The sequence below is a fragment of the Lepisosteus oculatus genome, chromosome 27, assembly GCF_040954835.1.
Source record: "Lepisosteus oculatus isolate fLepOcu1 chromosome 27, fLepOcu1.hap2, whole genome shotgun sequence".
In the NCBI taxonomy this organism is placed as follows: domain Eukaryota; kingdom Metazoa; phylum Chordata; class Actinopteri; order Semionotiformes; family Lepisosteidae; genus Lepisosteus; species Lepisosteus oculatus.
Genome location: NC_090722.1, coordinates 1,186,460 through 1,246,694, shown reverse-complemented (window position 1 = coordinate 1,246,694; position 60,235 = coordinate 1,186,460). Strand labels below are relative to the sequence as shown.

At 46.3% G+C, this 60,235-nt stretch overlaps 3 protein-coding genes and 1 long non-coding RNA gene across 16 annotated transcripts; 1 reads left to right on the top strand and 3 right to left on the bottom strand.

The window, feature by feature from the left end:
- Positions 1-3,951: 3,951 nt before the first annotated feature.
- LOC138225232 (uncharacterized) lies at positions 3,952-14,229 on the top strand. Of its 10 annotated transcripts, none has more exons than XM_069184724.1 (20): positions 3,952-4,146; positions 4,548-4,645; positions 5,590-5,732; positions 6,085-6,219; positions 6,432-6,594; positions 6,819-6,917; positions 7,081-7,208; positions 7,512-7,658; positions 8,068-8,160; positions 8,476-8,598; positions 8,710-8,835; positions 9,192-9,314; positions 9,670-9,818; positions 9,973-10,093; positions 10,765-10,953; positions 11,195-11,344; positions 11,650-11,721; positions 12,045-12,209; positions 12,647-12,712; positions 13,589-13,775. In XM_069184724.1, the coding sequence occupies exons 2-19, from the start codon at positions 4,555-4,557 to the stop codon at positions 12,695-12,697; spliced, it is 2,268 nt and encodes a 755-aa protein (XP_069040825.1). In that variant the 5' UTR covers positions 3,952-4,146; positions 4,548-4,554; the 3' UTR covers positions 12,698-12,712; positions 13,589-13,775. The 10 variants fall into 10 exon arrangements, with proteins under 10 accessions (XP_069040825.1, XP_069040827.1, XP_069040824.1 ...); XM_069184726.1 differs by lacking the exon at positions 13,589-13,775 and adding an exon at positions 13,095-13,110; XM_069184723.1 differs by lacking the exon at positions 13,589-13,775 and adding an exon at positions 13,792-13,881 and having other exon boundaries at positions 3,953-4,146.
- Positions 14,230-22,060: 7,831 nt separating this feature from the next.
- LOC138225243 (fish-egg lectin-like) lies at positions 22,061-23,655 on the bottom strand. The gene is made up of 4 exons (XM_069184771.1): positions 23,559-23,655; positions 22,945-23,190; positions 22,426-22,768; positions 22,061-22,338 (listed from the first exon to the last, which is right to left on the bottom strand). Exons 1-4 carry the CDS (start codon positions 23,605-23,607, stop codon positions 22,197-22,199), a joined length of 780 nt encoding a protein of 259 aa, XP_069040872.1. The 5' UTR covers positions 23,608-23,655; the 3' UTR covers positions 22,061-22,196.
- Positions 23,656-23,725: 70 nt separating this feature from the next.
- Positions 23,726-57,368, bottom strand: LOC138225249 (maestro heat-like repeat-containing protein family member 1). Of its 4 annotated transcripts, none has more exons than XM_069184781.1 (5): positions 57,338-57,368; positions 57,003-57,122; positions 56,095-56,265; positions 55,784-55,863; positions 23,726-23,933 (listed from the first exon to the last, which is right to left on the bottom strand). In XM_069184781.1, the coding sequence occupies exons 1-5, from the start codon at positions 57,356-57,358 to the stop codon at positions 23,888-23,890; spliced, it is 438 nt and encodes a 145-aa protein (XP_069040882.1). In that variant the 5' UTR covers positions 57,359-57,368; the 3' UTR covers positions 23,726-23,887. The 4 variants fall into 4 exon arrangements, with proteins under 4 accessions (XP_069040882.1, XP_069040883.1, XP_069040881.1 ...); XM_069184782.1 differs by lacking the exon at positions 23,726-23,933 and adding an exon at positions 54,084-54,165; XM_069184780.1 differs by lacking the exon at positions 23,726-23,933 and having other exon boundaries at positions 55,603-55,863.
- On the bottom strand, positions 30,265-36,979 carry LOC138225254 (uncharacterized). The gene is made up of 2 exons (XR_011183794.1): positions 30,814-36,979; positions 30,265-30,623 (listed from the first exon to the last, which is right to left on the bottom strand). It is a non-coding gene; the product is annotated as an uncharacterized lncRNA (long non-coding RNA).
- Positions 57,369-60,235: the final 2,867 nt, after the last annotated feature.

The following is a 60,235-nucleotide window of genomic DNA, read 5'->3' as shown; positions in this document are numbered from 1 at the left end:
GGCCCTCTATAAGAAGGGCCAGAGCCGACTTTACTTCTTGAGGAGGCTCAGGTCCTTCAATGTACCGTTTTTTGTGCAATATATGCCAGGTACCCGTGCAATACATTTATATTAATATCTATATTTACATCTATAATTATATTCATATATGTGTTATATGATTTTTCTGGGTACTGTTCTGTTCTAGTTTGTTCTTTGTGTGTCCACACTGTGAGTAACTCTTTTAGTGCACCTACACTGTACTGATTGTATTGTACGTATTGTATTATTATTATTGTATCATTCGTTACACTGTGCCTGTGTAAAGCTGCTGTTGCACTGCAATTTCCCTCATGGGATCAATAAAGTATCTATCAATCACACGCTAAAACAAACACACTCACAGACACACACAAACACAGACACGGACACACACACACTCAAACACACACTCACAGACACGCACACGCTCAAACACACAATCACAGACACACACACTCTCACACACACACTCACAGACACACAGAGACACGCACACACTCAAACATGTCACAGAGAATATTCCCAGAAGCCAGTTACCCTACCTGTACATTTTAGGACTGTGGGGGGGTGGGGGGTGGGAATGGAGCACCTTGAGGAAACCCACACAAACACTGGGAGAACATGCAAACTCCACACAGAACCCAGGGCCCCAGCACTGTGAGGCAACAAAGCTGTATTTAATTTAAAATCATTTCAGCATTTCGAACAGTAAAGGTGAATATACATCCACACCCACGCACACAGTACTCACTTGTATCTGTATCCAGGGAGCTGTGCTGCAGACAGTATTTACAGTCTTTCCTCACAGCTAACGAGACATGAGACATATTAATGTTTAGTGCACATGCAAGAAACAGATTCATGTCAAAAATGAGCTCTTGAAACATCAATCTGAGCTATCTTGGATTTAGTGACAATCCAATGCGTTTTATACAACCAAACTGACCTAATCATTGAATTAACAGCTCAAATTCCAGGGCTGTTTGACAGGGGTCCGAGAGAGGAAACACTCTGGTGGAGAAGCTGTCCTCACCTCCAGATATAATGAACATCCTCAGCTGAGACATCAAGCTGAGACACTGGCTGTGTGGGTGTGGAAACTCTCACTGGCACTGATTGCAAGGGTGGGCGCGTTCCCCTTGGTGCCCGTTTGGCTGCTGTGTGTCTCTCGGGCTGGTCTCCAGTCCCTGGTGGCAGCACTGGGCCCCACCCTTCCTGTGAAGCGCTTGCTGAAAATGTGAGGCAGCTGAAAAGAGCTCTTCCCATTCACACGATTCTTATCATTTGTGCACCAATAACACACAGAGGGACAGGAGCTGTGCTGCACCAGATTCTTCCAGGAGGAAAACACTCAGCCAAGGTATTGTACCGGTCAGAGGGACTGAACTGCTCGCCCTACTAGTTCCGTCATTCTCACCAGGATCTACTCCTGGGGACTGCTCACCCACACGCTGCCTGACACTGTTCCACTGGGGCTGGGGGTCCTAACAATGTCAATGTAGTTTACAGGCATGTTCTTGCAGGTGAGAACCCCTCCATCACCTCATGCATCAGGTCCATCTTAAGCAAGACATCCCAGTGATTCTCTCAACGTTAGCGTGCCAGTCCAGATTTAAGAGACGAGTGCCTGAGGTTCAATCTGGAGCTCATACAGGACTGTGCCAGGATTTACTGATCTGAGTAGATCTCACAGATCTCGATTTACTTATCTGGCCTCACTTGTGAGTTTCGTCTCAGTGCTGTAGGGGTTCAGGCAAAGACCTTCAAGCTTGTGGAGGTGGAACGTCTGTTCTAGTGTGGGCTGACCATGAAAGACCTGCTTTGATATGACTGGAGACATAAGACTTCAAATCAGCTTTCTAGATGAAGTGAAAAACAACTGAGCCGCCCTGCAGTGAATGGAACCTTTCTGAGCTGCTGTACATATCAGAAAGCACTCTGGATCCTTCTGGATTCTCTCAGAGGTTGACAGCTCAGGGGCTTCATTTTGTGTTGAATGCTGTTGAAGAAAAGTTTAGAAATTGTAGAAGAAATGTCTTCACACAGGTTAGGTGTGGTCAAGCAGAGTCCTTTATTCATGCGCATGGGGAGAATATAACCATGCAGATCTGAGAGCAGCCTCTCATACAGATCTGTGAGTAACCTCTCCACCGAGATGATAAATGCAATGAGTTTTATCCAGCAGATTCACACAGGAAAGCGCATTCTAAGTTTCCATATTAGGAGTTGTTTTATCTCTACAAACATTCACATTCTTCTTAAGGAGCAATTTTACCTTGTATACAGACAAAAGGAAGTATATAAATAAAAGGTGTGAAATGAGCTAGACATTCTGCTATTGTAGCATTAATATCAAAAAGTAAAAAAATATGGCATTTTTCAAAGCCAACTAGTCACTATCTTTTAAACTTTAGAAAAGGTAAATGCTAAAATTCTTCCTCAATGCAGAGTTAGCCTTCTCCACAGCCGTCTCATAATGACCTGATTCTATACCTGATTTCAAATCACAGGTATTGATTGCACACGGGGTAATAAACTGCCTACCATTTATTTTAATTATGGTGCTCGTTTTCCAATAAAACCAAAAAAACAATCAATGAACAAAACATCTGATTCAGCATAATCATGTCCGATTTAACAAAGTTTATGAAGTGTTAAAATCAATAGAGATGAGGCAAGAAGATTTCAAATAGGATCCTGAACAGTGCTCCCAGGAGAAACAAATACAACTCAAATCTCCCTGAATGGGACGAGCCTTTCACTACAAACATGAATTGCCGGCGTGTTAAAACTGGAAAGGAAGATACAGGAGTCTCTCAAGAAACTGACCCAGTACATGGAAATGTTATTGTTGGAGTGTGGAACAAGCTGCCCAACAGCGGCGTCTTTCAGGAAACAGCTGGACATGACTCACCAGTCAGGACAGGAGTGAGTTCTTTACACAAAGTATTGTAGGAGTGTGGGACAAGCTACCCAGCCATGTTACTGAAAACTCTTTTAAGGAAAGGAAGGATACTGGACTGAGGTGTATCTGACAAGCATTTTCACTGGCGCCTGTGTTATTACTGTGTGAATAATTAATCTAAAATATTCCTACTGTACTACTGTGTATCATTCAGGCCCCGCCCCCTGTTGATCGCGGCTTCTGATTGGCTGAGTCGCAGCTCCGCGCGCTCGGCGTCTCCGCCTCCTCCGGCTCCGGCTCGCGGCTGCCCGCTCCGCTGAGGGCGCGAGAGGAGCGCAGCCGTTATTTGTGAGCGGCTGTGTGTCGGAGGAGCGATCGTCTCCCTGCGGCTGATCCCTGTGGAGGCGTGTGGGGCTCCTGAGGCGCGGATCTCTCTGCCTCCTGTCACTGCGGAGAAGAGCCGAGGGCAGACCTGCAGCCCCGCTCCGCCGCTATGAGAACCAGCGGGTCTGCAGGACCGTCAGTCTCGGACCTCCTGCGGCCCAGCGACGGGTCTCTGCTGCTCCCGGCCGCAGGGCTTCACACACCGTGGCGCTGCTGCAGGGCGCTGCAAGACGAGCTGCTTCAAGACCAGATGTGTCGCTGCGGACTGGTTAGAGCACAAGGTCTGTGCGTGAGCGAGCGGAGTGACCATGAGGAGGAGCCGGAGAGCAGATCTGCAGGGCGAGTCTGGGTCACAGGAGGACTAATGAGCAGGCTGTGTCTGGGAGAGGTCTGGCAGGAGACTGGAGTGACAGTAGAAGCCCTGATGAGCGAGTCGTGTGAGAGAGGAGGGAGAGGCGAGTCTGGATGGAGGGAGGAAGGGGTGTCTGACGTCATATCGTGAGCAAGACGCTCCGCTCCGTGTTTTCTGAAACTTTCCGGCTGACACTTTGGAAATCAGACAATTAGTGCTTCTGTTGGTAAAGCTGGGAAAAATCAGAAATCATATTAAAAAACGTAATTTTAATATAAAATATAGTGATTTTAATGACTTATTAAACGTGAGCGTGGCGTCGACACATCGGGATTGTGACGCAACAATTGCGGTCCGGGAAAGCGCTCCGGTGCTGCTGAGTCGCTCAGCGCTGATGCTCGTAGCGAAGAAAACACTTCAGCTCGACACGGCTTGTCAATATTCTCTGTCTTTTCACTGAAGATCCTGGTGGTTTACGGACGAGGTAGGGACCTGCCGAGGCTCCGTATCGCGGATCCGATTGTTCTTGTTTCTCCTGGGCAGATCGAGCGGTTATTGTGTTAACACGGTGTTCAGTCAGAGGGGGTTAAAAGCTCTTAACCTGCTGGAGTTTTATTAAAGCCCAGAGTGCAGATCTGAACAGGAATTCATTGCTGCTTCTGTTCCTGTCTCTGCTTTCACTGATGTGAAGAATTTGCTTGTGTTCTCAATATCCCTGCCCTTCAGCCTGTTGGGTTGTATTCCAGTAGGACCAGCTGGTTAGAGAGAGTTCTGTGGTGTCTAGTGGGTCTGCACTGGCCTGTCAGCAGTACCTTGACTCCCAGTGTGTGAGAAGCGCCGCCCAGCTCCCTGCTTCACTGTGCTGTTCTACTGGCTGACTGACAGGTCCAAGATGAGCCCGAAGGAGTGCAGCTGTGAGCCCAGCAGGGTGAAGTGGCTCTCCTCCTGTGTGCAGCGCACAGGCTGCCAGTGCCCCGGGCCAGGTATGACACAGCTGGATCTAGACCAGTGCCCCCTGAAGCCAGTCCCCCCACACACTGACTCCTGGCTTCCCTTTCCACTGGGACTCCATCCCTGGGCTCAGCTCTGACTGACCTGAGGGGCTCTTCGCTGTCACCCTGCAGGTCTCCTCAGCTCGAGGCAGGGAAAGCAACAGCAGTCTCCTCATCTTTTCAACTAATGATGATTTGAGCAAAAATAAACAGAAGATTTAAGCTAAAATAATAAGATATAAAATAAAATAATTTAGTATGAGAGTATTTTTATGAAGACTAACATCCATGTAAGGTATGAAACTATTGAAAGTGTTTAAAATGAGTAACTCACAGTGGTTATGAAATGAGCTGTGTCTGAGTGATGTACTGCAATTATTCTTTCATTTACATTTAATTGTAAATTTGGGAAAAGCAAATCTATTTATGAAGATCTGTCAAATCCTTTTGACTGGGTGTGAGAGAAGGTGAATTAGAGGCTCTAATCCCCTTAGAGCAGCAGAAGGAGGTTCTCCACCTGGGAGCAGAGCTACTGCCTGATTCTTCTTCAACACTGAGATCCTCTGTTTGCGGAGGAGCAGCTGCTAACAGGACTGATGTGACCCAGACAGCAGCTCTCTTTGTGGGCTCTTCAGGGTTCAGAAGTCCCAGTGGCTGCAGCTGTTATTCAGGTCCACGAAAACAAAACCCTGCACTCTGAAGCCTCCTGCCCTTAGAGCAGATCTGTATTCCTCTCTACTGGAAAACTGTCCGGGGTGAAAGAGTCCCAGCTTTTACGGGCTGTGCATCAAAAATCATTTTCATCTTTCTAATTCTCAGACACGTGTCAGTAGGGTTATAGGTCCCTCAGACAACAGGTCAGTTTAAGAGTTTTCTCCCTAGAAGTCTGTGCTGCGGCGACACCAGTGTTTCCCCTGTCTGTGTGTCTGCTGTAGATGAGGTCCTGGCTGTTCTGGAGGGAATGAGCAGCTCTGATGAGGAATCTGGGAAGCTCCCGATAGAAGAGCTGCTCTCCCTCCTGCAGAGGAACACCAAGGGGACACTGCCAGTCATCCTGGGATTCCTCGAGAGCCCCCAGGTAACATGAAGGAGCTCCCTACACACCTCCTGACATACTCGTTGCAAACGCACTCTAATCAGGAGCCCAGTGTGCTCCAAGATACTGTCTCTGCTGTTTCTTACAACTAGAAGTCAGAAGATAAGCCCTAACGTGTTGTCGTCTTGACAGATGTGCTTGAGTGGAAGCCTGGGGTTTCTCTGTGTGCGTTTCCACTCCCTTGTGTGGTGAGCTGGGGTGGTTCTGCTGTTTCACACTCAGTGCCCGTTGGCCAGGCTGACTGGCCCTGAAGGAGAAGCCTTTGAACAGACACTCTTGGTGCTGTGATGAGAGCAGCAGTCTCACCCCTGGCTTTGGTTCTTCCCTGCTCTAGGTGACAACTACCCATCGCTCTGCTGTCCTCCAGGCAGTGGAGAAGCTGCTGCGCAAAACATCTGCGCAGCATCTGGATGAGTCCTTGGCCAAGAGCACCGTCTCGATGGCCTTGAATGAGATGACGATGTCACCGGTTTGTAAACCCCTTTTATTCCTGCCTATCGAACTGTTGTCTTGCTGTAGTGCTGTGGTCTGTTTCCTTGCCTGTAGCACACATGATGCATCTAATGGAAGCAAATCATTGTATGTTAACTTGTGTGCTCATTGGCTTGATCCAAGCTGCAGCTTCAACTCCAATACTATCGACTCCCAAGACGCTCTGATCTCTTTTTACTGTTGTTTCAGAAATGGCTGCCTGACTGGCAACAGCCAGCCAGCAACATTGTCGTTTGTGTGGTGAGAGACCACTACGACAGTACCATGGATATGGTGCTGTCCTTCTTCCAGCCCGGAGTGCTCCCTCACCACACGCTGCTGAATGCTGTAGGAGATATCTCCCGCAACTGCAGTAAGTTCTGTGCTGCTAATGGGGTGTGATCTGCACAGATATATTCCAGATTTTTTACTGTGCTGTATTTCAAACTTCATGATACTGGTCGTATCTGTCCATTCAAGCCCTGATACATGAGCTTATTATGAAGGCTCAGTGTTTGTTACTCATGCCGCTTCTGAGTCTCTAGTGTTATCATGAGCCTTGGTCCCTACCTAGTGTGAAATGTGTTTTCTTTGAAGGTCGTGACATAGCAAGGGATATAGTGAGACTTCTGGACCTGCTGGTGCCTGTTCTTCCCATGGCTGTGACTGATAAAATGAAGGCAATGATGGCTTTTGGTAAGTGTGCAAGCTGTCTCATTTAGGGGGACAGTTGTTATCAATGCTTGGTTCCACTGGCAATCCACTGACAAGGCCTGTTCAGACCGCTTCCCACTGAACTACAGGACTGCTTTGATGTAGCTGAAGAGTGTAGCAGGCTGTTCCTCTCTTGTGTTGTCAGCATTGGAAGGCCTGTATGAGAGCTGGGCAAAATTCCAGGGTCCCGGGCAGTGTGTTCAGGACTGTTCAAGCCAGGTCATCATAAGTTTTGATATAGTGCACAGATGGCTGCCATCTTCTGAGCCAAAGGTATGGGATCTTTAATCCAGTGTAGGTTATTTGACATCTTATTAATCATCCTGAATTCTCAGATGTTCTGGAGGAAAGAATGGACTTGAATGCCAAGAAAAGATGTGTCCATGCAGGTATTAGGGAAGGGTATCAGGGTCCAGGGTTCAGATCACAGTAAGCAAAGTTGAATAGGGTGCACTTATGAAGCAGGTTTTATTCATTGCTCAAAGCTGTTCTAACTGTCTGTGGTTTTAGACAAGTTTGCTTTCCTGTGACTGAATCCTTTCCTTGAGGATGATGGTGTTTGTGTTTTGTCTGAAGGTGACGGAGGCCATTGTCTTGGCCCTGGCAGCTATGTGCTGCCTGCTCCCTGAGGAGAAGTTTCAGAGTGAGCTGCCAGCAGTTTTACAGGCCTTCCAGCCACTGTATGCAGCTGAGCTGGACATCAGCTACTCCAGAATCAACAAGGTAGGGCTGTGACCGACGATGGGCCTTTTGGTGTACAGGTTGTGGATTGCGAGGTCCGTTTCTTTTAGAAAATGGATTTTGATTCCTTAAATTGTAGATCCAAACAATCACTAGTAGCACTTTCCCAGTGTCCCTTTGTCCACAAGCTCCAGTGATGTGCTGGTGAGGCCCAGTGCAGAAGAGGATTATGGTCTGTGGTGCCCCATGTGATTGTGGAAGGGTGTGAACAAGATGGATCTGCCAGGGGTAGAGTCCAGGGGAGGCGTTATCCTGCTCTGTCAGATTTTTGTGTGTGATCAAACTACCAAAATCCTAATGCTAACGTGTTATTGCATACACTGAGAGAGTGAGGCCTCTTGATGAAGCAGCAGTGCCTCTCCAGATTGACTCCAACGTGCTCTTCTTTCAGAGTCTGAGTGTGCTTGTGGGGGCAGCAGTGCCGAAGGCCAGACCAGTGCTGGAATCCCAGCTGGAGCAGCTGCTGACCATGGTCCACGCCCAGGTAATGGGGACAGCAGCCCGCTCACCTGCACAGAGAGACGTTACAGTAGTCAGTAAGAGTGTCTGTCTGAGGGGTGAAGCCCTCAGGAGCCTCATCAATGACAGCAGCTCAGTGCTGTGATCTACCCCTCTCCACAGCTCATGGCAACACAGAAGTGCCGTGTATCTGACTGCTGAAGCCCTTATTCATTCAGTTGAAAGATATTGATGACTCGGCTCATTTTATCATGGCATTAGAACAGCAGTCCATGAGAGAGTGTGCATGATGCCCTTGTGGGTTTTTTAAGAGTGCTCTGATGCCTGTCTGGTGTCCCAGGATCTGGCAGTGCTGATGGGGCTGTGTGCCAGTGTGCACCTGGATGTGGTCCTGTCTGTGCTGAAGAGACTGGAGACCCAGCTGACTGACCCAGCCTTCCCCTGCAATGAGCAGGGCTCTAGGGTAGGTGTACTGCATCAGAGTCCTGACAGACAAACAGAAGCTGCTCTTAATGTCAGCTTCTACCTACAAGTTTCAGCACCTTGATCTGGATTGTCATGCTTGTTACTGCAGAGTGATTTCACCTGTGCCCTGATTCTGTGCTATGGGCACGTTGCACTTAAAGCACCTGCAGAGGATCTACTGCAGAGAATGGACACTGACTTTATGGAGAGACTGAGACACCATGTCACCAGTAAGGTAGGCAACATGTCCTCCTTTAAGAACAAGAGACCTGACAGAGTGAACCTCACAGCTCCTGTCTGAAGAGTGTATTCAACCACTGCTACATTGTGTAATGTGCATCTCTAACGCAGGGAGGTATTCGTAACAACTCTCAGGAATCAGTTCTTCCTTATTTGTTCTGCTACTTTCCTGCACTGTCTGGGTAGAAGTTAATTATACTTGAACCTGATGGGATTGTTATGGGGAGGAGGGCACAGGGATACAGTGTCCAAGGCTGTCCAGGCTGTGAGTGTCCATCAGAGTCCAGGGCTGGTGGAGGTGAGGTGGCGTCTGGGCTGTCAGTGAGTGAGCTGCTGTGTGTCCCCCTGCAGGAGCCCAGTGTCAGACTGAGCCTGTGCCGCAGTGTGGGCATGATGGCACAGGCAGTGCGCAGCACCAGTCCCTCCGGAGCTCCCAGCTTCCCTGCCAAGGCCAAGCTCCTGGCGACAATGATGGTCAGTGTGTCTGACGCAGCCGCCTGTCTGCTGTTTTCCCACACGGATGCTCTGGACAAGCTGTATCCTGTCACTGTGAATCGGAGAACAGATAGTTTTTGAGAAGTGATTGGACGGGAAACTGTTTTGCTATTGATCAATACAGTTGTGTTTTTAGCTTTTTGGAAACACTGCTCCAGAAGTATTCAGAAAAATGACTCCTTTGTTCACACCTATTGACATGATCCTGTGTCCTGTCTCTGAAGACAGCACTGAGAACTGCAACAAAGGGGCAGTAGTGGACAACTTTAACAGTCAGTGTAACAGAGCTCATGTGATCTGTCTGAGATTGACCTGCTGTTCTTGTTCCCTGTAGGCTCTTGACCTGCTGCAATTCTTCGGCAGTAGTTATACTCTGGATGACAGCTTGGAAGAGAGTTTGAGGGAGGGGATATTATATCTGGCTGCACAGGACCTCAGACAGACCATCCAGTCCCTAGTGACCCTCACATCTCCCTCTGAGAGGTAGAGCACAATTGTAACAGTGAGAGGCTCTTTGCAATGATAAAAGCATCACAACAACAGCACTGTGTTTTGGCGTCAGTGTTTGTGTATTTTAGCTCTGAGAATGAGTTTGAATGCTGAGCCCTGCACTGACAGCTGGGGATGTATTTTACAGCTCACTCCCAGAGGTGTGGCAGGTCCTCAGTACCAGCCAGGTGGTCTCGGAGACCGTGAAGGACCTGGCTGATCATCTCGGCCTGATGAGGGACATGAAGGTGGATGATCCAGAACTGGATGTAAGTGACTATAGAGCCCATCTGCTGGTGTTTCTAACTGAGCAGAGGACAGATAGTCAGACAGCTGACAGCTACAGCACGGAGGTACTGTCTCCCTGTAATATGTCGCTGCCCAAGAGCAGGCAGAGAGACACCAGCAAACAGGCAAGCGGCTGTGTGAACAAACAGCTCCCTGTTTGCAGCACAGGGACAGGCTGGTGAGCACAGAAAAGCGTGGTGCAGACCAGCAGCCCAAAGCCACGTCCAGAACAGGCCAGATCAAAGCTGGGTGAACACAGAGGCTCAGCACACAGCAAACTCCAAACTCAGAGCTGATGGTAATAAGCACAGTCTGTAAACAGACAGACACAGCACACAAGCACAAGAGGGTAATCTAGACAACAAAGGCAGGGTGAAGCTAGGGGCCAGTATCCGAGGAGCAAAGTCGGAAGACAGGGAGAAGCTTGAGACTTTTGGCCGAGTTCCTGAGCGCTGCCAGACCAAGGGCTTGTGTAGCTTGAACCACCTGAGTCAGGCGTGGTGGACAATTATCTTCAGATGTGGCTGGCTAGCACGTCAATTTTAGCTGTCCCTTCTGCTGACCAGCAGCGACCAGCATGACCCTCCCTCAGTGTAACCCTTGTCCCAGCAGTACTGGGAATGAAGGCCGACTGGTGTCCTCCTGTCTTCAGATCTACAGACACACAGAGGAGCAGCTGGCAGCTCAGAGCTCAGCCCTGACAGAGCAGGAGACCCCAGCTGAGCCAGTTGTTCTGCGGGCTCTACTGGGCTTGATCACTGTCCTGTCCATCGCGGACAAGAGTCAAGCCAAAGCACTGGTGCCCTTTGTGTACTGTAGAGCCAGGCCCTGCTTGGAAAGTGTAAGTTTTTTAGGATGTTCTTTATTCAAATATTGTGTCATTTGTTTTTGTCTATTAAATTTAAATATAACGTTTGTAATTGTAATCAATTGGATATCCATGATTACAGTGTTTGTTCTTTAAACTACTGAGCTAGAGTGACAGTGGGCTCAGACTCCAGCCCTGAGAAGAGATATAAGTGGTGACAGTTTGTGCGTGTCTGTGTGTAAAGTTTCCCTCTTGTCCTGTGTCTGTGTTACAGGAGAGCCCGGAGGTCCGCAGAGTCACAGTGGTTCTGCTGGGGCAGCTGGTCAGGCTGGGCTCTGAGAAAGCCCGGCTCAGCAAAGAGGTCCACAGCTCCCTGGTCAGCGTGCTGCTGAACCTGACTGACCCCAGCCCAGAGGTCATCCAGGTAAAGACACAGAGCTGCCGCTGGCTGGGCTGAGCCTGTGGGACTGTGGGTCTTCTCACGTCCTTCTTTGATATTGATACTTGTCACCTATCCAGTGTTTGACCAGCTTTGCAATTGGCGAAGAAAAAAAACCCTACAGTCAGTACGAACTTGTAGCCTGTAAATCTAAACATTCAGAGGGTTACTATCAAGGATGTGTCAAAGGGTTTCAGGGCTGGCTTCTATTTTGTGACATTTGTGTAGTTTCTGTTTAATTTGGGCTCTGTTTCAAGATAAACTGGTTTTGACAATGTGGATTTCCCCAGGCCTGCTGGACAGTCCTACAGCACTTCACCCTGGAATGTGTGCTGTCCATGAAGGAGATGTGCAGGATCCTGGTGAGTGAGGTTCTCCTGGGGCTAGCTTCTGGGCTGCTGGTGAGAGAGGGGAGCACACCCTGCTTTTGGGACACAAACACACGAAGACTTGTGTCAGATTTAGGAAATATATTTGTGCTAAACCAGGCTTACACTTAGCATTAATTACAGTGAGTAGCAGTTTATATACAGATTATAATCACAGTAGTGCTGATGAGTTCATACACTCTCATTAGATGGATTAGAGGTGTTTATGTGTAATGGAGGGCTGTCTCTCACATGGGGGCTCCTGTACAGTAGTAGCGTGCTGTCTCACACTGCCCTGCAATATTCCCTGTGTCCAGATAACGAGTGGGCAGTTCAGCCTGGCCCAGAGGCTTGCACTCCAGGGTGCACAGAGCAGAAGGGCCTGGGTTCGGGAAAGTGCTGCCATCTTCATTGGTAAGAGCTCAGTGACAATGAGAAGAGTGATTGAGGCTCAGTGTAGAGATGATGCTCCACTGGTAAAAGTGAGTTGTGCTGTGGTTAGTGATGAGGGTATTGCCGGGATGGGAATTCAAGCATTAAAACGCTACTCTGTAGGTTTCCCTTGAAACAGGTTTGAGTCTGAAGGTGTTTGATCACTGGGGTTTTCTCAAAGGACTCAGGCTCTGATATGTCACACTAGTAAAAGGCCTCTAGTAAGAAGGCTCTAGTATGTCTAGCTACAGTAGTCTCATTTCGGCAGCAGGACACTGGGCACCACTTTCAGCCTTTTTCTGTCTAGTGTTTGAAATGCATTTTTCTGTCAGTAATGAGGCAGGTTAATCAGACTTACCAATGTCACCAGGAAACACATTTCCATGAGCTGCTCTCCATTCAGAGTGTTGGCAGTGTGCGCTGGTGCAGTATCCTGTGTGGTGCTGTGTGTGCAGGAGCTCTGCTGTTCAACCCCTCTGTGTTTCAGGCCTCCAAGTGCAGCAGCTGCAGAGGAGACTCTGCTCTTGTTTCGCTCTGAGAAGAGCTCAGCGAGGTAACGATGCTTGTGTTTTGTGTCCAGTATGTTGACCAGTTGTTCTTGTACAGTATATTATAATTAATAATAATAATTGCTTACACTTATATAGCACTTTTCTGGACACTCCACTGAAAGCGCTTTACAGGTAATGGGGATCCCCTCCACCACCACCAATGTGCAGCCCCACCTGGATGATGCGACGGCAGCCATAGTGCGCCAGAACGCTCACCACACATCAGCTATCAGTGGGGAGGAGAGCAGGGTGATAAAGCCAATTCATAGATGGGGATTATTAGGAGGCCACGATTGGTAAGGGCCAATGGGAAATTTGGCCAGGGCGCTGGGGTTACACCCCTACTCTTTTCGAGAAACACCCTGGTTTTTTTTATGACCACAGAGAGTCAGGACCTCGGTTTGACGTCTCATCTTAAGGACGGCACCTGTTTACAGTATAGTGTCCCCGTCACTATACTGGGGCATTAGGACCTACATGGACCTCAGGGTGAGCGCCCCCTGCTGGCCCCACTAACACCTCTTCCAGCAGCAACCTTAGTTTTTCCCAGGAGGTCTCCCATCCAGTTACTGGCCAGGCTCACACCTGCTTAGCTTCAGTGGGTTAGTATTTAGTATTTTAGAGTCTGTTTAACCAGAAATTCTGGCTGTAGCCTCTCACACCATAGATACCCAGTGTACAAAGTTTTGAGAAGTTCAGAGCATGGAGATGAAAAATGTATAGTTGGCCTGTTTAGCAGGTTTTTGTGGAATTGCACATCTGTAGTAGCTCTGCTTTATTTTATTCTTTTTAGAGACTTGTGCGGTCTGTGAATTACAGTGTGGCCGTTTCTTCCAGCTTCATAGTTTGACATTTTTGACTACTGTTCCTTCTGACAGTGAAGAGAACACAGATGTCACACAGAAAGGATCTCACACTCCTTCTTTAACCCCACTGCATGAGGTCCAGACCTGCTGCTCTGCACAGTGTCTCCTAACTCACACCTGCTGGGCAAGAGCTGGATCAGCACTGCAGCTGTGTGTCAGGAGCTGAGCAGGACTGCAGAAACCCGAGTAACAGCCTCGTCTCTTTCCTCCCGCAGATCTGAGGGTCCTGCTGAAGGACCCAGAGCCGCAGGTGCGGGAGAGGGCTGCTGAAGCCATGGGGCTCTTCACCCGACCCTGAGCAGCACTCTGGAGTCGGGGCGCCCCTCCCCAGCCACTGCAGAGACACCTGGGCGCCCCAGCTCAGTCTGGACCAGACAGCACACCTCTCTCTCTCCTCCACACACAACTTTGTGTTTAAATAAATTACACAACGTGTACAGAAGCTGGTTTTCATTCCAGAATGTATGAATGGTGCTGAACCAACACTGAAGTGTATGAAGCGCTTTTCTGTCTTCAGTCTGCAAGTGTTCAGACAGGAGAAGCTGGAAACAAGCTGTTTCACACAGAAGTACAGAATACAGAGCAGTGAAGTGCAGGAGAGAGACAGAGGGGCGCAGGAGAGCTCAGGTGATTCAGCTTCAGCCCAAACTGGCGAGTCTGTCCACCCATCAGTCCGCTGACCTCCTGCGGCACAGCGGCAGGTCTCTGGCTCTCCTGGCCCACAGGGATTTCTCACACCGCCGCCCTGCTGCAGTGTGCTGGGAGTCGAGCTGCTCTGAAAGTGTGATGTGCTTTTACAGATTGTTGAGAGCACGAGGTCTGTGTGTGAGGGAATGAAGCAGGAACATTATAATGCACTGTATAGCAGACAGATCTGTCTGTTGCAAATCTAGATCATTCTTTCATACAATCGGTGCAGCAAATGAACATGAATTGTCTTGGTTTGGTTTGGTTGGAGATTTTTATGATCAGGAAAAGCCACGGTGATGGTGTAGCGTGAAAGACAAAGCAGCAGGTCTGTGGAAAGTGGGAGGAAGCCGCACTCTGAAGTGATCGTGGGGAGACGCATGTCTGAGGTCATGTCATAAAGAAGAAGCGCTGCTCTGTGTCTTCACACACTTTCCAACTGACACTGGAAATAAGAGAACCATTTGCTTGTGGGGAGAGCAGGAAGAATACTAAGTTGTATAATAACTTTCAATCAATTAATAATATTAATGATTGTAATCACTGATTATGCGCGTGTGTCACGTAGTGGCACCAGGATTGTGACGTAACATTCGGCAGTCAGGAGCGCGTTCCAATTTTACTGACTTAAAGAGCTCAAGTACGAAGCGAAGAAAAAATCTCACCTTCTGAGCTTCTTTTTCCACTGCGGATTCAAGAGTCATAGCTGTGTACTGGACTAGGCAGGGACGTGCTGAGGCTCGGTCACACAGATCGGATTGTTCTAGTGTTGTGTCTCCTGGGCAGATCGAGTTATTACTGTGTGAACATGACTCTGAGCAGGAAGGAGTTCAAGCCTCTTAACTTATGGGTGTTGTGTATTCACTAGAAGACTATGTACAGAGTGCAGATCTCAGGAGAAATGAATTGTCGCTTCTGTTCATGAAGTGCAGGACTTCCTTGCGTCTTTCATTTCCCCATTCTGCCAGTTAGCAGAGGTGGATTGTATTCCAGTACAAGAAGTTGGTAAAAGAGAGTTCTGTGGTACCTAGTGAGTGTTGCTGCTGGCCTGTGAGCAATACGTTGACTTGTCACGAGCGTGAAGCCATGTCCAGCTCACGTCTTCACTGTGTTGATAATTTTAAATGCCAGAAACGTTTAGTTATAGTAGAGTTGTAGGACAGAATTCCGTTTTGGAGGGGTGCATTAGCACACTATTAGATATTAACCAGGTTGAGGGATGGATAGATTCAGCTCAGTCAGAACACTCAGTCATTTCAGAAGTGGCTGCAGTCCCTCCTGGCCCAGCTGTCTCCAGGTCAGCGCCGGCACCAGCAGCAACCACACGTGAGCCCTGGGTCGCAGACAGGGGTCTAAGAGCTCAAGGACTAGACCCCCTGCACACCAGTCACCAGTCAGACTCAACAATAGGTTCTCTGCTTTAGGCAGTGCGTCTGTTGATGCAGAAAAGGTGCTCATAATTGGCGACTTGATAATCAGGAATGTTAGAAATCCTAACCATCACAAAGCAGTGGTCTCTGTAAAATGCCTTCCTGGGGCCTGAGTTTCTGACATTGAGGCGAAACTAGACACATTTTCCAGTAATGAATCTTCCACCTTGGTTGTTCACGCTGGAACAAATGATATAAATGTGCAAAAGAGCACAAAGAAACATTTCGGAATTTAGTTGTGTCTGGTCCCTTACCAATCTTATACAGAGGGGACATACCCTATAGTAGGCTATACTCCCTAAATCGCTGGTTGCATACAATAGAATAACCTTTATTAATAATTGGGACATTTTTTGGGAATGGCTTTTATAAATGGGACGGTCTCCACCTTAACCAGAGGGGATCATTAATTCTATCCCAAAATCTAGCAGAGAAGCTGCTTGCTTGACTACTAAGAGCACCAACCAGGCCTCAGCCATGTGATCTTAAATCGCGTGCTGTCTGTACTCCCAGCTCTAGTTCACCTCCTGTACCGACCCAGGTTCTCTACCACACGGCATCCCATCAATCACATTACTATCCAGAACCAGCTATGAGTGTGAATAGACAGAGTATTGCAACTATCACTAGACCTAGATTAGAATTCAGACGTTTCTTTAGGGGCTCCTGTGTTGACAATTTAATTTCCATTCCACTGGAAATTAAACCTAAAGGAAGGTAAACCTAAATCAGTTAAAACATGAAACTACCATAAAATGCTCACTGTTAAATGTTGGCTCACTAGGCAACAAATCAGTTCTGGTTAATGATATGGTTCTTGACACCAACTCTGACCTCTGCCTACTAACAGAAACCTGGTTTCGACCCACTGACACTATTCCTTTAGTTGAAGTCTCACCTAATGGTTTTTTACAGAAAGCTCTTTGCTCAGGGCATGGAGGTGGCCTAGCAGCCATCTTCAGTGAGTCTCTGAGAATTGAATTAAAAACTATTAATGACTTTCACACATTTGAAGCAATGCTCCTTAAAATAGCTCCCGAATCATCTACATACATTCTTTTAGTGTACAGACCCCCCGGTAGATCCCATCCCCACTCAGCTAGTCAAAGATTCCTTCGAAGTACTGGCAGGACCTATAATTAGTATGATGAACACATCCCTTGCATCAGGCGTTGTACCTGATCAATTTAAGGTAGCGGTTGTTAGATCAATATTGTTCTCTCTTTACATGCTGCCGCGAGAGAAGGAAAACATAATATTAACTTTCATTCATATTCTGGTGACACTCAAATATACATTTTGTTTACACCAAATGACAACTCTTCTCTTATCACTTTAGTTAATTGCATTAATGAAGTAAAGATTAGGATGTGTGAAAACGTGTTACTCAACTGACGTTCTATTGTTTGGAGGCAACAATACTGACAGGACTACTATAACTTCAGAACTTAACTCAGAGGATTTAAAAATTTGCCTCAAAGACTCTGCACGTAACCTAGGCGTCATATTAGACACAAGGCTCTCATTTAACTCTCATGTTAAAACAGTATCTAAAACATGCTTACTATAGTTAAGAAATATCACAAAACTAAGGCAGTTCCTCTCCACTCAAGACAGAGAGAAATTCATACATGCTCTTGTAACAGCAGGTTAGACTACTGCAATGCCCTACTATCAGGGAGCACATATCGCACTTTCAACACCTTACAGCGAATTCAGAATGCAGGAGCTAGAATCGTTACTAGGAGCTGAAAGTACAACCATATAACCCCCATACTTAGCTCTCTTCATTGGCTTCCTGTCAGGTACAGGGCGGACTTCAAAATCCTTCTACACAGTACTTACTTACAAGGCTCTCAGAGGTCAGACACCTGTCTTTCTAATGGCACTTATTAATGTATACCACCCAAGTCGCCTGCTTAGTTCACAGAATGCAGGTCATCTTCATATTCTATGAATTAATAAAATAACAGTTGGCTGTAAAGCCTTTGGTTACAGGACCCCTATCTTATGGAACAGTCTCTCACCCTATATTCAGGATGCCGAGTCAATCTCAGTATTCAAATCCTAGCCTATTTGCTTACACTTATAAATAAAAAAATATATTTCTGGACACTTCACTCAAAGTGCTTTACAAGTAATGGGGATCCCCTACACAACCACCAGTGTGCAGCCTCACCTAGATGATGCACCAGTACACTCCTCACATACCAGGTCTCAGTTGGGAGGAGAGCAGAGTGATAAAGCCAGTTCTAAGATGGGAATTATTAGAAGACCATGATTGGTAAGGGCCAGGGGGAAATTTGGTCAGGACACTGGGGTAACACCTCTACTCTTTTCAAGAAATGCCCTGGGATTTAGAATGACCACAGAGTGTCAGGATCTCACTTTACGTCTCATCCAAAGGACTGCGCCTTTTTACAGTATTTACAGTAGGAGGAAGTTTGACTGAAGAGAAAGCGACTGCTTTATTCTGCTATCGAAACCACACAAAATATATGCACACATGAGGAGACCGACGGAAAACGTACACAGTTTAGGGTGGTAACTCGTGAACTACACGCTATAGACTTATAAAGCTACACAGGACACTAAAGCTACTATAACACTATTTACATCAGCAGGGTCAGCTGCTGGTCATTGTGCTGACCCTCAGACTCCCCCCGGCTACAACTCTCAGCCTGCTTCGCGGTACCCTGAGTGCCTAGGTGTGCTTCCTCCTCACCACCGGGCGAGGGCCCTACAATATATTTTAGATTACAAAATATAAACGCGGGAGCTGAAAAAGAATCTTGCAACCGATCTTTTCCGCAATTCGAAAAAAACTACACCAGAAATCCTAAATCAAAGCCGGGATCCAGGAGCCGTCGTTCAAAGCAGAAAGCCAGGAGTCTGAAACCGAGGAGTGTACTTTCCGCAATCCAGAGACCGCAGGTCCAACAGGGACAAGCAGTTCCAAGCCAAAGAGGTGTAAACGAGAACAAGCGAAAAGCAATAATAAAGCTCACATGGACACCGAGCGAGGAGGTCAGGGAAGACTGTGCTTCAGTGTATAATGAGATGGTGGTGTGGTGGTGAATTAGTGATCCGGTAGGTTGCCTAATTCAGCGTGGTCTACGCAACAGGGAAGCGGGGATCATAACAAGTAGCAAAGGAGCATTTTTTTCAAACATCAGCTGCATAGAGCCCTGTTACTCAGGAGTTAGTCAACGAGGCTCCCAAGTAGAGCTGGGTGTTGTAACTTGGGCATTTCTATCCACCTCCTCCATCTGAGGGTTTATGGCAGAAACTAAACTACACTTTGCCCAATACACAGCTCATCTGTGCTTCAGAATGGAATGTGTTCAACAACTGTACAGAATAGTATGTCTTCCAGGGCGCCTTCTTGGTGGAAGGAAAAGAACTCCCTCTTGCAAACAGGTTTCCTTTTCCTGCAGGTGTCACTCATCTAACATGCTTTATGCTCAGCTGCTGAATGATACACATCTGCTGTAGTCTTACCTGGCTGCTGCTTGAACTCAGTGTCTTACTGATACATACACCAGAGAGGCTATTTCCATTCAGACTGATATAACCTCTGACACCACCTTTTGTTTGTGTAACCATGGAGAGTATCAATATCAATTAATTCTTTCGCACAATGTGTTTTACAAGAGTCTTGTACATACATTGTTGGATATATATACTGTAGGACAAGTTATTTTATAGGCTACAATACCATATAATAATCCAATTTAAAGTATTGCAAAAGAAAAAGTCAACATACAGAGACACTGTCTATACTTTACACATGCAAAAGCTTTTAACATTGCACTCTTTCAGTAAGAGTGTTCTCACAAAGGACACAGAGATTTGCCACTCTTCACAAAGCGCTGTCCATTGTTCTTGAAAAGCTTGAAATTCCCTTTGATCTGCATTTTTTTTCCGTTGCAGTAACATTTTCACATATTGTTGTCTGTTAACATGGAACAAGAAAGCAAAATATTTATTAAAACATAAATATTGTAGTATTATTTACTGAAGATATTTCCTTTCAGTAACTTGGTCAGTGACTTGTACAGCTGTTCAGCTCATTGTAAGCCACCATTAGTTCTATATGCAGTTCAAAGCCACAGTCAAGTCTATATTTGTGAGCTTATTTGGGGAGCTGCTGGGATGAGACAAGACCTTTTCTCCTGACATCAGTCCAGTAGAACTGTGGACCAGCTCTCACATGGGATCAACAGAGACTTCACTAACTCACTGCTGAGGTTCAGGCAGAATATCCCACAGTGTTGACCTCTCACAAACATGCGTTTTTATTTACAGGTCAGACACATTGTTAAGCAAGATGTTCTCAATTTGAAAATTTGAGCTGTTCTATGTTCAATTTACAAGAGTTGATCTGTTTTACAATCTTGTGCAATGACCTCACATCTCTAGACAACTAATATCAAAGTTTGTTTCCTGCTTTTCTAGGCACACAGAGCTGTCTGTTAATCACATGAAGGACACCTGATGTCAGGAACTTACGAGGATTAGAACAATATCCACTGGTGCTCTAATAATGTTAGACACCAGATATTGCAATAGAAGATCGTAGGTCGACTGCATTATTTTAAAACTAATTTGACTAAAATCTCAAATTAAATTGAAGATATATGTGTTTCTCCTTTATGTGACAGGTGCAGATCTTCTGAAGGCTGTGCCCCAAGTTATATAAACTTTAGGTAGAAATATTTCAGTGGTACTCAAAGGTGTTTGGGAAGAATATACCCCAGACCCTGAATTAGCACTCTCTGGTTGTTCAGCGACAATGTTCACATTAACCATCAGCACTGGCGTTTGGAATAATTGTGGCTGAACAAAATTGCTTCTATAGCACAAGCAATCTGGAGCCATGCCATGAGATCTGGGGCCCTTTTCCTCAATATATTTAAAAACATAGAGCTTTGTTGTTGTTGTGTGATTATGGCTGTTGCAAATTTTGACTTAACAAGAAAACTGTTAAAAAGGCAGCAGCAAATTTGAGGATTTTTAATCTATTGTCTGTTTTTCATGTTTCTCATTAAAAATATCAAAGCTTTTTTGAAGATCCAAGAGAAGTCTATCCAGAGGCCAGTCAGCCAAGCAGCAGTGCCACCTAGTGGTCAGAAAGCTGAGCACAGACGGGTAGGACTATAACGAGATGAGGGATAATGTGGGAAAACTTATAAAGCAAATATTGTTAGGATACATAGTTAAGTGTAACATTTAAATAAGGAGATGCTATACAAAAACTGTACCACTAGTAATGCTTCATTTCAAATTTGCTGTCTGTTGCATCAAAGTTTTTGTTCTGGAATCAGCCCAAACTGTGAAGAGTGACCAGATACATTCTCAGGTTCACGTGATTGTCCTGCACTGTTCAGGGGCCCAATTTATGTATTGAAAATCCTGAAGGGCAACAACAACTCTACTGTATGACCTTCACCTTCCTGTCTGGAAACAGGAGTCACTTCACAAAGTGTGGTCAAAAGTACTGTGTGGAACCATATTGTTGCAGTTGGTAAATCTCAATGACATTGTATCAGCAATTGTTACATACTCAGCCTACTTTAAAAGTTTAAATTAACATTTTGAAAGATAAATGGAAAAACCAATTACAAGTAAGGAAGTAAAAATGTAAACAATCGCCTGAAAAAAGTCACAGTTGAGTGGACTGTACACAATACTGCTTCACTTGATTACAAATGCACACACACAACTTGGTAAAGTACTAATAGGTGTTATTTTTGTAATGTGTTGTAGGTATTCATATGGCAACTGCATCTTCAATTGTACAGGTTCACCAAGCCCCATCCCACTCACCTAGTTACAGCAATGAAGTATCACACCTAAACCTGAGTTAAACCTCAGGTGAGTATTCAACCATGAATACGAACTATTGTAAAAAAAAAAAAAAAAAAAAAGCACCCAGTCAACATAGTCAGGGATGTAATAGAAAGTTAAGACCAAGTGCTTTGAACTGACACATTATGGGAACAAGTGTTACACTGAAGTGGTTTAGGGTTAAGAGAGTGGAAGGCATTGAGGACCCCAGTCACAGCCTCAACTTACATCCCTGTTTAGGGCCACTGGAAAAGACCGATCAGTGATGCTCCCCAAGAAACATGGGGGCACTCTAGCTAATCCAGTCATGCACAAAACTGGGACTAAGCCACTGTGGAATCAGACTAGGTGTTTCATTATCTTATTACAGGCAAAGAGCCATGTGAGTAGAGGGCTTTCAGGTCTGGATATTAATGCCTAATGGGACATGCCAGGTAGTCTTCCTCATTAAATCAGGAGGACTGGTTTTAAGATCATTAACCAATTTGAAGCTACAGAATTAGACACCACAGAAGAACAGGGTTTTTCAGGCATTTTTATTGCAGCACAGAGAAAACCCAAGACGGGCATTAATGCCTCATTCCACTCTGAATCCTTCATGCAGCCCACTCATGCCTGTCACTTTCCACTCAGGACCAGACCACACAGGCTGCTCAGACCTGGCACCTCTGGACTCGGCCATCTTTGCACACAACCCAGAGGATTCCTCGGTCATAGGACACATGCCTGGCCACACCAGCTGCCCTTAGAGCCCACCAGCTCCTGCCAAAGGGGTTACAGGCATCAACACCAAGCCTACAGGAAAAGGCACAGGGTTAGAGCAGCCCAGAATTAGGACAGTCATTCATGCAACCATGTGCATTAAACCCTCCCCCAGCTCACCTCTTGAAGACCACTCCATTCCTGTTCACCCCATACACACTGCCATCTGAGCCCACCTCCACCAGGGACAGGGAGCCCTGAATGGGGTACCACCTGTCAGAGCCTTTGCAGGAATCCCCACTCACATCCAGCTTGACGAAGATCCGGTCCAACCTGTTCACTCCCCAGCAGCCAAAAGGCCCACAGGAATAGTACTTGAGGGAGCCCACAACAGGAATCCAGGGGATGTTGCCCTGGCCAGCATACTGCACAACAGGCCCGCTGTTCAGGCAGAAGATGGAATTGGCAGCATTGACACCAACCACGAACTTGTCTCCACCAGCATCAATCTGGATGAGGGAGCCTGCAGAGGAGAGCAAGAAACAGCTATTCTCAGCAGGGGGCAGTGCAAAGCTCATTCCTCAGTATTGGTCATGAACACTTGAGGAATGAAAGATGTTCTGGCTGAAAGCAGCTACTAGCCATGGATAAACTTGAAAGCTATCATTTCTAACCCATATAGATCAGCTGCAGCCTCACCTGGCTGTACTTGGATCCACCTTCCCCGAAGCCATTTGAACACAAGGCTGGCGAGACTCACACTCCAGAGCCCTGCTGGCCCCACACTCACATGTTTCCCCTTCATGGCCAGAGAGACCCAGCTGTTGCCCTGGTAGCTGACCAGGTTGTCTGCATTGTCGACTCCACACACCCTTCCAGCACCAGCATCTATCTGCTTCAGACTGCCAGGCACAGCCCGACACTGCAGGGCTTCAGCCACAGATACTGGGAAGGAGAGGACACCACTGGGTCAATGATCACTTAAAAGCAGCCTGAGCTGAGGGCAACATAGGATCATGAGCATCCGACAGAGGGACTAAGTCAGTATACGAGGACAGAAGAAACAAGCCAATAGGGCATTAATGAATCAGCAACAACCACAAGTGAACAGAGCTCCATACACAGAGAATCAAAGGTTTGCAGAACTTCAAGAGCACACAAACATCCATGTCATGGATTTAACACTCAGGCAGCATCTATACTCAAGATCAAATACCTATACTGAAACCCTTAAATACTAGCAGCATGCAGTTAATCCTCCCATCTGCCTTTATGCTGCTCCTTTTAGTCAAAGTAAGAAACCCAAACCTTACCTAGAAAGAATCCTACAAGCAAACACAACACACAGCCTCTCCCTTCCATGTTGATGAGTGATCACACAAACCTCATGTATGGTATAAACCCCCACAGTGGCCTTTATATACTCAAGGCTGCTGGGCTTCCACTCCTACACACACCTGTCTAACCAGGTGTTAAATTGTGAACCATAACGAGCTGCTGATTGAATCACTCAAGTATCAATTACAGAAGACATCATTAATTATATTCTTTCCATAGACCTTATCCTCAGGGTTTAGGAATCACGGCGACAAGAACTGAAATTGAAGCCCAGTGCTTCAGATAGTCATGAGCTGGATTAGTACTAATACCAGCAGTGACATCCTCCAGTAGTGCAGGTCAGGGGTGGTCTAAATTAGATAACGAGACAAATAGTTTCATTGCAAAGCTGAATGTTTGGTTACTCTTGCTCTTTGTCATGAGATATTTTTTTTCATTTCAGATTTGATCTCCCAGATTAAAGATTACATTTTTCTGAGCACTTAGAGGAAAATATCTGGGCCCTAGACTGAAATATTCCAAGTCCAGTCTTGTTTTCTCAGTTAATGTCATGTGGGAGAGGATTAGTGATACTTAAAATCTATGAAAGCACAAGTTCCTGCGTTCAGAATGGGGAATTAATGATACTGTAGCTCTTAAAGCACTTAATTCACGAGTGACCATTTGGACAGCACAGTGGTGTGGATTAAGGACTGCAGCCTCACAGTTCCTGGGGTTGATGTCCAACTGAATTTCCTGCTGTGTGGAGCTTGCATGTCTTCCATGTGGATTTTCTCTATGGGATGTAATGGAAAGTTACTGAAAAAAAGTGTTTTATCCTAAATATGTCTGTTTACGGGCAGAGCTGTGTTGTAAAAGCAGCTGGATTCTTAGAACAAAGTGTGATTGTACCCAGCGAGTCAAGGCCATGGGATGTTCTAAGAATATGTTGATCTCCGTCCCAGCAAAAAGGCGATGGGTAACTGCATGTAGCCGTCTTTTCTGTCCTCAGCCTAAGACCTATAAGGACTGGAAAATTACTGTCTCGCCTGTCTTTGTTTTACCAACCTACCATAATGAAGTAAACAAGTTGAGGTGTTGCATCAGCTAAGTGTATAAAATAAGGGACCTTTTCCTATTTTACTTTGAAAATCAGCTCTCACTTGCTGCACAGACTGGTGGTTGCTGTTTTTCCCTATTGCGCAATATGATTAATTGCATTACTGAGTGAATGAGAACACCTCTTCTGGCTCGTCTTTGATAAAATTCCAAGACAGGGACCAGTTTGCTGCCAATTTAGAAAGGCATCCTGGCTTTTCAAAATAGTTTACAGGTATGTAAAAAGTTATGTCAATGATTAAAAAATTGCAGCTTAACACAGACAACACAGCAACAGTGTAACGAATGATACAATAATAATAATACTATACATACAGTACAATCAGTACAGTGAGAAGTGCACTACGAAGAGTTACTCACAGTCCAGAACACACAAAGAACAGAACAGTACACAAATTGCACAATATAAATATGAATATAAATGTATTGCACAGGTCCCTGGCATATATTGCCCAAAAACGGTTTTAAACGGGAAAAAGAAAAAGAACACACAGTGGATGCGTTGTACAGTCTTATGGCAGAAGGCAAGAATGACCTCCTGTAGCGCTCCCTGTCGCACCGTGGTTCGATCAGTCTATTGCTGAACATGCTCTTCAATCTCACAAGCATGTCATAGAGGGGATGGGAGACGTTGTCCATGATGGCCTCTACCACTGCGTAGAAAATGGCACTCGCCACCACCAACTGATAGAACATATGTAGCATCTTACTACGTACATTGAAGGACCTGAGCCTCCTCAAGAAGTAAAGTCAGCTCTGACCCTTCTTGTAGATGGCCTCGATGTTCTTAGACCATTCCATCGTCAATGTGCACTCCCAGGTACTTGTACGAGTCCACCATCTCCGCCACTCCCATGGATATAGACAGGAGTATGTTTGACGCTTTTCCTCCTGAAATCTACCACCAGTTCCTTCATCTTTGTTACATTCAATTGCAGGTGGTTCTCCCCACACCACTCCACAAAGCTGCTGAGCTCTTCCTCTGCACTCTTCCTCCTGCCCATTCTTGATACATCCCACTGTAGCGGCAAGGCTTATTAAAATACAGGAATTAAGTTTGCTGCTCCCTTGCCAGTCCCTCTCTCCTTCATCTCAGTGGTGCTGGATACAGAGAGGCCATTCCAGTTGGTTCACATTTAAGGTGTTTTTCTAGCCGATAGAGTGTCCTGATAAGGAACAACTCCCAAAGCTGAGATTCTCCAGCAACCCTAATAAATGGCCATCTCTTGCGCCTTACTGTCTGGGAGAGTCTTATTCAAAGTTGTTTACAACCCTAAGGTCAGAGTGCATTGTTACCCATCCTCAGCCAATCAGGAACTGGTAGGGCAGGTTAACCCCACGTGGGTCTCGAATGCCCACAGAACTTTCAACCAACGAACGACCGTAGTTCCTCCAGGTAAAACAGGCAGCACAGGGCTTCCTTGGGGCGCCTCCTGGACATTCTCAAACTCAGCTCCTTCTGGACATCCTCAGACTTAGGTCGGACCACCACGTAACGGCCAGTGTGTCCGAGAGTCAGAACTTCACTTCAACAAGTGAACTACAGTCAGAACTGTGGACAGCTGAATCTGTGGATTCAGGACTTGCGCTACATCAGGAACGAACCGGTCTTCTTCCTGTCTAAAGAGTGTGACCTGCTTGGACCCACAGTCACTTTTCTCCTGTGGACAAACTCTGCTAGTTTCAGCCAACACTAACTAGCCAGTCTTCAGAGAACATCAGCAGAACACCGCAGCAGAAATCTCTCCCACTTTTCTCTCGCTGAACCAGCACTGCCTGGCACCGAGCCAGAGAACGCCGATTGGACACAGCAACAAGCCTGCAGCTGTTTGTGTCCGCGGGAGATCTGAATCCACACAGATTGGATGAGTATTCAACATTCTGCATTACAGCTCGAGAATTCAATTGTTACCTCAACCTGAGATTATATCAATTTAATTCCTATGAGTGATGTACTTGCTTTTGAGTATCTAGTGTAGAAGTTGTAATCCAAGTTCATTTACGAAACGGTCTAAATGAATGATATACTGAACGTATGTCCCTCTTGGTTTGTAACTCTTCATGACTGAATATATACCTTTTGTATTCTGCTAACCCTCACAATAAGATCTGTTATGTTTATATGCACATTTTATGTATTAATAAATGTATTGTGGTGTATTAGTATCCGTGTGTGCGTTGCTGAGTATCCCTCTGGGTCGGTCTTCTAATAGCCATCAAAGAATCATTTTGTGACTTAATGCTACAATTAATAATTGTCCCAGTAAATGCACAAAACCCCTACATTTATTGGTGTCTCATGAGAGGATGCCTACCCCACAATTGCACAATTGCAGCACATCTGAGAACATCTGCAGGTGGCATGACTCTGAGTTGTATTTAAAGTCCAAAGTATAGAGGGTGAAGCGGAACAGAGAAAGAACTGTCTCTGAGGAGCCCCTGTGTTACTTACTACCTGTTCAGACACACAGTTCTGAAGTCTCACAGACTGTGGTCTGCCTGTCAGATAGTCAGTGATCCACAAGATCATGGAGGCACCGACTTGTATCTCCTCCAGCTTCCTCCTTAGAAGTAAGGGCTGGATAGTATTGAAGGCACTGGAGTCAAAAAACATAATCCTTACAGTGCTGCCAGCCTTGTCCAGGTGTGAGTAGGCCCTTAGCAGCATGTAGATGATTGCAACCTCCGCACCAAAACTGGGCTGGTAGGCGAACTGTAGGGTGTCCAGTGATAAACTATCTAGAGATCTCAGGTGGGATCCAGCCTCTCTAGTGCCTTCATGACATGAGAAGTCAGCTCTACTGGTCTGTAGTCATTGAGGACAGAGGGGCACCCTTTCTTTTGTACCGGGACCAGGCATGATGTCTTCCAGAGCACAAGGAATCTCTCCAAGCGCAGTCTCAGGCTGAACAGTTGCTGGAGCGCTCCACTCAGCTGATCCGCACAAGCCCTCAAAACTCTGGGACAGACGTCATCTTGACCTGTGGCCTTACCCTGGTGAAGCCTCTTCAGCTCCCTGTTCACCTGGTCAGCCGTGATGGTCAGCCTGGCCTGGGGGATGGTGCTCATAGCGCTGTAGGTGCTGCAGGTGTTAATGGCGGAGGTGTTGGATAGTGGCAGCTGTGGGGGATGGGGGGGTGAGTAGCTGTCGGGGGTTGTAGCTGTAGGCGGCCATGATTGTGGGGGATGGAGGAGGTGTTGGGCAGTCGCAGCTGTGAAGGCTTTGGGAGCGTGTGGCTGTGAGGGGATGGGTGTTGAGCCACAGAGGGCCCTAAATCAAACCTGTTAAAAACTGGTTCAACTTGTTGGGCATCTCCAGGTTCCCCTGGACCCCCAAACAGGCACCCCCAGCCTGTTTGAAGCCAGTGATCTCTCACATGCTCCTCCATACGTCCCTCACCCTATTCCTTTACAGCTTGTCCTCTACCTTCCTCCTGTAGGCGTCCTTGTTCTCTCTAAACTTCTGCTTTAGTTCCCTCTGTACACCTCTTCCTTATCCCCCCTCCTAAAGGCTCTCTTCTTATCATTCAGAAGAGCCTTCAGGTCGCTGGTGATCCAGGGTTTGTTATTGGAAAAGCAGTGTACGTCTTTGGTGGGGATGGTGTTGTGTACGCAGAAGTTAATGTAGTCAGTGACATAGTCCATCATGTTGTCTATGTCGTCCCCATGTGGGTCGCACAGCACATCCCAGTTGGCAGCCTCCAGACCACCACATAGATCCTCCATAGCCTCTTAAGACCATCTCCTCACAGTCCTAATGCCCGAGGTTGGCGCTGGACAATAGGCGTGTATAGTGGTGTAAGCAAGACAAGGTTGTGATCTGATCTGCCAAGGGGGGGAAGGGCTGTGGAACTATACGCATCCTTACCGTTGGCATAAAATAAGTCCAGTGTTTTCTTTTCTCTGGTCGGGCACTTAACAAACTGGGGAAAAGTAGGCAAAGTGTTGGAAATAGAGACGTGGTTTAAGTCCCCTGAAATAGCTATTAAAGCGCTAGGGTGCTTTGTTTGTAGCCTGGCTGTGACTGTGTGTTTGATGTCTCACGCTGCCTCTGCGTTCGCCGTGGGTGGAATGTAAACAACAACAAAGATGGTGCATGTAAACTCCCGCGGCAGATAGTATGGATGCAGTCCTATGGCAACCAGTTTAATGTCCGGGTTACAGAAGCGCTCCTTTACATGAATATGTCCAGGATTACACCATCTGTTGTTGACAAGCAGAGCGAGCCCCCTCCTTTCCTCTTACCGCTCACGGCGTTTCTGTCCGCCCGCACCGGCTGAAAGCCGCCGATGGTAACATTTGAGCCACGTCTCGGTGAAACACATGATACTGTATTCTCTATACTCCCTCTGGCTCCTCACCAGTTCGTCCATCTTGTTCACTAAGGACCTCGCATTTCCCATGATGATCGAAGGAAGATAGGGTTTAAATCTCTTTCTCTTTGCCTTTCGCGTCACACCACCCCTACAGCCTCGGCTTCTCCTCCTCAGCTTCTCTGGAACTGATGGCTTCTCTCCAGTGAGTAGAGCCGGACGCGTTAGCGCGATCAGCTGGTTCCGCGTGTAGACAATGCCTTTGTAGCTATCGGCACTGCAACCCAATAGAAACAGAGGTCCGAATATCAGAAAAAACAAGAAAAAGTATCTCAGCTTTCCTAGCATCCATCATGTTGTGATCGCAAATCTAGTTGCCGGCAAGGGTATGAAGAAAAAACACTAACACACTACCATTAACTAACTGAAAGAAACAAAAAGACAACAAAAAGACACAGAGCTGCTCTAGCAGGCTGCCACTAACACAGCGCCATCTTCTTAGATGCGTTGTTGTAGCTGCTTGTTGCCCTGTTTAAGGTAGAAGGTCACCCCTGTCTTAAGGAAGACATCCCACTGATTCTCTCAAAGTTGATCTGCCAGTCCAGATTGAAAAGAGATGAGCACGTGGGGTTCAATCTGGAGCTTATACAGGACTGTGCCACAGTCATGGGATTCACAGTCTGTCTTGGATCTCCATTAACTCACTTGTGAGTTTCGGTTCAGTGCTGCAGGGGTTCAGGCAAAGACCTTCAAGCTTGTGGTGGTGGAACATCTGTTCCAGTGTGGGCTGCCCACGAAAGACCTGCTTTGATATGAATGAAGACATAAGACTTCAAATCAGCTTTCTAGATGAAGTGAAAAACAACTGAGTCGCCCTGCAGTGAATGGAACCTTTCTGAGCTGCTGTACATATCAGAAAGCACTCTGGCTCATTCTGGATTCTCTCAGAGGTTGACAGCTCAGGGGATTCATTTTGTGTTGAATGTGGAGTTAGTCTTCTCCACAGCCTTCACAAAATAACCTGATTCTATACCAGATTTAAAATCACAGCTATTGATTTCACATGGGGTCATAAACTGCATATCATTTATTTTAATGATGGTGCTTGTTTTACAATAAAACTGAAAAAAAAACCAATTAACAAAACATCTGATTCAGCATAATCAAGTCCAATATAATAAAGTTTATAAAGTGTCAACATCATTAGAGATGAGGCAAGAAGATTTCAAATAGGATCCTGAACAGTGCTCCCAGGAGAAACAAATACAACTCAAATTGAACTTGTACTTTATTGTCATATGTAACTTATACTCATTTTTCTAAAACTGATATACTGGCAGGATGTAACACTGAGTTTTTGTCAGAGTTCCATCTCTGTTTACATCATGCTGAGTCTTGAGGAAGAGCTGCTAACAGTGTCCTGTTGTTCCTTGTCCCACTGTAGCTGCAGCCCAGAGCTCCCTGCAGTGCAGAGCACCTGACTCGTGTGCTTGTGGAGGATGTGCTGCTACTGCCTCTGCAGGATCCCAGGGGCCTTGAGCTCCAGGTAGGACTGCTAGACTCAGCCGCTAGTGTTTGGTACAGGCGGCAGACGGTGTCTTAAGAATACCTGCTCGTGCATTGTGGAACCTGTGAAAATTCACAATGGCTGTACATCCTTTTGCAGAGCACAATCCCTGACACATGTGCTGTACCCTTTTCTTAAAAATGACTCATTTCCAATTTTTTGAAAAGGAGACATTAATTTGGAAAACATTGGCAGAGTATTTAATATTTAAATGATTAATTAAAGATTTGCCATTTGTGTACAATCACACACCCAATTCCTAGTCTCTACTTCGTCTTCTTCATCTGCTGCATCTGGTCAAGCTGCTTGGACCAAGGCTGCACTCACAGGGTTGTGTGTTTTTTCAGTCTGTGTCAAGGAGGCCCTGAAGGAGTATGTCCTCATGAGCTTTGTGGCATCCCTTCACAACCCCAGCAATCAGGATCAGTCAGAGCTGCAGTGATCTGGCCTCACTGCAGTTTACGGTTCCTTGTCAGTAATGTTCCTGAATGAACATGAAATAAAACCTTGGACTTCCTGTTGAGCAGCGCCCTGAGAACTGTCAGTCCATCCCAAGTGTTTGGCTTTACCTCTTCTTGCACAGGATGAGCATGTCCCTGCTCCATACCGAGTGGGATAATGTGTGTGTTTCTGTGTGTTCAGGCCGAGCAGTGTGAGCAGCAGCACTGTGAGGCAGAGCTTTGAGGCTGTGCTGGCCTGCTGGTGTGCCGATGAGAGTGTGACTGAAGTAAGTGCCTCTGTCTACAGTCTCTGCCACCTGAGACTGGAAACCTCTTCCAGCTCGATGCTCAGGCAGACTGTTGTCAAGCTTGTCTATTATCTCTTCCTGTATCCTTTCATCGTCTTTCACTGTGTTTCTTTAGAAAGTGGTGCTGCTTTGGTCTTACCTGCTGAAGTTCCTCACCTGGAGGAGTTATGAGCTTGGTTAGCATTGGGGATCAGATGGAGTGTCACAGTCCAGTCCAGAGCAAATTTGCTCCTTGGTTCTGGGACTAATGATTGCCTCCCCTATGTGTCTGCAGCTCCTCTCTAACACACAGAGCACAGTGGCAGATGAGGTGTGGGCCTGTAGGCTCACTCAGGACACAGTCAGAGTGCTCTGCCCTCTCAGCTCCACCTCTGAGGAGAAGGCGAGTCTGACAAAAGGCTGAGCTACATGAGAATCTGGGACTTTTACTCACTAAAAGTCTTATTCCTCACCTAGTGTTGTGACATAGTGACATAGCAGGTTTGTCTGTAATTTGCTGTGTATTAGATGTTGTAAGGTGTGTGGCTGTTCAGGCTAGGTTCATTCATGTGAGCTGTGAGCTGTGTTTCCATGAGCAGTGTTTGATTGTCCAGTAGAGGAGAGAGCCCATTCAGTGTGAAATGTGCGTTCTGCGCTCTACTTCAGTGTGTTGTCTCCAGAGTGTGTTGTCTCCAGAGCTAACATGTCCTCTCAGTGCAGCTGTACAGAGCAGCCTCCTGAGCTCAGTGCTCACTGTCCTCTTCTCCGGTGTCACAGCCCTTCCTGTACCAGTGTTTCAGTGCAGCTGCCCAGAACATCTCTCAAAAGGAGACTGTGAGAGATGCGCTTCAGGACAGTCTACAGGAAGTTCATTTTGAGAATCCTGCAGAGAGAGAGGTGAGGTGATCTGTTCCCACTCCTCACAGACTCAGGGCTTCTACTGCTTCTACAGCCATGAAAACTGTAATTCTCTGAGCGTTTTCTTTCTACACAACTGATGGACAGACAAGGAGTATCTTTGAAAATCTTCCCATCTGACCTCATACATGGAGTATGAGGACAGATGGGCAGATTTTCAAAGTACTTTTCCCAAGAGAAGCATGTTCTACAGTCTTCAGAAAGTCACTGAAAGCTGAGATATGTTATTCTAGAAACTGACAACATATGAATGGAAAGTAAACATTATACCATCGATCTCTGGTATTCCTTTAAAGGGGAACTGTAACACATTTTTATATTTAGAGCTTAGAAACTATCAGCATTGATGAGTGTATTTTAAACCACAATAAAAGTCAGATGTAAGCTGTTACCAGTAGAATCGAATATTGTAATGCTCTGTTTAGTGGGCTTCCCAAGAAAACAATACATTCCTTACAACTTGTTCAAAATGCAGCAGCACGGATCCCAACAAAAACAAGAAAGAGAACACATATCACTCCTGTTTTGAAAGATCCTCACTGGTCACCTGTATTTTCTAGGATAGATTTTAAAGTTCTTTTACTTGCTTTTAAAGCTCTAAATGGCCTAGCACCTATGTACCTTACTGAATGTCTGTCATTATATGTTCCTATACAGTACGTGACCTGAGATCTGCAAATACTGGCCTTCTGCAGATACCACATGTGAAATACAGAAAGAGTGGAGAGGCTGCTTTTTGTTTTTATGTTTCTAAATTATTAAACTCACTACCACTTTTTATCTGGTAGTCAAGCTCGGTACATTGTTTTAGAAAACATTTGAAAACATCTTTTTAATTTAGCTTTTAGTTAAAATGGTTCTCTGTTCTTTCTATTTATCTTTCTTTTTTATTTATCTTTTATTGTTCTTATTCTATTACGACCTTCCTAATTTCTATTTCTTTTTCAAGCATAAATTGACATTGATGTTGCTTTACTGTATTACTGTTTTCCTTTACAACTAAAAGTATATCTCTTAATTTAAAATTTTATTTGTACGCTTGGTTTGTAAAGCACTTTGAGATGCTCTCTGTATGAAAGGTGCTCTATAAATAAAGTTTATTATTATTATTAGGAGCACAGTTTAAAAATGTACATAGATTACTGGAGGAATGCAGGAAACTAGATGATGAAAGAGCTAGGTAGAGAAGGAAAAAAAACAGAGGACTTCTGCTTTATAAGGCTGAAGCTGAAATTCAAGTACTCAAAATTACACAAGGCAAATGAAAAGTTAGGACATGGAAGTGTTAGGAATGTTTATAAAAGGCTTAGACGCAGGGATAGTAAGCTTCGGACACTTGAGCAAAATGTTGTGGAATGTGAGCAGGAAGTCATTCTGAATGAACTGCAGAAAAGTGAGTTAGAGAAGGAAAAGGCACAACTAGAGAAGAGTACTGATGAATTGCAGGAACAGTTGCAAAAGATTAGATATACAGTACAAAAAAAGGAATCACAGAATTACAAAAGGAAATGTGATTCTGAAGCAGATTTAGCACATGGGGAGAGGGACCTGAATGAGCAGGTGCAGTTCTGGCAGGGAGAATATGAAGGCTTGAAAACAGAGACAGACAGGAGAGTGAGTCACAATATTAGCACGTGTGAAAAAGGAAAGTATAGTGATGCTGTAAGAGAGGCTTATATGGATTTAGTAGCAAACATGAGCATTCGTGCACGAAAGGTCTAAGATAGTCAGAATAGTTTTGGATAAATTGGTAGGTATTCAGGTCGACAGATTGCCAGGGGAAAGTTTTTGTAAATATCTTGTGTTAGAAGAGAGACAAGTTTCTAAAACATCTAAAAGAAAAACTGTTGCAAGAAAGTAATTGAAGCCTTGCCACAGATGGGACCACTTAATATGGCCATAAATATGGAACTGCAGGGACTTCTTTCCAGGAGGGTAGCAGGATGCATTTCGGACTCAGGGAGCAGAGAGGTGGTGCAAGATGCTGTTAACAGTGGAAGCAGGGATTCGGATGCAACGCTTTCTGAGAAGGAAATTGTCTACAAAATTACAAATCTAATTGGCGACAGGGCAAGTACAGAAAAAAACATTAATGAAATCCTGGCACGGTACAGAACTGATATCTTGCCTGAAATTGTATATGGATTTGATGACCTCAGTGAGACAGACAAGGCTAGGATCAGACTTATCAATGAGTTGTTCTCTGAATTGCATTTAATTGATGCCTTGGCACATGAGGCAAATGTTACACTTTCTGTCTGGGATGATTGTTGGTGGCGAAAAGGTGGGCAGTGTTAGTTTAGACTGGATGCCTAGAAGGGTTGGAGAGAGTGGTACAGTTAGATTGATTAGATCAGTGTGCAAAGCCATCCATGAATGAGGGTGTGAGAAAAGTGGCAAATCTGTACAGTTTAGATCTTTTTTGTTGAGCCAGGGAAAATCTGATCATGTCCCTCTGATTCCCTTTAAAGGAAACTGAATTAATGCAATGTTCCACAATGCAGCTAGAGTTTATTTTTTGCAAGCTGAATTGCTGGAATTCATGCATGATATACTGTAGGTGATGAAAACAAATTAATACAAGCACTGTTTAAGGTTTTGAGTGTAGCTCAGTTGCAGGATGCAGAGCACTGGGAATTATTTGTAAGGTTGTGACAGAGCAGTTGTGGAGAGCTCTTGGAGCACGTTTTAGAAATGAATGCGAGATACAGGGAGCTAGTGTATAAGCTTAAGGAATGGCAGGCTGATAGCAGTACGTAAGTCAGAGGTGAAGTACGCTTGTTTACCAACATGGAGGCAAATTCCGGACCTGTTCTGCAGAAGCTCACAGAATAGAGAAGCCCTGAATTATAGGACATGACTAGGCAGGCAGAGGAATTGATCCTTCCTAGTTTTGTAAAGGTGTGTTGTAGGATGGTAACAGATCATTTGGAATATGGCAGGTACTGTATGATAAGGTTTCAGAGGAGATGTATAAAATGTTTGAATCAGCACCAAGACACATGTAAGCTATGAGAGGGACTTGGGAATCTTTGACAATTTACTTAAAATACTGGTCAGAGCAACTGCTATAGCTGTTGAGGGTTTGATCATGTTTAAGGAGAACAGGTCTTGGCAGTGGCTTGAAAAACTGGAATCTGAAAAGAAGGCAGAAGTTTTATCTCAAGCTTGAGTATCAGTTAAAGAGCAGAGGGCTGTGTTTTGGGAGAGGATGGATAGGATAAGAGATGCCAGGTTGCAGACACTTAGAGAGAAGGAGGAAAAAAAGATAGAAAAAGAAACGAGATATAAGGACAAAGGAAGTACTAGCGGTAGAGACAGGAAAGTATGGGGACTTTGGAACAGCGAGGAAGAAATAGATGAGCAGCTGAGGCATTTAGATGAGAACAAGAAGCTTCCTGCAGTTACAGCACAGTTGAGGTTTAGGATATTTGTGAGAGGAATGAAACATGAAAATGGAGTTTTCAATTTTTCAAAGGAGGGGAAAAGGCTTAGTCTAGAACAGCTGATTGATAACTAAAAAAGTGTTTTCAGCAGGCCAGAGGAAATCCCAGGTACATCTAGAGAAGACAAAGATTAATGTTTGGCACCATCAGGACATACTGTTGAAGAAAAGGTAGAGTTTTTAAAGGAGGCTTTTAAGCAGCATTTTAAGGCTGGGGGTCTAGGTAGAAAAATGGTTTGTATAGAAAGATTAAGAATTCTTATGTTAATTAAACCAGAACACTTGTTAGGTAAGAGAGTTAGACATGCTTTTGAAGAGAAAGATAGGAAGGTGAGATACAAGGGCACAGTCGTTGAAATGAGCCTAGATGGCCAGGAGTATGTTTTTAAATAAATATGATGGATTTAGAAAAATGTGGTGGTTTGCTTTGTGGAAAGATTATATGAATAGTTATTTAGAATTGCTTCCTGTTAGTGCAGAGGACTTTGTAGGCAAGAAAATGGAGCACATTTGTGAGCAGTGAAGATGGGAGTGAATGCTGGTGGCCAGGCAGGGCAGTCCGTGTAAATAGAACAGGAGAATTGTTTGTTGTGGATTGTGTAGAGGAGGGTGATCACGTTTTAGGCTTTAATTGATTATCCATTGTTAGATGATCACATGGATAATGAGGTGAGGGTTGTTGCTTAGATTTCTTAAGTTCCGGGCAGTTGCTAATGTTACACTGTGTGTCAGATGCAGATAATTTTGAGGAAGACGAAAAGGAAAACATTCTGTAGCTGATGTTGATGCGCCAGGGAGGCTGGTGAAAAGTTGATCCCTGGAGCCAGCAATACGAAATTACTGCTCTATATATAATGGCTGATGTAAATAACCTCCTTGCCTTGTGATAGCTGGTTTCCAACATTGTCTATAGTTACTTGTGAGTTATAATTTTTACACTGTTGTTCATTGTTATTTGTTGAATATGTATGTTATTCAAGTACAGTTTATATCCTGTTAAGATTTATCTTATGATGTAGCCGTGCAATGCCTGTGATAATGCCTTTTTTCCCCATCAGGTCCAAAGAAAGTGCATATCCTCAGAGACTCTATGTTGTGGGGCCTGGAAACACTGATGCCAGCAGAACAGGTCTGGCTGCACCCTGGCACAACACGTAGTGCCCACCAGCACCTGTACCACCTCCAGGCCCTGAACGAGGATATATTAATGATCATTAACACGGGGACCAATAACAGAGCCCAGGGGGACTCCTCCTATGACATCCTTAGAGCTAGAAAAGAACTGACTGTGGCAGGAAGGAGAGCATCTCCTTGTAAGGTTCATATGGCAATTTGCTAAGTTTTGCCACGGCTCTGCGATGCCTCTTTGCTGCTGGAGCTGTGAAAGAAGCTACCCGGGCTCTTTCACAGCTCCCCTCTCACATGGACCATGTGCAGCTCCTCAGGAGCAACAGAGTGCTTCTGCAGAACCAGCAGCCCGTTGCTCAGGTCTTTGCTGCTGATGGGCTTCATCTCAGGTCCGATGGGAAAAGGAACTTTTCTCAGTATATTTTACATTTTATTTCTCATTATTTTAGAACTTTATTTTGATATTTTATTTTACTAGTGCCAAATTTATTTTTTATAATTTACTTGTTTACTTTCATTTTGTGATATTTTGATTTTAGTTTGTCAGATCAAATGCACATTTGACCAGTCTTGTAAATTATCACTTTTTACAAGATGTGGAAAAAAGTGCAACAATTGACTCCAACGTTATTTTAATATTCATGACTATATTTGAATGCATACCTTTTATTATGCATAATAATTATTAAATGTGTAATTTATATGTACATTGTTTTGTATAGGTGAAACCTTTCCAAAATGTATAAATCATTAAAGATGATTAAAAACATTATTTTCCATGTTTAATAATTAGGAAGTACAATTAGATCCTGCTTTAACAATGTTATCAAATGATCAGTCTAATTTGTTAAAAAACCAAAGGACTTGAAGTAAAAAGAAATGACTAACACTGTTTGATTAATTTTAAACACTAAGTTATAAATGCAGACGCGATCGGTGCCATTAGCGCTCAGTCTGTGCTGCTAGGCTCCGCCCCCTCTGTGACGGACGCAGTGGGCGGGGCGCTGTTCTCCAGCCTGACTGGGGAACACGGACCCGTTGATCTGTTTCACACCACAGGAAGAGAAGAGAAGGAGATTGTTTCTGCACGAAACGCGTGTTGTGTTTCACTGGGAGCGACAACACCCGAGATCAAAGCGTGATGAACTATTACGGAGCAGATATTGCCTTAACCCGCTGGGCTGAGGGCCGACCTCCTGCCCACAGGACGCAGGGTGCCCAAGGGGCAGCCGTTGGGGTGGAGCTGGGGTGCGAGAGTCGCATGCGAGGGAGAGGAGGAAATCATGCTGGGATTTATAGTATCTGGTGGAGGAAGGATGACGGGAGCGATTGCTTATTACCGACAGCTGAGTACAATTGAGCGTGGTTGTTGTCACCCCTCCCAAACTTTCGTTATAAACTCCATTCATGAAATTCAAGTATTTTAAAGGGTTAATTATAAAGTAAAAAACGTACAATGTACACAAACATTATAAGCTGATCACCCGTTTCTTAATGATCTAATCCCGTTTTTTATAGCGTTTAAAGTCATGCAATGTTCCAAGCTGGGACACTTCACTGTATCGTATTGTAACGCCCTCGCCTGGTGGTGAGGAGGAAGCGCCCCTAGGTGCTCGTAGTACCGCTGGGCATGCTGGGAGTGGCAGCCGGGGAGAGTCTGAGGGTCAGCACGATGACCAGCGGCTGACCCTACCTGTGTAAATAATGTCCTAGTAGTTCTAGTGCCCTGTGTAGTCTTATAAAAGTATAGCGTGTTGTTAAGTAATTACCACCCTAAAGGTATGTACTGTACTGTACGTGTTCCGTCAGTCTCCTGATGTGCATGTAGATCCTGTGTTTGGTTTTGTGTGGTTGTTAATGAATAAAGCTAGCGCTTGGTTTGTTAATCGCGTCTCCACTGGTCCTTTGTTCTGAAAAGAACCTGTAAACGCTACATTGGTGTCAGAAGCGGGCAGGATGGACAAATCGTGGCAGACACTACCCGATCCTGTTAAGCGCCGGCTGACGCTGAAAGAAACAGAACCCATCGGCAGCGCACATAGGGAGCCTGAGCAACTCCTGGGTGCGACAGGTGGCCACAGCCCTTACCAGGGCTACCCAGTAGTGGTCCCGCCGGTAGAATTGGGGCAACTGGCCGCTACTCCTGGTCAGCGGGCACCCCAGAGAGAGGATACTCTCCCTGCCGGAGCAGATCAGTGATTCCCACACCTATCGGCGCGGGTGCGACCAGGTCGCTACGATGGTGAAGCACCTTGGGAAACCTACGAGGCGCAGTTCCGGCTCGCGGCCTGGACGAATGGCTGGAGCCGGGCGGAGATGGCCGGCCACCTGGCGGCGGCGCTGGAAGGAGCGGCCTGCCTGGTGCTCCTGGACGTCCCGGAGGAGGACAGAGGCGAACACACAGCGCTGGCAGCAGCTCTCCAGCTGCGCTTCGGTGTGGAGGAGGCGCCGGACTTGATGCGGGAGAGGCTGGCCCTGCGGCGGCGCCGACCAGGAGAGCGGCTGGGCCCGGTTGCCGCTGATGTCACGTTCCTCGCCCGCCGAGGATACTCAGCTTTTCCTCGGGAGGGGCAGCGGGAGATGGCTCTCCAGGCCTTTCTCAAGGCCCTCTCACCCGAGGAGCTGCGGCGCCACGTGCAGCTGGTCGCGCCAACATCACTGGAGCAGGCCTTGGCCCTTGCTACACGGGCTGAGGCCGTGTTCGGGGTGGCTGGAAGCGCCAGCAGACGCAGTGCGTCCTGCCGGCTGACCGAGGCGGCGACGGAGGAATCCAGCGAGGGGGAAGAGGAGCCAGCCAGTGCAGCGACCCCCGCGGAACAGCCCCGCACGCTGATTTGCAACCGCTGCGGGAAGAGGGGACACCGAGCCCGGCTCTGCCGGGCACCCGAACCTCGCACTTCTCGATCGGCGTCGGGAAACGGGAACGGGGCGGCTCTGCGCGGGGAAGGCCGCCCCTTGAACACCTCAACCCCCGCTCCGGGGAGCGCTGTTAAGACCGGCGCCCCTCACGCCACTGTGGGGCGAGTCGGCTCTAGCCGGGGCCTGTACCTCCACTGCCAAATCGAGGACCAACCCTGCCTGGCCCTACTCGACACCGGTTCATCGGTAACCCTACTCCGGCCGGGCGTCCTCCCCGACGACGAGGGCACCAACCCAGCAGGATGGGAGGCCTCCAGCCTGCGGCTGAAGACCGTGACGGGACAGCTCGCTGCAGTCAGGGGGAAACAGGTGCTTGCCTTCCGTCTAGGTGCAGCGATGGTGCGCCACCCCTGGACCTACTGCAGCGAGTGGGGGCCAGTTTGGACTTGAGCCGGCAGGAGTTGGTGTGGCAAGGGGAGCGACTTCGCCTGGTGGAGGGCAGGCCCGGCGAAGGCCGAGGGACGCGGGCTTGCCGAAGCCGGGGGAAAAAGAGGCAGTGGCGGCGGCGGCGGCAGTCGCCGGGGCAGGCCAGGCCTGCGAGCCGGGGAGCGAGCGTGCCGGATCCTGCCCCCGAGTCAGCCGGGGGGCCAGACAAGGCGGCGGCGGCGGGGGCTGAGTGTTGCGTGGAAGCGAGGCGCACCGTTGAGGACCTCTACCAGCGGAGCTGCAAGGGCCTCGATCAGGACCAGCGGCAGCGGCTCCAGGAGCTACTCGCCCAGAACGAGGATCTCTTTGCGGCGAAAGATGAGGACTGCACCCGCACTGCCCTGGTCCAACACGAAATCAACACCGGCGACGCTCGGCCCATCCGCATCCCACCGTGCTTTCTGGGGTTGGCCTCGTACTACCGGAGGTTCGTCCGGGACTTTGCCAGCATCGCTGCCCCACTGCACCGCCTCACCGACAAGGGCCGCCGTTTCGACTGGGACTCGGGCTGTGAGACGGCCTTCGGCCGGTTGCGTGAAGCTCTGGTGGGGGCCCCCGTGCTGGCCTACCCCGACCCATGGTTACCGTATGTTCTCGATACCGACGCGAGTAACTCGGGGGTGGGTGCAGTGTTGGCGCAGGAGGAGCCAGATGGGGAACGCGTAGTGGCCTACTATAGTCGGGCTTTGACTAGGGCTGAACAGAACTGCTGCGTGACCCGTCGCGAGCTGCTGGCGGTGATGGCGGCGGTCCACCACTTCAGGCCGTACCTGTTCGGGACCCGATCCGGCTGAGGACCGACCATGCGTCCCTCACCTGGCTGCTCCACTTTAAGGAGCCGGAGGGGCAGATGGCACGATGGATAGAGATCCTGCAGGAGTACGACTTCACTGTCGTGCACCGTCCGGAGTCTCGCCATCTCAATGCCGACGCTGTCTCGCGGCGCCCCTGCGAGGCCACGAACTGCCACCACTGTGCCTGGCGGGAGCAGTGTGAGGAGGCTGTCCGCACCATGGCGGAGGCGAGAACCGCGGCCACGGCCCAGGAGGGGCCACTGGGGGTGGGCCTGTCAGAGTTGGCGCAGCGTCAGGCAGCTGATCCTGACGTGGGGCCGGTGCTCCGCTGGAGGGCAGCAGGAGTGCGGCCTACGCGAGAGGAGCTCGCCCCACACCCGAAGTCCGTCAAGGCCATTTGCGCCCTGTGGGAGGCCTTGGAGGTAAAGGACGGGGTGCTGTGCTGGGGGTGGCGGGTACCCTCCAGTGGCGAGGTACGGTGGCAGCTGGCGGTGCCACGGTCGCTCCGCGGGGCGGTGCTCCGAGCGGTGCACGGCCAGCCAGGCATGGGGCACTTCGGCGGTAAAAAAACCCTGCAGCGTCTCCGAGGCCATTTTTATTGGGGTCTTTGCCACTGGGACGTGGAGTGGTATTGCCAAACATGTGCGGTGTGTGTGGCGCAGAAGGAGCGCTCTCGGGCCCCCTCCAACAACACCAGGTGGGGGCTCCTATGGAGCGGGTGGGGGTGGACGTTTTAGGCCTGTTTCCACGCACCAAGTCCGGGAACCGCTACGTCTTGGTGGCCATGGACTATTTTACGAAGTGGCCGGAGGCCTACGCACTCCCGGACCAGAGTGCCCCCACGGTGGCCGATGCACTGCTGGAGGGGATGTTTGCCAGGCTGGGGGTGCCGGAGGAGTTACACAGTGACCAGGGGCGTAACTTCGAGTCCCAGGTCTTCGCCAGAGTGTGCCAGCGCCTGGGGATCACTAAGACGCGGACCACACCGCTGCATCCCCAGAGCGACGTGTTGGTGGAGCGGTTTAATCGGACGCTCGCCACCCAGCTGGCCACCCTGGTGTCCCGGCACCAACGGGACTGGGACCGCCACCTCCCCCTTGCGCTCTGGGCGTATAGGACCGCGGTCCAGGAATCCACCGGGTGCATCCCGGCCTCGCTCATGCTGGGCCAGGAAATGCGAACCCCGGTGGACCTGGTCTTCTGCCCACCGCCCGGAAACGGGTCGGAACTGCCGGCTGGACCGGACTGCGAGTGGGACCTGCGACAGCGGATGCGGCGGGTTCACAGCTTTGCACGGACCCACCTGAATCAGGCGGGAGTACGGCAGAAGCGGCACTACGACCTGCGCTGCAGGGGGCCTGCCTTCCAGCCCAGGGACTAGGTTTGGGGGTACAGCCCGCGCCGCCGCAAAGGCCTCAGCCCTAAGCTGGCGCCGTCGGGGGAGGGGCCCGCTGAGGTACTCGGGGTGGTGGGCGAGGTCTGCTACCGTGTCCGGTTGTGAACACGGGGGAGAGTGGTGGTCCTGCACCAAGACCGCCTGGCCCCCTACCGGGCCCGGGAGGAGGAGCCGTGTGGGGAGCCTCTAGAGGAGCAGCCGGGGCTGGGCCGGCCGATAGTGGGGCGTCTGTGGGTCGCCAGCCGTCACCGCGGCGCAGCGGTCGCTCACGCAGGGTTCTACAGCAGTTAGCCGAGTACGAGTACAGCCTGAGGGGGGTGTTCGACGTCGGCGAGACGCCAGACGCTTCAGATGGGGGCAGTGTAACGCCCTCGCCTGGTGGTGAGGAGGAAGCGCCCCTAGGCGCTCATAGTACCGCTGGGCAGGCTAGGAGTTGTAGATGGGGAGAGTCTGAGGGACCTTACCTGTGTAAATAATGTCATAGTAGTTCTAGTGTCTTGTGTAGTCTTATAAGAGTATAGCGTGTTGTTAAGTAATTACCACCCTAAAGATGTGTACGTGTTCCATCAGTCTCCTCATGTGCGTGTATATTCTGTGTTTGGTTTTGTGCGGTTGTTAATGAATAAAGCAGCGCTTGCTTTGTTAATCACGTCTCCACTGGTCCTTTGTTCTGAAAAGAACCTGTAAACGCTACAATATTTTCAATTTCTTTTTTTAAAACTTAAAAAAATCATTTGCCCAGCAAGATTTTAATTTTGCACAGTAACGATATATATCACGATATAGATTGTTTTCTCATCATTTCAATAGAACATGCTTTAAAAGGAGTACAACTTTTTTATTGCCTGGAGTTAGCTATTAGGTTATTATTAACTGTTGGTTAGCTACCGTGTTGTTCCTTTAGTAGTTTTGAAATTTCACACTGAACTGAAGTGCATGTCGAACAGTTTAAGCACATTTTTATTTTGCAGAACTGAAACAATACAATAAACTTATGAACATGAATTAAATAAGTAAATATGTAATACTTCAAGTAAAATTCTTATCGACTTAAATATGTAATACTTCTTAAAACAAAAGAAAGTAAAAAAATAAGATAAAAACTCTTCAGGCATTAAAGTAATAACCCCTCCAGTATTCAAACGGCTGCTTCGTGTCCACATGGAAGCCCGCGTGGTGAATGACTCGGGCAGCAATGTCTTTTCACCCCGACACGAGAGCTGCTGGACTCGTACCCCTGTTCCGTCTTGAGCGGATGGAAGAGGGCGCTTCTACTACCGCCTCTGGCTAAAATCGCCGCCGACAGAATTGGCAGAAAACCAGTTTCTGCTCGCGGTCCGACTTTTTAAATCCGCGCCATTTCCAAACGACCGATGAAGCGCCCTCCTTCTCAACAATTCCGTTTCTTGTGGCCGGCTCGCTAGCGCTGCCTTTCTGCATTTCTCCGCGTTTTCCGTTTGTTAGTGTTCGCAGACCGGCCCGGCGAACAGGTGTTTGTTTTCAGGGAAAGGGAAGAGGACGCCCGCGTGTTTATATTGGCCGCCATGACCTCAGACGCGTCATAAACCGGACGTCTGAACCACCGAAGATCAATCATTCTGAACCTATCCGATTTCCAAATATCAGCAAGATGAACATTTTCAGAATTAGAGAATTGGAGCTAAAATATGGCAGAATTGTAAACTATGACGGTGCTGGTGGCGCAATCTGTGTAAACATCAAAATCCATTCTCTACCGGTATAAACGGTTTAGCCAAATCCATATCGGACACATGTTTCTACCGGTATACCGACTATACGGGTTATACTGCCCACCACTGTTTCAGTCCCCTCTCATCCAGCTCAAAATCTCTTTCAGCTTCTCCCCTCTGGAAAACATTTCAAATCCTTCCTCTCAAGGACTGCCCGTTTCAACCTCAGCTTCTATCCCACTGCCAGACGAACTGTGAATTCACGTTGAACTCTGACATTTAGTTGTATAATGATGCTGTTACATGGAAAGTTGTTTACATATGTGACAATGTTTGTCTTCTGTCCTATTTGAATTTGTACTGTATATGTTGTTTGTGTAGCGGCGAGGCTTAATAATAAGAAAGAATTAAGTGTTCTGAGCCTTCCCAAATGAGGCCCCATTTCTCTGTTCATCTCTGTGGTGCAGCCACAGAGAAACTATTCATGCAAGCTGATTTAAGGTTTGATAAGGACAGCTCCCAAAGGGGGATGTACTTAGCTAAGGCTGGCTATCATGATCAATGGTCATCCATTGGCGCCTATCTGTCTAAGGAGTGCCAGATGGACATCTGGACTGCATTCCTAAGTGTCAGGAGTAAGTGACTCATATCTCACCTTGATCAACCAATCAGGGACTGGTAGGGCCGAGTAACCCACGTGGGACTCTGATGCCCACGGAACTTTCAGCCAATCAATGAGCTGAAGTTCCTCCAGGTAAAAACAGGCAACACAGAGAGCCTGAGAGATTCAGTAAGATTCAGGAGAATTCTGTGGACTGTTCTAAAGGGAATTCAAAGGAGAATTCCAGGGCAGGACGGCCCAGGAGCAGAAGGCTCCCAAGGGCAGGACATTCTCGCAGCGCGCCTCCTGACCACCCTGAGACTCAGCCCGGACAACCACGGAACGGCCAGTGTGTCCGAGTGCCAGAACTTTCCTTTGTTCTAAGAGTCTAGAGTGGAGGTTGCCAGAGAGTAACCAGCAGCAGGCCTCGTGAACAGGTCGGAACTGTGGACAGCTGAATCACTATTCAGAACTAGCTCTTCATCAGGAACGAACCGGTCCTCTTCCTGACTTGCTGGGACCCACAGTCATCTTTTCTCCTGAGCACAAACTTTGCTAGTTAAAGCCAACAATGAGCATCAGCAGCGCACCGTCGCAAGCCGCACAGTACAGCCTGGCACTGAGCCAGAGAGCGCGGATTGGACAGCAACAGCCTGCAACTGTTTCTTTGTGCCCGCAGGAGATCTGAATCCCCAGAGATTGGATGAGTATTCAACTTCAATGCATTACAGCTCGAGAACTCAATTGTTATCCCAACCAGTTGATATCAATTTAATTCCTAAGAGTTATGTACTTGTTTTGAGTATCTAATGTAGAAATTATAACCAAGTTCATTTATGAAACGGTCTTAATGAATGATATACTGAACATATGTCCTCTTGATATGTGTAACACTTCGTAACTGATTGAATATATATCTTTTGTATTCTGATAACCCTCTCGATAAAATCTGTTAGTTTAAGGCATATTCTATGTATTAATAAATGTATCCTCGTGTATACGTACCTGTGTGTGTGCGTTGTTTGAGTTTTGTCGCATGGTTGGACTCTAAAGCCATCAAAAGAATCAATTTGTGATTTACTGCTACAATTAATAATTGTCTCAGTAAATGCCCAAACCCTAAAGAACTGGTGCCTTCAGAGAGCCACTACATTACGTTTTGGCTATGGCAACGTTACATATTTGGCGTCCCTGAACGGCTATGAAACACTACATTTGTATGTCTCATCTGTGTTCTTTGCTGTACCGAAAGCAAATTCCACCAACTACTGTTGTGTGGCAATAAAGAATAATGAATGAATGAGTCCCTGAGGCGTACCGTCCAATATTTTGAAAGAGGGAAAAAACAAGTTTGCATGAGAGAAAAGGGCGCAGTGAACTGCGCAGAGTAGCTGACGTTGACCAACAGCTAAAGTTGCTTAAAGAATTTAAAATCCGTCTGACTACTGCAGATCTCATGTAATTGAGCAGAAAGTCACCGGGCTCTTATAAGCGGTTCTGTTAGCAGAGTTTGAGTTAACACACTGCACCCCTTTGAATGGATTTTTATCACCTTTATTACCTTTGCCTGTCTGGGGTGTGGGGCTGTATCTCTTCCTCAGTTTAAAGTCTGATACGTCCGCAGTAAACTGAGAGACTAAAACCCACTATCGATAAAACATCTGCTTTGCAACACTTCTCAAACTGCTCCAAAGTCGGGCGCAGAGTATCATCCTCTAAACTGAAAGCTACAATGGACTCCACAATCACCCGTAATATTCAATTCAATTCAATTTATTTTATATAGTGCCTTTCACAACAAGGTTGCCCCAAGGTGCTTAACAATGCAAGTAACCATGCATGTTGTAAATACAGAACAGAAGACCAGAAGACAACGGAGGAGAGGAACCCAAAACTCCTTAGTTAGGAAAAGAAAAACCTCTGGGGGTCCAAGGTCAACTGGCTGCCCAACCCCTTTGGGCATGCTAACATTATACAATTCAAAAAGGAAATAAATTAATGAGAGCATTAATCCATCCATCATGTCTTCTGTATGTCAGTATTACAGACTGCAGTACCGTAATATCTGTAATACAGAGGACCACCACAAACTAAAACAAGCCCAAGAGCAGCACGCGTGAACCAAGGAAAAAATATCAGCTCCACAAAACAAGTCCCCAAACATGCTACATCCCCACTATATTAACAGCAAGGTGAAAGTGGGGAGGTGATTTTTTTATTTTTATATTATAAGCTGACCTGCTTCACACCACAAGAAGAGAGGACAATGTGATTCTTTCTGTAGAAAACACATTGTTATGTTTACAAAATTAAAGTGTTTTAAAAGTTTAATTAAAAAGTACAAAAACACTTAAGATTCTAAGCTAATCATGAGGAAGAAAAATCACCTGTTTATCGCACATAAAAAGTTGTTTTAACTATCGTTTTTTATAGCTTTTAAAGTCATGCAATGTCTGATTTAGGAAGGGACATGTTCTTGTTTCTTATTTTGGATTTTCTTTAAAACGTTAAAAGAATCAGTTGCCCATTGTGCCATACAGTGTGATGTTACATTTTTTATGTTTTTAAGACACTTAAGAACACTTAGACTGATGCATAAAAATGTAGCATAATGCATTCTCACGTTATGAACTCGTTTACACCTGGGATCCACTTAATTCACACTAAGGTTTCTAAAAAAGCAACCTGGTACTAGATATTGTTTAAATAAAAGTTGTGAAAATCGCGATCTTTAAAATGCCTGTGCTTTGAAAGGTTCTGTGTTACTGACATCAGAAACTTGTCTTATAAACAGGCATTTTAATTAGAAAGCAGAGGTAATGAAAACCGGAAAAAACTCTGAAAACTTAAAAAAATACAACACATTTGAAATGATCATATATTATTAATAAATTAAGATTGTTAATAATGATCAGATATATTATTATAGTTTCAGGGGCCTTTTTAATACCACTTTGTTATTCCCGATTATAATTACTAAGGTATGTATATGATTTCGTTTTAAGGCTTGTTGTAAAGGCTTGTGTTAAACTGCCCTACTGGGATGAATAAAGTATTTTGAATTGAACTTAATTAAACCGGTGGAACAGGTTTGTACTCCCACTGTTGACAGTATTCACATTTGCTCATTCATGTTTTTATTTTATTATTAATATCATTTAACACTGAATACACTGTGATATACAAAAAAATAATTTAAAATGTTAATATAGTGTCCATAATATTGTTTTATTTTTTAAAAAGTGGACTACGGTAATACTACCTGATTTATATATCATATTTAGATCTTTAAATTAATATCGTTATTAATTTCTTTAGTTACGCGATTCCATATTACATTCCCTATTAAACTGATTCTAAAAGGTACACATTTTTTACTGCAATAATAACAGCAAGCATGCATAGAAAAGATTAAAACATTATAGCTTTTACAAAGTATATAAACTTAATATAGCCAGAACGAGCACGTCAAAACTTTTCCAGAATATCCACCGTAAGTGACCGTATTAAAGACTTTGATGCATAAAATGTTTATGAAGAAAGTGGAATACTGTTGTGTACTTTTTATTTAAGCAACCATTACCAGCCATATACAGTATGTATAATATATTTATATTCTTAAATTAATATCGTTTATGATGATATGACGTTCAGAGACGTTATGTTCCTGTCATTTTTATACTCAGCTACCAAAATTTCCCTTTAGTTGTAAAATTCCATATTAATATTCCAGATTAAGAGGATTTAAACATGCACAGCAGAGAGATTGAATGAAGCAATCGTTTCACTAACATCTAATGCACCACAAGTGCCACCTGTCGATCATCTCTGCCCAGCGAATCACGTGCCGTGGCAACCTACAGCCCCAGTCCCACGTTACGGGGTTTTACTGCGCATTCTGGATGTCTACATTTGTAACAGGTCATTTAAATCTCACATAAAGGCACACTGACAACTAGATGAAACGTTGCATTTACATTTTTGAAACTATACATTTTTTATTCTACTCAGTGTTCCACAAATCGGCCCATCTGACAGATGATCCTTTCAGCTGATAATTCAATTACTAAAATAATAGTAAGAACATGACTGGAGTGTATCAAGTCAATTACACACGGAGAGATTTAGCCCTCTGGCTTGAGTGCAATATAAATCCCGAAAGTGAATCCCAGCAGGACTGACCTCCCCATGGCCCCGCCCCCTCTTTAGATACTGTGCGCAGTCATGCCTCGACCAAGTCCCCACAGACACCAATGGAAACACAGAGCAAACCGCTCATCTCCACCTTCTTACAATATTTCACTGATCTGTCACAAATCCACGTTTGGATTAGGTGAGCCGTTGTTACTAGACTAATAGCTCATTGACACCTGTAGAAGGCTTCACAGCCAAAACGTTGTGTTTCTTTTCTTCTCTTTTCAGCCTGGAATAAACCTTTACTTGTTCCTAATAGTTAAGCACCCGATTTTAAACAGGATTTTCTTAATTTATTATGCCGAACGTTGCTTCTGATACAACAACTTCCAAAACAAGTTAATTTATCAAAGATGAGGGCACAGTCACTGCAGGAGTGTTAATGCAAAACTGTCCAGCGCAGCTCCCTAATTCAAAGTAAGGAAGGAAGAAGAGGCTAAAATTATTCCAAACTGGTGTAGAGAGTGATAATCAGCCATCTCCTCGATTGTCACTGTAGCTAATTGCATCAATGAATTAAAGACTTGGATATGTGAAAACCTTTTGTCACTCAACTCTGATAAAACTGAGCTTCTGCTGTTTGGAGGCAACAGTGCAGATACGACTGCTATAACCTCAGCACTCAACTCTGAGGGTTTAAAAGTTTGCCTCAAAGATTCAGCACATAATCTAGGCATCATTTTAGACACAAGACTCTCATTTAACTCTCATGTCAATACAGTATCGAAGGCGTGCTTCCTACAGTTAAGAAACATTGCAAAACTAAGGCATTTTCTCTCCACTCAAGACACAGAAAAACTAATACATGCTTTTGTATACAGAAGATCAGATTACTATAATGCCCTGCTATCAGGGAGCACCTATCACACTTTCAACACCTTATAGCGAATTCAAAACGAGGCAGCTAGAATTGGTACTAGGAGCAGAAAGTACGACAACACCTATACTTAGCTCTCTCCATTGGCTTCCTGTCAGGTACAGGGCATACTTCATAATTCTTTTACTTTACTTATAAGGCTCTCAGAGGTCAGGTGCCTGTCTGATTAATGGAGCTGATTAATGTTAATGATTAATCCACAAATTAATAAAATAAGAGCTGGCGGTAAAGCCTTCAGCTACAGGGCCCCTAGTTTATGGAACAGTCTGCCAGCCTACGTACGGGATGCCAAGTCAATCTCAGGACTTAAATCCCGACTGAAAACCTATGACTTCAGCCCAGCCTACTCACACCTTACATCATAGCCCGCTGGAGCTATGGCTGCTGGTGCTGCTGTACATGCCATTGTGTGTCTCTGTGTTGGCCCACCAGGTAGATACATTTGTTCTGACCAAACTATCCAAGGGGGACATCACGAGTATAGCTATAGTTTAAGGAGAATTTGCTGGTCTACATGGATCTGCATGGAGTACTGTCACACAGAAGGACATGATGGAAGGTTTAATACTCCACACTTAGTACTTTTTTTTAATTGTATAATGTTAGCATGCCCAGAGGCGTTGGGCAGCCAGTTGACCTTGGACCCCCAGAGGTTTTTCTTCTCCTTACTGAGGAGTTTTGGATTCCTCTCCTCTGTTGTGTTTTGGCCTCTTCTCTTTCTGTACTGTAACACGAATTACTGGGGAGCTAGGGGGAGCTTAGCTTACCTGAATAAGGCACGAGCTTCCCTGAAGAGACCATTTGCGAAATTTTGGGGGTCTCTAAAATACGGAAACTGTCAATTAAAAAATGTCCTATTTATACAGTATAGGTCACTTTTTTCCGGCATAGACTACATTTGCGTTTCTGTTCTGAGCGTGTTGCTGCCATAGAAATAGCTAAGTAATTTAATACAATACCGATCAAGTCATGGTGGTGCTGTTACAAAAGTAGGCAACGTTCCTTTACACGTGACAAATGGACAAGCTAAAACGATGAAAACTGAAAAACGTCGATAATGCCCAAGAGAAAACAGGGAACTTGACGGGCTAATTTTGGGTTCACAAAACAACCCAAACTGCGCGATCTGACTGTTGCTGCTAGCGGTTGCTCGTCAGACAGTTTAGATGCTGACTTGCCTGCCTGGCCTGCCCCTCCGAATACGTCCACCAACAGCGCCAGCTCCCCAGAGGAAGAGGCTGATCCCTCTGTGACCCCAGTCGCCACCAATCTCCCGGCTAACTGGACCAGTCAGCAGTGGACAGAGTAAAAAAAACGCAACCCGTGGCTTTTCGTTAAGAAAAGAAACTTGGGATGCACAGCATGCAGAGATGCAAAGAGTCTCCTGCTGTCAGAAAAAGCACTTGGCATGCATTTATCTGAGGAGTGGATTCATGGAGATGTAATTAGGCCTTTGCAGAACCAGCTGCGGGAAAAAAATATATATAAACACGGTGATACTGTAGCTTATCACATAAAAGGGCCGTTGATATTGAAGAGACGAAGCAAAAAGAAATTCTCCCAAACTAGGTTCTTGAAATTAAAGCAAATTTAATTAAAGAAAGATTAACTTATAAAAAGTTCACTCCTTCAATAATGTAACCCGAGCTTAATGGTGCCAAAGTAGGCCCTGTACATAAGTCAGACCATTCCTGAGCTGAAATTATATGTCATATTGCAAAGCAAATGCAGAACAAGCTTGTGTCGAGTATAAAAGAACTTAAGTCACAAAATAGCCTCACTATTGATGAAAGCACAGTGCACGGGCGTGCTCACCTCATCGTATACATGAGATGCGATGAGAGTGGGAAAGGGGATGTGGACAATGTATTTTTAGACATCACAGAGCTGACGGATGGCACAGACACGGAATCAATCTACAGTTGCCTGAGAGGGAGCCTTACTAACGTGGGTTTGGATGATGAGTTCTTGAAGAAATATCTCATCAGCATAGCCACTGACGGGGCTGCAGTGCTCACTGGCAAATCCTCTGGACTGACTGCTATACTAAACCGTGACTTTCCTAAAGTGCAGTCCATACACTTTCTGGCACATCGCCTTGAACTGTTAGTACAGACCTTCGATATCTTGACAGCCAGGAAAGACACCGGCGGTCAATCCGCAGTGAAGGCCGAGCAGCGCTCGTCACTGGGCGTGTTTAAAGATGTTGACATCTCAGAGGGTACAGGAAAAATAAACCGGCCCCAGTTCTATCAGTCTGTGATCAGTAGCCTTACAAAGCGACTCTGATTCTGAATTAGTCCAGATGCTAAACCGCTGGATAAGGGCTTCTGGCCACAGGATCATGATGTCTTAATTCTTTACGGGGAAGTTGGCGCGCTTGCTAAAGCACTGGGCGCACCCATCAGAGAGGCAGTGGAGGAATTCCGCGACTGGAAATTACAAGGCAAAGCATCAGGACAGACGCTGGGAAAACTCCACAGCAGGCCGGACGTACCTCGCCACCTCAGCCGACTGCGAGCGGGGGTTCTCTGCCCTGAGTGACACTAAGAGAAAACGAAGCCTCTCCTCTCTTCTTTTTGTTGATCTGAATGGACCTCCTTTGGAGAGATTCGATCCCTGCCTCTTGTATCATCTTGGAGTAAAGCAGGCCAGCGCTCGTCCACCTCATGGGCAACAGGACGGACACCACAGACAGCTGAGCCCAGACCTCTGTGGACACTTCTATTGTGAGGTAAGAGTAACTCCTGTTAAACTATAACTATATAATCCAGTGCTCACTTTGTATGCGCTAGCTGACTGGCCTTTCACACGTGATGCGTCCCCCCCCAAACCAGGGGTGAGCTCCCCCTGATGCCAAGATATCATTCGCACCCTGCTGTAACGACATGTGTTGTCACACAGCTTTGTTAAGTGCTTTGGGGCAACCTTGTTGTGAAAGGCGCTATATAAAAATAAATTAAATTGAATTGAAATTGAATATAGGACAGCTTTTGTCTAAGTCATTTCTGTTTGAGGAGGTGCCAGTTACTGAAAGTAACGATTCACACACTTAAGACACCACTTTCCTTATTGCAAGCACTCCGAGTAGCCTACACAGTAAAAACTGCTCCAGTCACAAGGAATCACAGCCCTACCTGTGAACAGACTGTGAGTTTCTTTTAACGCTGAGTTCCAGTATGATGAGCTGTATTGACAATGTAATTTGTGCCACAGAAAGTAGTGGTTGTGCTGCTTTTGTTCCTCAGATATATTGAACTGATGACTAAAGCTAGAATACAGCAATAGCTAGTCTGTATTTTACATTGTTTACATTTGTCTAATTTACTCATATTTTTAGCTGTGGCTAAATATATTTTCCCAGAAACTAGATTACTCAAATTATTTATAGCAAAAAAAAATATCTGGTTAATTATAGCATTTTTCTGTTAGGTAGTATTATTTTTTCCAACATTTTTATAAACCTTATCTGGAGAATTCTGATCAGCTTGCCCAGCAGGATTGAGGTTTGACTGTAACTATAAATATCGTTTGCACCCTTTTTGTCATCAATGTGTCACTGTCAAGCTTAGTTTGGTTCTGTAATTCTGTTTTTATGCTTGCCTGCTTATCGCCATTGATGCTCTGCAATGAACTGTCGAATTTAAAAGACAAGACTGTTGTGAAGACTTATTGTTCATGAGTCCAAATCACGTCCATATTAGCTCAACCCAACAGACAACACTGAGGACTGGATGGAAATATTACACCATCATGAGAGCTCTCCGCTGCTGACAGTCTCATCACACTCTGTTGCTGAAGGTGAGCTGCAGGGACCAGTCGACTGTGTTCACGTGTGTGTGATCAGGCACAAATGGCAAATCTTTAATCAATCATTTAAATATTACATACATATGAACCGCAATGTAACTGAAATCACAAATTGGAAATGAACTCTGCCTCCTTCTGTTATCTTGACACAGGTACAGTAGATCTCAGCTTGACTGGCTGAGCCACTTTCTGATACCTTGCCAACTGCTGTCTCAGACCAACATGAGTAACAACCCGGCGTTTCTCGGGAGAATGATTTTGGAAACACGGAGGAGGTCAGCTCCAATGTATTTTTGTTTAACACCAATACATTTGTGTGCAGTGTACTTCACTGGGTCAGTATTATTCTGATACTAAGATTTCCATATGTTTTCCAAATTAATGTCTCCTTTTCCAAACCTTGGAAATGAATCAATTTTAAGAAAAGGATACAGCACGCGTGTCAGGGATTGTGCTCTGCCAAAGGATGTACAGCCATTGTGAATTTTCACAGGTTCCACAATGCAAGAGCAGCTATTCTTAAGACACCGTCTGCCGCCTGTACCAAACACCAGCGGCTGAGTCTAGCAGTCCTACCTGGAGCTCAGTGCCTCTGGGATCCTGCAGAGGCAGTGGCAGCACATCCTCCACAAGCACACGAGTCAGGTGCTCTGCACTGCAGGGAGCTCTGGGCTGCAGCTACAGTGGGACAAGGAACAACAGGACACTGTTAGATGCTCTTCCTCAAGACTCATCATGATGTAGACAGATGGAACTATACAACCTGTCACTATAGCTCTTTTAGAAAAAGCATGACCACAGGCCTGTCCTATAGAAGCCATTATCAAGGTCTGAAAATACATCACATCATATATTTTGAATGTATTGTTTTAGACTTAGGAGTACTGCAGTTGATGCACCACATATTGATGTTAGGAAATGGCACTTATTGAAGTGGAGAAGACGGGGAGCTTTGTGAGAGTTATGTTCTCTGACTTCTCCAGTGCCTTTAACACCATCCATCCACCTTTACTGAGAGACAAGCTAAGGGCGGCGCAGGTAGACACTCCCCTGGTGTTCTGGATTATAGACTATCTGACCTGCAGGCCACAGTATGTACGGCTACAGAGCTGTGTGTCCGAACCGATTGTTAGCAGTACTGGGGCTCCACAAGGGACTGTCCTTGCTCCATTCCTGTTCACCTTTTACACCTCTGACTTCAGGTACAACTCTGAGGCATGTCATCTGTAGATGTTTTCAGATGACTCTGCAATTGTGGGGTGTATTAGAGAGGGGAGGGAGGAGGAATATAGGAGCTTGATTACCAACATTTTGGAGTGGTGTCATCTTAACCATCTCCAGCTAAACACCAGCAAGACCAAAGAAATGGTCCTGGACTTTCGAGGAATAAGTCTCTGCTGAACCCTGTTTCCATCCAGGGTGAGGCCATAGAAGGGGTGCAGTCCTACAAGTACTTAGGGGTACACCTGGATAATAAGCTGGAGTGGTCTGGTAACACTGACGCCCTGTACAAGAAAGGCCAGAGCCGACTCTCAGGTCCTTTGGTGTGTGTGGAACACTGTTACACGTTTTTTATGAATCAGTGGTGGCAGCGGCCATCTTCTACGCTGTTGTGTGCTGGGGTAGCAGCATCATGACAAGAGATGCAAATAGGCTCAATAAACTCATCAAGAAGGCTGGCTCTGTGTTGAGGCTGAGCCTTGACTCCCTGGATCTGGTGGCTGAGAGGAGAATGCTGACCAAGCTCACAGCCATCATGAACAACGCCTCTCATCCGCTTCATGGGACTGTTACTGGGCAGCAGAGCACTTTTAGCAACAGACTGTTCCAGCTACAGTGTTCAAGGGAACGTTTCCGCAGGTCTTTCCTCTCGGCGGCTGTCAGGGTGTATAACGCTGCCCTAGGCTAGGACTGTTAGCCCTTCATTTGCTCGTCTATGGACAGCATGTTGCTCCATTGTACTTTTTGGACACTCAATCTGTATATACCTATGCACATTTTGCACATATTTTATTGTTTTTACAGTGACTATAATTATATTTTGCACACACCTATGTATTTATTTTTATTTATTTATTTTATATTTATTTATAACTAATTTCTTGTCCACCTAATGTCTGTTTTTGTTTTGCTTCTCTTGGTCTGCTGTAACACATCAATTTCCATTCAGGATCAATAAAGTCTTATCTATCTATCTTATTGCATCAAACATAATGCCCATCTGCCTCAAACACACTTAAAAATGTAATTGTGAAGAAATGGAAGCAGTGAAGGCAGTTTCATCAGGAAACAGTACCTCAGTGTGGAACAGGCGCGCAGGGCCTGCAGACAGACAGCTCGGCTCAGGGCATCACTGGGCTGCTTTTTAACAAACGCCTGTGAAGAGATGGGAGAGAAATGTAAACCCCACTTCCCTCCATCAAAAGACACCAGGACAGGGCCTGTGCTCATCTAGAGGCACAGCTGAGAGTCCCGAGACTGTGTGCAGCTGCAGCGAGGAAGAGAGCGAGGGCACCTCTCTCCCCTCTGATTTCTACTGACAGTAAGGACTGTCAGAGCATCCGTGTGGGAAAACAGCAGACAGGCGGCTGCGTCAGACACACTGACCATCATTGTCGCCAGGAGCTCGGCCTTGGCAGGGAAGCTGGGAGCTCCGGAGGGACTGGCGCTGCGCACTGCCTGTGCCATCATGCCCACACTGCGGCACAGGCTCAGTCTGACACTGGGCTCCTGCAGGGGGACACACAGCAGCTCACTCACTGACAGCCCAGGCAGGCCCTGCAAGGAGTGAAAAACTCACTGAAATAAATCCTGGCTGCACACACCTTACAGAATGTACCAGCAGGTTAGTCAAGTCTGCAGAAAGCAGTTGTGAGGCTCACACTATGAGATCTTCTGTTCTTAATAACAAATTTAAACATAAAAACCTTAACCGTGATCTTTACATTTCCTTTCTCTCTGGTGGTCAAATGACCAGTAAAACTAGTTTTAGCTCAAGTCCTGGGTTGATTGCTGTGTGGAGTTTGCTTGTTCTCCCTGGGTTTCCTCCAGGTGCTCCAGTTTACTCCCATAGTCCAGCGACATACTGGTAGGTTAACTGGCCTGTGGTAACATTAGCCTGGTGTGAGTGTCTGTGTGCCCTGTGAAGGACTAGCGTCCCGTCCGGGGTGTACCCCGCCTTGTGCTGTTGCTTGCTGGGATAGGCTCAGGCAGTACATGACCTGCACTGGATAAAGCAGTTAGAACACTGGTTTAACGTTTACTTTCCATTCATATGTTGTCAGTTTCTAGGATGACATATCTCTACAGTCAGTGACTTTCTGAAGAAGGTAGAAAATGCTTCTCTAGGGAAAAGTGCTTTGAAAATCTGGCCATCTGTCCTCATACTTGGAGATGCTCCCCGTCTGTCCATCAGTCGTGTAGAAAGGAATCGCTGATATTACGGTTTTCATGGCTGTCGTCAACAGCAGTAGAAGCCCTGAGTCTGTGTGAGGAGTGGGAACAGATCACCTCACCTCTCTCTCCATAGGATTCTCAAACCCTGCTTCTTTCACACTGTCCTGAAGCGCTTGTTTCACAGTCTCCTGATGAGAGAGGTGCTGGGCAGCCGCACCGACACACTGGTACAGGAAGGCCTGTGACACCGGAGAAGAGGACAGTGAGCACTGAGCTCAGGAGGCTGCTCTGTACAGCTGCACTGAGAGGACATGTAAGCCGTGGATAGGGATGCTCCAATCGATCGGCCGCCGATAGATATCAGCCAATTTTCACTCCAAATGACTCGATTGGTGTTCTCTAAACTGACCAATCTCAAAAACCAATTTTGCGATGACTACATTTCCGACATTACCTGAACATACAGTAGCAACATGTCCTCGCCGGTCTGGCAGTTTTTCCACACTTCAACAAAAGACGAAAAATTTGCAGTTTGCAATACATGTGCAAAAGAAGTCACTCGTGAGGGATCACCAGCTAAAACGTTCAACACCATGAACCTCATCAGAGATTTGAGAACTCAACACCAAAAAGAATCCGCAGAGTGTGAACAATTAGCAAGTGCAAGAGCTGCAGCGACACGCAAACCGACTCTCGCTCAGCCATCAATAACGGCAACACTTAAAACACTGGAGCCTTACAGTAGGCATAGCAAGACAGCCGAAAGAACTACGGGCAGGATCTCTGCAGGCGACGTATGAGGAGATTCTGAATGAAGATAAAACCGATGGTCGGGACAGGAATGACTCAACAGCATCAGAGATTAATCTCGACCTCAGTCAGCAACTCATCCCAAGAAGCGCAGAGCCAATGGCTTTCTGGAAGAGCAATCCAAGCTGTTTCCCTGCCTTGGCAGAAGCAGCTCAGGTCTGCCTTGGCGCTCCTTGTACGAGTGTGGACAGCGAGCCTCTATTCAGTACAGCAGCTCACATTTTGCATGAGAAGAGGAACATATTGTCTTCAACACACGCACAGCTGCTCCTATTCATAAACAAGAATCTGCCCTCGATGATTAGTAAACAAGAGGCTCAGTAGCTAAAGAGCCAAATTATTCTGACTTGTTTCCTTTTGGTTGTAGTCGTCTGCAATCTGCTTGTTAAACATCTTATTGAACATTTTATTTATTATATTAGAATTATGGGTTGTGGTTAAGACAAGCCTTTAATGTTGTTTTAGCTGTTTTTTTGTTATTGCTATATATGTGCCAAATGTATACAGTATGTAATATTTATAAAGGTTTTGTGTGCACGTTTGATGAGTAAAAAGTCTTTATTTTAAGTCATTATTTTACTTATTTCAGTCAAGTTAAATTATTTTATGATAATTGAACAATAAGCCCACTACATTTCACTGTGTTAATAAAAAATAAACAATTTATTTCTGTGGTCTAGTTTATTTTATTATTGGAAAAAATAACCAGGGTAACACTTAGCCATGGGACATGAGGCGTGTACAGGGCTTATTGTAATGATTTTAACAGAAAAAAGCGTTCGATTCTAATGACAGGGAATCAGCCCTCAACAGCCTAATGAGAGCATCCCTAGCTGTGGAGACGACACACTGAAGCAGAGCACAGAGCGCAGAACCCTGATGGGGCTCTCCCCTCTACTGCACAATCAAACACTGCTCACAGCTCACATCAACACAACAGCACACACGTATGAACCTAGCCTGAACAGACACACACCTTACAACATCCAATACACAGCAAATTACAGACACACCTGCTATGTCCACTACGTCACAACACTGGGTGAGGAATAAGACTTTTAGAGAGTAAAAGTCCCAGATTCTCATGTAGCTCAGCCTTCTGTCAGACTCACCTTCTACTCACAGGTGGAGCTGAGAGAGCAGAGCACTCTGACTGTGTCCTGAGTGAGCCTACAGGCCCACACCTCATCCGCCACTGCGCTCAGTGTGTTGGAGAGCAGCTGCAGACACACAGGGAAGGCAATCAGGTCCACAGCAGAATGAGCAAACACACCCACACACCACACTGGGCAGCTGAAATTACTGCACAGCTATGAGGACTGACAACGATTCTCTCACACTACAGCATGACAGGACCACCTCAACAAGAGAAAAGAGATTATTCTCTTGAATCCACAACAACCCAGGAGAGGAAGCACAAGACAGCTGTCACTGCATTTGAATGACATGACATTACCTAATAGAGGAATAAGATCACTTTCCCTGTCTGTGCCCCCTCCTTCTCACTGTGTGTGTTATCAATCCCCACTCCACACGCTTCAGGAGAGCCAGCACACCCTCTCAGGAGCAGACACGCCGGAACGCTCCTTCCTCCGTGACGTCACTGCTGCGGGCCGGAGCAAACTCTCCCAGAGTGCTTTGCGGGAACTGAAGCCCATCGCCGCTGCAACCCGGACTCGCTGAGTCTGAAGGCAAAACCTCTCTTGAGAGCTTCGCTGTCAGTGTGTGAGACTGACACACTGCTGCTGGAAATACCTGCGGCCGGGAGCAGCAGAGACCCGTCGCGGAGCGGGGCTGCAGGTCTGCCCTCGGCTCTTCTCCGCAGTGACAGGAGGCAGAGAGCCGCGCCTCAGGAGCCCCACACGCCTCCCCAGGGATCAGCCGCAGGGAGACGATCGCTCCTCCGACACACAGCCGCTCACAAATAACGGCTGCGCTCCTCTCGCGCCCTCAGCGGAGCGGGCAGCCGCGAGCCGGAGCCGGAGGAGGCGGAGACGCCGAGCGCGCGGAGCTGCGACTCAACCAATCAGAAGCCGCGATCAACAGGGGGCGGGGCCTGAATGATACACAATAGTACAGTAGGAATATTTTAGATTAATTATTCACACAGTAATAACACAGGCGCCAGTGAAAATGCTTGTCAGATACACCTCAGTTCAGCATCCTTCCTTTCCTTAAAAGAGGTTTCAGTAACATGGCTGGGTAGCTTGTTCCACACTCCTACAATACTTTGTGTAAAGAACTCACTCCTGTCCTGACTGGTGAGTCATGTCCAGCTGTTTCCTGAAAGACGCCACTGTTGGGCAGCTTGTTCCACACTCCAACAATAACATTTCCATGTACTGGGTCAGTTTCTTGAGAGACTCCTGTATCTTCCTTTCCAGTTTTAACATGCCGGCAATTCATGTTTGTAGTGAAAGGCTCGTCCCATTCAGGGAGATTTGAGTTGTATTTGTTTCTCCTGGGAGCACTGTTCAGGATCCTATTTGAAATATTCTTGCCTCATCTCTATTGATGTTAACACTTCATAAACTTTGTTAAA

What these genes read in the sequence shown, in the direction of transcription:
- LOC138225232 (XM_069184718.1), top strand. Translation starts at nt 4,555, where the DNA reads ATGAGCCCGAAGGAGTGCAGCTGTGAGCCCAGCAGGGTGAAGTGGCTC. An exon ending in AGATATCTCCCGCAACTGCA is followed by an intron (nt 6,595 to 6,818) that starts GTAAGTTCTGTG and finishes TTTTCTTTGAAG; the next exon opens with GTCGTGACATAGCAAGGGAT. An exon ending in GCTACTCCAGAATCAACAAG is followed by an intron (nt 7,659 to 8,067) that starts GTAGGGCTGTGA and finishes CTCTTCTTTCAG; the next exon opens with AGTCTGAGTGTGCTTGTGGG.
- LOC138225243 (XM_069184771.1), bottom strand. Translation starts at nt 23,607, where the DNA reads ATGGAAGGGAGAGGCTGTGTGTTGTGTTTGCTTGTAGGATTCTTTCTA. An exon ending in GTGGATCCAAGTACAGCCAG is followed by an intron (nt 22,769 to 22,944) that starts GTGAGGCTGCAG and finishes TCTCCTCTGCAG; the next exon opens with GCTCCCTCATCCAGATTGAT. An exon ending in AATGGAGTGGTCTTCAAGAG is followed by an intron (nt 22,339 to 22,425) that starts GTGAGCTGGGGG and finishes CTTTTCCTGTAG; the next exon opens with GCTTGGTGTTGATGCCTGTA.
- LOC138225249 (XM_069184780.1), bottom strand. Translation starts at nt 57,358, where the DNA reads ATGTTGCTACTGTATGTTCAG. An exon ending in AGAATCCTATGGAGAGAGAG is followed by an intron (nt 56,266 to 57,002) that starts GTGAGGTGATCT and finishes CACTCCTTGCAG; the next exon opens with GGCCTGCCTGGGCTGTCAGT. An exon ending in AGCTCCTGGCGACAATGATG is followed by an intron (nt 55,864 to 56,094) that starts GTCAGTGTGTCT and finishes ATCTCTTCACAG; the next exon opens with GCGTTTGTTAAAAAGCAGCC.